General features: G+C 40.6%; 2 protein-coding genes and 1 long non-coding RNA gene across 3 annotated transcripts; 1 reads left to right on the top strand and 2 right to left on the bottom strand.

The window, feature by feature from the left end:
* Positions 1-19,545: 19,545 nt before the first annotated feature.
* On the bottom strand, positions 19,546-31,810 carry LOC307132057 (uncharacterized protein). Its single transcript, XM_079826190.1, has 7 exons — positions 31,735-31,810; positions 31,473-31,627; positions 31,254-31,368; positions 25,141-25,701; positions 24,493-25,074; positions 22,862-24,285; positions 19,546-21,737 (listed from the first exon to the last, which is right to left on the bottom strand). Exons 3-7 carry the CDS (start codon positions 31,273-31,275, stop codon positions 19,626-19,628), a joined length of 4,701 nt encoding a protein of 1,566 aa, XP_079682316.1. The 5' UTR covers positions 31,276-31,368; positions 31,473-31,627; positions 31,735-31,810; the 3' UTR covers positions 19,546-19,625.
* A 3,640-nt stretch (positions 31,811-35,450) lies between these two features.
* LOC307132347 (uncharacterized protein) lies at positions 35,451-47,493 on the top strand. Its single transcript, XM_079826595.1, has 7 exons — positions 35,451-35,536; positions 37,653-37,967; positions 38,059-38,391; positions 38,471-38,554; positions 42,959-42,988; positions 43,109-43,189; positions 43,293-47,493. The coding sequence occupies exons 1-7, from the start codon at positions 35,476-35,478 to the stop codon at positions 43,349-43,351; spliced, it is 963 nt and encodes a 320-aa protein (XP_079682721.1). The 5' UTR covers positions 35,451-35,475; the 3' UTR covers positions 43,352-47,493.
* Positions 47,494-54,200: 6,707 nt separating this feature from the next.
* Positions 54,201-59,931, bottom strand: LOC307132418. Its single transcript, XR_013817291.1, has 4 exons — positions 58,089-59,931; positions 57,739-57,831; positions 57,283-57,361; positions 54,201-55,970 (listed from the first exon to the last, which is right to left on the bottom strand). It is a non-coding gene; the product is annotated as an uncharacterized lncRNA (long non-coding RNA).
* Positions 59,932-72,089: the final 12,158 nt, after the last annotated feature.

Genomic DNA, 72,089 nt, shown 5'->3' with positions numbered 1-72,089 from the left:
CTCATAAGGTTCTCCAACTGTAATCTGGTCAGCTCATAAAGTTCTCCAACTGCAATCTGATCAGCTCATAAAGTTCTCCAACTGTAATCTGATCAGCTCATAAAGTTCTCCAACTGTAATCTAGTCACTCATGAAGTCCTCCAACTGTAATCTGATCAGGTCATAAAGTTCTCCAACTGTAATCTGATCAGCTCATAAGGTTCTCCAACTGTAATCTGGTCAGCTCATAAAGTTCTCCAACTGCAATCTGATCAGCTCATAAAGTTCTCCAACTGTAATCTGATCAGCTCATAAAGTTCTCCAACTGTAATCTGATCAGCTCATAAAATTCTCCGACTGTAATCTGGTCAGCTCATAAAGTTCTCCGACTGTAATCTGGTCAGCTCATAAAGTTCTCCAACTGTAATATGGTCAGCTCATAAAGTTCTCCGACTGTAATCTGGTCAGCTCATAAAGTTCTCCGACTGTAATCTGGTCAGCTCATAAAGTTCTCCGACTGTAATCTGGTCAACTCATAAAGTTCTCCAACTGTAATCTGGTCAGCTCATAAAGTTCTCCGACTGTAATCTGGTCAGCTCATAAAGTTCTCCGACTGTAATCTGGTCAGCTCATAAAGTTCTCCAACTGTAATCTGGTCAACTCATAAAGTTCTCCAACTGTAATCTGATCAGATCATAAAGTTCTCCGACTGTAATCTGGTCAGCTCATAAAGTTCTCCAACTGTAATCTGGTCAACTCATAAAGTTCTCCAACTGTAATCTGATCAGATCATAAAGTTTTCCAACTGTAATCTGGTCAACTCATAAAGTTCACCAACTGTAATCTGGTCAGCTCATAAAGTTCTCCAACTGTAATCTGGTCAACTCATAAAGTTCTCCAACTGTAATCTGATCAGCTCATAAAGTTCTCCAACTGTAATCTGGTCAGCTCATAAAGTCCTCCAACTGTACTCTGGTCAGCTCATAAAGTTCTCCAACTGTAATCTGGTCAACTCATAAAGTTCTCCAACTGTAATCTGATCAGATCATAAAGTTTTCCAACTGTAATCTGGTCAACTCATAAAGTTCACCAACTGTAATCTGGTCAGCTCATAAAGTTCTCCAACTGTAATCTGGTCAACTCATAAAGTTCTCCAACTGTAATCTGATCAGCTCATAAAGTTCTCCAACTGTAATCTGATCAGCTCATAAAGTTCTCCAACTGTACTCTGGTCAACTCATAAAGTTCTCCAACTGTAATCTGGTCAGCTCATAAAGTTCTCCAACTGTAATCTGGTCAGCTCATAAAGTCCTCCAACTGTACTCTGGTCAGCTCATAAAGTTCTCCAACTGTAATCTGGTCAGCTCATAAAGTTCTCCAACTGTAATCTAATCAGCTCATAAAGTTCTCCGACAGTAATCTGGTCAACTCATAAAGTTCTCCAACTGTAATCTGGTCAGCTCATAAAGTTCTCCAACTGTAATCTGATTCAGCTCATAAAGTTCTCCAACTGTACTCTGGTCAGCTCATAAAGCTCTCCAACTGTAATCTGGTCAGCTCATAAAGTTCTCCGACTGTAATCTGGTCAGCTCATAAAGTTCTCTGACTGTAATCTGATCAGCTCATAAAGCTCTCCAACTGTAATCTGGTCAGCTCATAAAGTTCTCCAACTGTAATCTGGTCAGCTCATAAAGTTCTCCAACTGTAATCTGATCAGCTCATAAAGTTCTCAGACTGTAATCTGGTCAACTCATAAAGTTCTCCGACTGTAATCTGGTCAGCTCATAAAGTTCTCCGACTGTAATCTGGTCAGCTCATAAAGTCCTCCGACTGTAATCTGGTCAGATCATAAAGTTCTCCAACTGTAATCTGGTCAACTCATAAAGTTCTCCAACTGTAATCTGGTCAGCTCATAAAGTTCTCCGACTGTAATCTGGTCAACTCATAAAGTTCTCCAACTGTAATCTGGTCAGCTCATAAAGTTCTCCGACTGTAATCTGGTCAACTCATAAAGTTCTCCAACTGTAATCTGGTCAGCTCATAAAGTTCTCCGACTGTAATCTGGTCAACTCATAAAGTCCTCCAACTGTAATCTGGTCAGCTCATAAAGTTCTCCAACTGTAATCTGGTCAGCTCATAAAGTTCTCCAACTGTAATCTGGTCATCCATTGTTTGCTCCGGAAAGATCCACCACAAAATCTGGAATTTCTCTCCAGGAAACTCAAGCGGACCCTTTCCAAGCGGACCGTTTTTTTCTACAGTCCTTTGACGCACTAATCTTCCTTGTATCCCCACCCTTTTCTGTTCAGACCTGAATAAAATTCCCTTCTCTGATGACATTGTTACAATGTGAGGTATAGTTTTATAATTTTCTTCTTACTCTAAAGCTGCTTTGAAGCAATATGTAGGCCTACTGTATTAAGCACTAAAGCTGGCTGGACTATAATGTAAGGTATAGGGAATAATGTACAGTAAACTGGTTATTATAAACCCAGGGGTTTATAGTGTTGTGAATTATATATAGTTTTCTCTTTTTTGACCCAGAAATATGAAACATATAATCAGTGTTGGGCAAGCTACTCTAACTTAAAGCTACAGTTTTAAAGTAGTAAGTTACAGTCACACTACCCTTATGAAAAAGTAGTTAGCTACACTACAAGTTACTATCAAAAAGTAGCTTGTTACATTGAAACTACTTTTCTTTTTTACAATGACATTGTTACAAATAACTGAATAATTGTTAATGAAGAATGTTGTAGTATTTGGGGTTTCAAGCAACATAATGCAATTATGATTTCAAAGAGTATGGGGTGAATTCAGGGTTATTGGAACACTCACACTGACTGAGTCCAGTCATTTCAATGGCAACAGCTGTCAGAATCCTTTGATTTTGTAGCTGTGGCTGTCAAACTGTGCACTTTAACATCAGTGCATGAACAACATGTATGCACCTTAAATGAATTACTCAGGAGTCAGGATTAGTCTAAAGGTGTGCGTTAAACTCTAAGCTCATGTAGTGGTGGAGCGCAGCATCTGAACAGAACCGCTCAGAGACGCCCTCATGAGCTGCTCGCGGGAACACTGCGCTTTGCTTAAACATTTCTTTTAGTTTCGAATTGTTTCATTTAAAAGTGGACATTTCAAGCTTTCTATACACACATTTCTCATGTCTGTGAGTTTAGTTTATTTATGAGACGCACTCCAGTTCATGTGCAATGCATGTCACGATTTTTATCTGCTATATTTGCTTCTTATTTATTAAATCCAGGCAATTGGCTGATGATAAAAATTGATTAAGATAAAGATACAATTTATACAACATATATTGACTATATATTGACTTTAAAGGAAGGCTTTCTACAAAACAAAACTTAATGAAGTGGTCGCAATCCTTTTTGACCTTCTGTCTTCTTCATATGTCCTTCTGACATTGCGCATCTTTGCACTTTTCATAATCAATATAGCCTAGATTAAATTTAAAAATAACATAATATTTAAACATAAATATATAAAAACATGCATTGTTTAATGGCTACAACAGGTATAGTAGGCTATACAGAGAAATGTAATATCTGAGTGGGATTAGAGCGGAGCGCGCTGGCATAGAGCAGATTATTGAGCTGGGCTGGATTTCCTGAAACCTTACTAATGCTACACCATTCTTAAGTTGTACCTTAAGGTGTACCTTAACGTTAATACGTGTTCCCGAAACGATCTTAGTCAAGATTACCTTCTGTAAGACATTAGTTCGTAAGATTGGTCTGGATCACTCTTAGCTATACCTTATCACTACTGACAGTTCCTCCTGATAGTGGCCACCACTGTTTCTTTACATCTCAGTCTATACCAATATAATTCTGCTAATTGAAGTGTTTTCATGCAAATAATACAAGTGTCATTACACTGATGGCTGTTAGATTTTTGATTATATCATCCAAAGGTACATCAGTTGGCAAACTATGATTGAGTCTATTTAAAGGGAATGATTGTGGAGGGGAGTTTGGTCAAATATGGCAGCGATACAGCGAATACTTGTGCTAAATCAAAGACAGCGCCGTCCGCAGAGCCATTTCTATGAGCACTATTTCGTGAAAAAATACAGCTACCATGTCAGAAGCTGCCATTCAAAATAAATTCAGCAGAGATCTTGAGATCTTGTTGTCAAGACAAACCCGACAGAGCGCCCCGAAATTCAGCTGCTGGCGCTCTCCTCTTTCTGTCTTTTGTCTCCGCTATAGTAGCTGTTGATAATCTTTCGCATGTTGCGGCTTTATAAAGATACTCATAAGTAGGTCATCCAATAACAGAAATTCGTGATTTACACCAATAATGTGATGTGGGCAATCCAATCTGCTTGTGGAGTAAATTAAGACTATGACAAAATGTATTATGATAATATAAATGGCATACTGGCAGTTAGTGTGGTGAGTTGATGCATGATACGTTTGGGCATAGGTTGCGGGTTCGCACAATCATTTCAAAATTATATATAATATCCACCGTTTTGGATTTAGTTTGCAATTTGGATTCACATAACGCAGTTAAACAGCCCCTGATAGAACTGTGGTCAGCACCACTGACAGCACCTGGTACCAGCGCACTTAAGAAGGTATACCTTAAGCAACCTCCTATGATATAGTATGGGGAACACGCCTAGAAATGGTATACCTTTATTTAAATTATACCTTTAGAGTCTTCGTAGTGCGCTAAGAGATATCGCTATAGGGAAATGCAGCCCTGAGCGTCCGTCACAGCGCACCGCTCTGCTCATTACAGGCTCGCTCTCTTCAGAACCCAAAGCAGAATGTAGCTTTGGTTGGGCTACACCACTACTTGCTGGATAAAGTAGTAGCTACTGGAAAAGCTACACTGTTTTAAAAGTAACTGAGCTACTGACAAGCTCATGAAAAATGTAGTTAAACTTGTAGCGTCGCTACTGCCCAACACTGCATATGATAAAAATACAATTTAATGACAGAGGCCACATGTTTATGCAGTAAAACTGAACAATTAATATATTTTATGGCATTATGGTAGGCTGCATAAAGTAAAATATGTTTCTAAATATTATTTTAATTTCAAATATTACGGGGGATCATTCATATTCACATCTACATGTGAATAATAATCTTAATTTTGTGATTCTGTGCAATAGCCTTTGTTACTTACCTGGGGTGATGCAATTCTTCGCTTAAATCCTCCAAAAAGTGCGTTTCCTCAGAGAGTGTCGTGCCGTGTCGTGTCTGATCAGTGAGTTTGCAAGTCAGCATGTCCTAATTTCATCTTTTAAAGTCATAATTTCGATTTAGTAAGTCATAATTTTGACTTTTTATGTCATCATTTCGATTTAGTAAATCATAATTTCAACTTTTTATGTCATCATTTCGATTTAGTAAATCATAATTTTGACTTTTTATGCTAATTCTTTTTTTAAGTGGCGGAAATGGGCTTCCATAAAAATATGAAAAAAAGTCATAATTAAGAGATAAAATGTTGAAAAACGAGTAAAAATATGACATGCTAAGCCATAATTATAAGATAAAAAGTCACAAATATGACATGCTAAGTCATAATTATAAGATAAAATGTTGAAAATGTGATTTTAAAAGTCCTCATTATTAGATAAAGTCAACAATATGACATGCTAAGTCATAATTCTTAGATAAAGTCACAAATATGACTTTGACTAAGTCATTGTGAGATGAACAGTTGAAATTAGGACTTTAAACATTCTGAGATTGAAAAAAAAATCTATTAATTTTTTTTAGATTTAAAGTCAAAATTATGACTTAAAAGTCCTAATTATGATATAAAAGCTGAAATTAGATTAAAAAAGTCTAAATTATGAGCAAAACACACACTTAGGCCCAATCCCATCTCTACCCCTTAGCCCTTCTCTTACCCCTACCCCTTCACGTGAACACGCAAAACGAAGGGGTAGGGGTAAGAGAAGGGCTAAGGGGTAGAGATGGGATTGGGCCTAAGTGTGTGTTTTGCTCATAATTTAGACTTTTTTAATCTAATGTCTCGATTCTCTTTTGGCTGGAGTGGTAGGGGTAAGGGGAAGGGCCAGGTAGCCCTTCAAACAAAGATTTTTCAGGACCACACTTCGTACTAAGGGGTATGATGAGTTTCCCTCCACCTGCTACCGTAGTGCTAGAATGTGTGTATGTTGCCACTCGGGATCAATCACTTGTGTGTCGCCTGGCTGCCAGTTTCTCCGTAGCTTGCTAAATGTACTCCGAGTGTTGTGAACACATTAATAATAGTTAAAAATATATATCTGGTCATCCTTCATAACGCAGTCGATATTTACATCACGTATCGTCTGTAAACTCTGGCTTTACCAAGGCAACGATTGACTTGACGTATTTACATATTGACGTTTACATATCTGTAAAGGCCGGCTCGGATGAGCATGGAATGGAATGGTTAATAAACAAAGAGAAGAGTTTAGCCTGATGGAAAAGCGGCTTCACCAGTCTTGCATGTTCTGTATTGTCTTAGGAAACTCGAAGGCTCATGCGTTTTTGAACTGAAACGAGTGCAGTTTTATTAAGTCCAAATACAATGCAACAGCAGAGCTGATATCTTTAACACATGAATATTTTCACCCCTACGCCTTGCCACTCTCTTTCAAGGGGCAAGAGGAACGGGTAGGTGTAGGGGAAGGCGAAGGGGTATAAAATAGAATTGGGATTGGGCCAAAGTGTCAGGAGTTTGGTGTGATTCCTCTGGTTTTCCTTCTCTCTGTACTGCACGTGTGCTGTCTCACACCTGTTCCTCCTTTGCCCTGATCGTCTTGCTATTTAGTTCTCATGCTATTCTCTTCTCTTTGTCAGGTTATTGTTTGCTCATGCATGTCTGTTACTCACGCCTTGTCATTGTCCTGCTCGTCTAGTTCTGTTTCGCCGTGTGTGTGTGGCAGACGTGGATTTCACCCTGTAGTCTTCTGTCTACAAGTCTGCTCTTCTGCACCACCGTGTCTGCCTAGTGAAGTGAGAGTTCAGGGTTTCCCGGGGTCACTCTCTGACAGCAGCTTCCTGCACCAGGCATCCCGCCTGTTTGATGTCTGGTCCCTTCAATTAAATTGAGTTTGTCCAATTAGTTATTTTTGCATTTTGTTTCTAAAAATAAGCTTGTTGTTATTTAATAGTTTTCCAGTGCTTCAGGGCGCAGCGGTCCTCAGCGAGCGCAAATCTCCATGTCCGGCCGAAAACGTAGAGGCACGGGGATGCTTGCGCCCTCCCAGTTCGATTGCTCCCTGCCGGTGTGCCATTTCAGGACACCGAGCTGGCCGCTCAGAAAACACCAGAGGCCAGCCTCGAGAGGCTGGTTCCCTTAGTAGATTTTCTGGCAGCGTGGAAACTTCTGCAGAATATCTCAGATTCTGTCCTGCAGACAGTAGAAAAAGGGTACAGAATTCAATTTGGGTCACACCCGCCCAGGTTCAACGGGGTGGTACCCACGGTGGTCGACCCCGAGCAGGCTCTGGTAATGGAACAGGAAGTACAGACTCTTCTGCGAAAAGAGGCTATAGAGAGGGTCCCTCCCCACAGCAGAGAGTCTGGGTTTTACAGCCGGTACTTTATAGTTCCAAAGAAGGATGGAGGGCTGCGTCCTGTTCTAGATCTGCATCAGTTAAACCGAGCAGTCAGACAACTAAAATTCAAAATGCTCACTCTAAAGCAGATCGTGTGTCAGATCAGGTCCGAGGACTGGTGTGTTACAATAGGCTTAAAAGATGCATATTTTTACATCTCCATCCTTCCTCAGCACAGGAAGTTCCTCGGGTTCGCTTTTGGGGGCGAAGCTTACCAATATCAGGTTCTTCCGTTTCGGCCTAGCATTATCGCCCCGCACTTTCACGAAGTGCGTGGATGCAGCTCTGGCTCCTCTGAGACTGCAGGGCATATGCGTGTGCTAAATTATACAGACGACTGGCTCATTCTGGCACAGTCGGAACAACTGGCGGTTCAGCATCGAGATGCAGTTCTCGCCCACATGAAAGTGTTGGGGCTAAAGCTAAATGCAAAGAAAAGTGTGTTGACACCTCGACAGAACACTACTTTTCTGGGCGTAGTATGGGACACAAAGACTATGAGAGCTCATCTGACGCGCGCCAGGGTAAAATCGATCCTGGAAGCCATAAACAGGATAAAGCTAGGCCAGTCACTCACTGTAAAACAGTTCCAGAGACTACTGGGCTTGATGGCAGCAGCGTCCAACGTGATACCTTTTGGCCTGCTGTACATGAGGCCCTTACAGTGGTGGCTCAGGGCCAAGGGCTTCTCCCCGAGGGGGAAACTGTTTCGCATGATCAAGGTCATGCGGCAATGCCTACGTGCCTTGGAGATGTGGAAGGATCCTTGGTTCCTATCCCAAGGTCCAGTGCTGGGGGCTCCTTGTCGTCGCTTAACGCTAACAACAGATGCATCCCTCACTGGTTGGGGAGTGATCATGAGTTGTCGCTCGGTTCAGGGTCTGTGGAGCGGCCATCAGCTCTCGTGGCATATAAACCAGCTGGAGTTGATGGCCGTGTTCCTGGCACTCAGGCACTTTCTCCCAGACCTGAGGGGCCACCATGTATTGGTCCGCATGGACAATACAGAGGTGGTCTCTTACATAAATCGCCAGGGGGATGTTTGATCGCGCCGGCTTTGGAAGCTGGCACATCGACTTCTGGTTTGGACTCAAGGAAAACTGCTTTCAGTTCGAGCAATATATATTCCATGGTACCTAAACACGACAGCAGACTCCCTGTCGAGGCAGGGAGTGGTGCCTGGGGAATGGAGACTCCACCCCGAGGTAGTGGAGCTTCTTTGGAGCCATTTTAGGCAAGCTCAGGTGGATTTGTTTGCGTCTCGGGAGACAACGCACTCTCCCCTGTATTATTCCCTCACGCATCCGGCCCCATCACGCATCCGCATGAGGCTAAGGCCTGTGGCACGCTCGAGGGTACCGACGTGGGACCTGGCCATAGTTCTAGAAGGCCTAACTCTGGCCCCATTTGAGCCATTGTAGAAGTGCCAGAGAAATTGATCTCACTAAAAACTCTTTTTCTTCTGGCTATCTCATCCCTTAAAAGAATCTGGGATTTACAGGCATTGTTGGTTGCCCCCTCCTGTCTTGAGTTCGCATCTGGTATGGTGAAAGCTTTTCTCTTCCTAAAAGAAGGATATGTACCTAAGGTCCCCACTAATGTGGCAGGCCCAATAATGCTGCAGGCCTTTTCTCCGCCTCCCTTCCAGAATCCAGACCAGGAGAAACTGAACTTGCTTTGCCCAGTGAGTGCATTGGATGCGTATGTCCACAGAGCTGCCCTGTGGCGTAAATCCGATCAGTTATTTGTGTGCTTGGGGTCCCCCAATAAAGGGAAGCCCGCATCTAAGCAGACGCTGAGTAAGTGGATAGTTGAGGCTATTTTACTTGCATATGAGTCGGCCGGTCAACCCTCACCACTAAAGATCCGAGCCCACTCGACTAGGAATATGGCCGCTTCTATGGCTCTACTATCTGGAGAATCGTTTCAAGATGTTTTTGATGCGGCAGGGTGGTCCTCTCCGCACACATTTGTGAGATTTTATAACTTGGATGTGGCTTCCACTCCAGGCTATCGGTTGTTTGTATCATAGTGTGCATTACGATTTCACATATACAGGCACTTGAGGCTATGGCGGCGTGGGAACGTCTCAGGTTACGTATGTAACCATGGTTCCCTGAGAGGGAACGAGACGCTGCGTCACTTTGCCATACTCCCGGCATGCCTGTGACCGACTTGTTTGACCTTACCAGAAGCTAACACTGTTTGGTTCAGGGGTGCTTTATAGTTTCCTGGTCAATTACGTCACCCGCCTATGACGTCTCGTCACGCCATTGGACTGATTTCACGAGTGCTTCATGACGCAATCACGCAGAGGCGTTCCTGCAGCGTTTCGACGCAGCATCTCGTTCCCTCTCAGGGAACCATGGTTACATACGTAACCTGAGACGTTTTGTCACATTTACTTTAATTTCTTTTGTTTATATAACCAAATTGTTATTTGTAAAAATTACTCAATATAGTTGCATGGAACCACTTGACGCTGCTTTTTTAAGTAAACTCAACAAGTCATATTTTTGAGTGCTGCTTTGAAGCATCTGTGTTTGTGTGAAGTGCTGTAGAAATACAGGCCACCAGACTGTGCTATTCAGCACATGTTAAAAATGAAATCAGTTTGTCTAATCTCACCAGCTCACCTTCTTACGCCATGGCCATTGTGTATTTGATTTCACTTCCTATTTCGCTATTTTCTTCACAGCAAATATTGTGGCCTGTCGTTTACAGATATGTAATAGTCATCAAATATAAAGAGGGCTGCCTTAAATTTAAGACATTGAGACATTAAAGACCCAGGCATGCTGAACGTTATTTGCTCTATTAAAGATATTGATAAAGACGAAAACTAAGGACATTTAATCTATAATTTTATTTTAGTTAGTTTTGCCAAACACACATTACAGATTTGGTTAGTTATCGTTTTTTTGTAATGCCTCGTTTTTATTTTTATTTCAGTTAACGACAACCCACCTCGTTTTTTCGTTCATTTTCGTTAACGATTATAACCTTGGTAACAATGAGACCAGATGAATCCTCCAGTTACTTGCAGTAGCGCTCCGGTCTGCAACGCTCTGAAAGCTGCCACAGTTCACACCAATCAGGGCCGTTTCTAGCCATTCTGACACCCTAGGTGAAATCCTATTGGATTGGCAGTTATATTTTGCCTCTAACATAGGCTACGCAAATGCTATATGCCCATTTCACAGCGTGATTTCTCGACTGCCACAAAAACTGCCCTAACAAAATACAGATTTGTGCACTTTTTACTGTACCTGTTTTTTAATTGACCTTTTGTTTGAATTTAGCTTTATTGTATGGTTAAAAGAAGTATTACCTTGCCAAAGCATTGACCGAGCTCTTTGATCTAATGGTGGTGTTGAGCGCTCCAAACGCAAACTTTTTTGACAGTAATTGACAGTCCTCTGATCCAATGGCATATAGGAATCGTCAGATTGAAGGTACTCTGATCCAATAGTGTGGAGGAACTATAGTGGGGGCGGCAATAACACCCGTTACACACAAAAATCTAGTGCCAGATATGCGCTTATTGGCGCGCCCCCACTGATGGCGCCCTAGGCAACCGCCTATTTTGCCTATGCCTAAAAACGGCTCTGACACCAATGCAACGAGACGTCACGCAGTGCATCATCTTGATAGCACAACGACTCTTTGTACTTCTGTCCAACTTCCGACTTTTCGGCTATTTTTTTGTAGCTGGATATATATAATTTGTTGCGTCTAAATATGAATGAGGATACGGTTATTGATAAATCAAATTGTTATTGTTGTTCTTATTATCATTTAGGGGGGCTTAGGAACATTTTGGGGTAGCTTCAGCCCCTCTAAAATAGGCCTAACGACGTCCCAATTCAGCTTTTGATTAGTAATAAACTATAATATACATCAAGCAGTTTGAGCTTTATCAGTGAGGTATGTTCAGAAATGTGTTGTGTTATGTTGCGGGTCAATTTGACCCGTTTTGATTTTTAAGTTGTCAGAAATATCAGTTAACCTATGTTTTTTTTCTTTAAATTTTGTGACTTTTTCTCATTTAGGGTCATGAACATGCATGCAAAGTTTCAACACGCTGATGTGTTTTGACACACACACACACACACATTTACTGTTACATTCGTGATGTTCACGGGTCAATTTGAACCGCATATTTTAATGTTCTAAGGCAATTGTAGAGACCCAAAATAATAACATTTCTTTGTTATATTTTGTTATTTTAGTTTTTTACTAACCTACGAAGCTAAAAAAAAAGCTTTTCCCCATTTTTTTCAATACAGAAATATTTTTTGTATGCCACAAATGGTAGAAATGAGCTATAATTTCTTTTTTCAATCTATCTGAAATACTATCTAACCTACATTGTTTTTCTTGAAATTGTGTGACCTTTTCTCATTTAGGGTCATTAACATACATGCAAAGTTTCAACATGCTGATGCGTTGTGAAATGTGCATATCAAAACTTTATACACTCCTGCTGTTTGTGGGTGTATTTGACCCATATAGGACAGCTATTCAAAAGCAACTGTACAGACACAAAATACAAAACACTTTGTTGTATGTCAGAGCTCTTCAACTCTAGTCCTGAAGTGCCAGTGTCTTGCTGAGATTAACAACTTCATGAAGCAGTGTTTTGAAATCAGCCATCACTGTATAAGTTGTAAAAGTAAAGTGAAGTTTATGAACATGTAAAATATTTAACATATATATATATATATATATATATATATATATATATATATATATATATATATATATATATATATATATATATATATATATATATATATATTTTATTATATTTATTTTATATAAAATATACATTTTACAAAACATGTTCAATTCTAAAAACTCAAGAAAATCAAAGCTAAATCACAGAACAAATTCTGTACCATATTTTAGGTTGATATCTCAAAAAAAAAAAATTTGTGCGCAGTACCAACGTTTTCCACTAGATGACATGTAGACTCTTCGATTTCCATATATCGTTTGAGTGATCTGAACGTTATATTTTCATACTTTTCAAAATATCTATGAAGTAGACATCCAAGAGTCAGAGCGCGCATTATAGTTTGGCACTACATTACAAATGACGAATATATCGCTATTTATCTACTGCTCTGTCATCTCTTTTGAAAACACCAAATATGAAAATTAGAGTCTGAAAGCTTTAAAATGATATACAGTTGGTCAAGATTACTTTAGGTTTAAACTAAGATATTATTGTTCTAAATGTATAAAGGCAAGTGTCCTAAGGGCCAATCTTAAAAATAGTGGTTAAAAGTATTTTTATAAATCGTAAATTCAGATATTTATTCTTTGTAATGTGTGAAAAGTATTGATATTAAAAGTTAATTGTTTGTACCTGATTGTATGTGTTTTTTCATAGTGTGATTTTTGGGGAATTGTATTGAATCCAATTAGGGTCAATTTGACCCGGACCATAAGGGGTGTAACCAGAAATCGAACAGTGCACAAAGGTTAACACTTGTATGAGGAACTGAATCTGGTGTTGAACTCTCTTCTGGTGTGTCTGATGAAGATCTGCTCTTCTGGTGTGTCTGATGAAGATCTGCTCTTCTGCTGTGTCTGATGAAGATCTGCTCTTCTGGTGTGTCTGATGAAGATCTGCTCTTCTGCTGTGTCTGATGAAGATCTGCTCTTCTGGTGTGTCTGATGAAGATCTGCTCTTCTGGTGTGTCTGATGAAGATCTGCTCTTCTGAGGTGTCTGATGAAGATCTGCTCTTCTGGTGTGTCTGATGAAGATCTGCTCTTCTGGTGTGTAGATGAAGATCTGCTCTTCTGAGGTGTCTGATGAAGATCTGCTCTTCTGCTGTGTCTGATGAAGATCTGCTCTTCTGGTGTGTCTGATGAAGATCTGCTCTTCTGAGGTGTCTGATGAAGAGCTGCTCTTCTGAGGTGTCTGATGAAGATCTGCTCTTTTGAGGTGTCTGATGAAGATCTGCTCTTCTGGTGTGTCTGATGAAGATCTGCTCTTCTGGTGTGTCTGATGAAGATCTGCTCTTCTGCTGTGTCTGATGAAGATCTGCTCTTCTGGTGTGTCTGATGAAGATCTGCTCTTCTGCTGTGTCTGATGAAGATCTGCTCTTCTGAGGTGTCTGATGAAGATCTGCTCTTCTGAGGTGTCTGATGAAGATCTGCTCTTCTGGTGTGTCTGATGAAGATCTGCTCTTCTGAGGTGTCTGATGAAGATCTGCTCTTCTGCTGTGTCCGATGAAGATCTGCTCTTCTGGTGTGTAGATGAAGATCTGCTCTTCTGCTGTGTCTGATGAAGATCTGCTCTTCTGGTGTGTCTGATGAAGATCTGCTCTTCTGAGGTGTCTGATGAAGATCTGCTCTTCTGCTGTGTCTGATGAAGATCTGCTCTTCTGAGGTGTCTGATGAAGATCTGCTCTTCTGCTGTGTCTGATGAAGATCTGCTCTTCTGGTGTGTCTGATGAAGATCTGCTCTTCTGGTGTGTCTGATGAAGATCTGCTCTTCTGGTGTGTCTGATGAAGATCTGCTCTTCTGGTGTGTCTGATGAAGATCTGCTCTTCTGCTGTGTCTGATGAAGATCTGCTCTTCTGGTGTGTCTGATGAAGATCTGCTCTTCTGAGGTGTCTGATGAAGATCTGCTCTTCTGCTGTGTCTGATGAAGATCTGCTCTTCTGGTGTGTCTGATGAAGATCTGCTCTTCTGCTGTGTCTGATGAAGATCTGCTCTTCTGGTGTGTCTGATGAAGATCTGCTCTTCTGAGGTGTCTGATGAAGATCTGCTCTTCTGCTGTGTCTGATGAAGATCTGCTCTTCTGAGGTGTCTGATGAAGATCTGCTCTTCTGCTGTGTCTGATGAAGATCTGCTCTTCTGGTGTGTCTGATGAAGATCTGCTCTTCTGGTGTGTCTGATGAAGATCTGCTCTTCTGCTGTGTCTGATGAAGATCTGCTCTTCTGGTGTGTCTGATGAAGATCTGCTCTTCTGGTGTGTCTGATGAAGATCTGCTCTTCTGAGGTGTCTGATGAAGAGCTGCTCTTCTGAGGTGTCTGATGAAGATCTGCTCTTTTGAGGTGTCTGATGAAGATCTGCTCTTCTGAGGTGTCTGATGAAGATCTGCTCTTCTGCTGTGTCTGATGAAGATCTGCTCTTCTGCTGTGTCTGATGAAGATCTGCTCTTCTGCTGTGTCTGATGAAGATCTGCTCTTCTGAGGTGTCTGATGAAGATTTGCTCTTCTGAGGTGTCTGATGAAGATCTGCTCTTCTGCTGTGTCTGATGAAGATCTGCTCTTCTGAGGTGTCTGATGAAGATCTGCTCTTCTGGTGTGTCTGATGAAGATCTGCTCTTCTGAGGTGTCTGATGAAGATCTGCTCTTCTGAGGTGTCTGATGAAGATCTGCTCTTCTGGTGTGTCTGATGAAGATCTGCTCTTCTGGTGTGTCTGATGAAGATCTGCTCTTCTGGTGTGTCTGATGAAGATCTGCTCTTCTGAGGTGTCTGATGAAGAGCTGCTCTTCTGAGGTGTCTGATGAAGATCTGCTCTTTTGAGGTGTCTGATGAAGATCTGCTCTTCTGGTGTGTCTGATGAAGATCTGCTCTTCTGCTGTGTCTGATGAAGATCTGCTCTTCTGGTGTGTCTGATGAAGATCTGCTCTTCTGGTGTGTCTGATGAAGATCTGCTCTTCTGAGGTGTCTGATGAAGATCTGCTCTTCTGAGGTGTCTGATGAAGATCTGCTCTTCTGGTGTGTCTGATGAAGATCTGCTCTTCTGGTGTGTCTGATGAAGATCTGCTCTTCTGGTGTGTCTGATGAAGATCTGCTCTTCTGAGGTGTCTGATGAAGAGCTGCTCTTCTGAGGTGTCTGATGAAGATCTGCTCTTTTGAGGTGTCTGATGAAGATCTGCTCTTCTGAGGTGTCTGATGAAGATCTGCTCTTCTGCTGTGTCTGATGAAGATCTGCTCTTCTGAGGTGTCTGATGAAGATCTGCTCTTCTGAGGTGTCTGATGAAGATCTGCTCTTCTGGTGTGTCTGATGAAGATCTGCTCTTCTGAGGTGTCTGATGAAGATCTGCTCTTCTGCTGTGTCTGATGAAGATCTGCTCTTCTGGTGTGTCTGATGAAGATCTGCTCTTCTGAGGTGTCTGATGAAGATCTGCTCTTTTGAGGTGTCTGATGAAGATCTGCTCTTCTGGTGTGTCTGATGAAGATCTGCTCTTCTGGTGTGTCTGATGAAGATCTGCTCTTTTGGTGTGTCTGATGAAGATCTGCTCTTCTGAGGTGTCTGATGAAGAGCTGCTCTTCTGAGGTGTCTGATGAAGATCTGCTCTTTTGAGGTGTCTGATGAAGATCTGCTCTTCTGAGGTGTCTGATGAAGATCTGCTCTTCTGCTGTGTCTGATGAAGATCTGCTCTTCTGCTGTGTCTGATGAAGATCTGCTCTTCTGCTGTGTCTGATGAAGATCTGCTCTTCTGAGGTGTCTGATGAAGATTTGCTCTTCTGAGGTGTCTGATGAAGATCTGCTCTTCTGCTGTGTCTGATGAAGATCTGCTCTTCTGAGGTGTCTGATGAAGATCTGCTCTTCTGGTGTGTCTGATGAAGATCTGCTCTTCTGAGGTGTCTGATGAAGATCTGCTCTTCTGAGGTGTCTGATGAAGATCTGCTCTTCTGGTGTGTCTGATGAAGATCTGCTCTTCTGAGGTGTCGGATGAAGATCTGCTCTTCTGAGGTGTCTGATGAAGATCTGCTCTTCTGGTGTGTCTGATGAAGATCTGCTCTTCTGGTGTGTCTGATGAAGATCTGCTCTTCTGAGGTGTCTGATGAAGATCTGCTCTTCTGGTGTGTCTGATGAAGATCTGCTCTTTTGAGGTGTCTGATGAAGATCTGCTCTTCTGAGGTGTCTGATGAAGATCTGCTCTTCTGGTGTGTAGATGAAGATCTGCTCTTCTGAGGTGTCTGATGAAGATCTGCTCTTCTGGTGTGTCTGATGAAGATCTGCTCTTCTGGTGTGTCTGATGAAGATCTGCTCTTCTGGTGTGTCTGATGAAGATCTGCTCTTCTGAGGTGTCTGATGAAGATCTGCTCTTCTGAGGTGTCTGATGAAGATCTGCTCTTCTGAGGTGTCTGATGAATATCTGCTCTTCTGAGGTGTCTGATGAAGATCTGCTCTTCTGCTGTGTCTGATGAAGATCTGCTCTTCTGGTGTGTCTGATGAAGATCTGCTCTTCTGAGGTGTCTGATGAAGATCTGCTCTTTTGAGGTGTCTGATGAAGATCTGCTCTTCTGGTGTGTCTGATGAAGATCTGCTCTTCTGCTGTGTCTGATGAAGATCTGCTCTTCTGCTGTGTCTGATGAAGATCTGCTCTTCTGAGGTGTCTGATGAAGATCTGCTCTTTTGAGGTGTCTGATGAAGATCTGCTCTTCTGAGGTGTCTGATGAAGATCTGCTCTTCTGCTGTGTCTGATGAAGATCTGCTCTTCTGAGGTGTCTGATGAAGATCTGCTCTTCTGAGGTGTCTGATGAAGATCTGCTCTTCTGAGGTGTCTGATGAAGATCTGCTCTTCTGCTGTGTCTGATGAAGATCTGCTCTTCTGAGGTGTCTGATGAAGAGCTGCTCTTCTGGTGTGTCTGATGAAGATCTGCTCTTCTGCTGTGTCTGATGAAGATCTGCTCTTCTGAGGTGTCTGATGAAGATCTGCTCTTCTGCTGTGTCTGATGAAGATCTGCTCTTCTGAGGTGTCTGATGAAGATCTGCTCTTCTGCTGTGTCTGATGAAGATCTGCTCTTCTGAGGTGTCTGATGAAGATCTGCTCTTCTGCTGTGTCTGATGAAGATCTGCTCTTCTGGTGATTCTGATGAAGATCTGCTCTTCTGCTGTGTCTGATGAAGATCTGCTCTTCTGAGGTGTCTGATGAAGATCTGCTCTTCTGGTGTGTCTGATGAAGATCTGCTCTTCTGGTGTGTCTGATGAAGATCTGCTCTTCTGGTGTGTCTGATGAAGATCTGCTCTTCTGCTGTGTCTGATGAAGATCTGCTCTTCTGGTGTGTCTGATGAAGATCTGCTCTTCTGAGGTGTCTGATGAAGATCTGCTCTTCTGCTGTGTCTGATGAAGATCTGCTCTTCTGAGGTGTCTGATGAAGATCTGCTCTTCTGAGGTGTCTGATGAAGATCTGCTCTTCTGGTGTGTCTGATGAAGATCTGCTCTTCTGCTGTGTCTGATGAAGATCTGCTCTTCTGGTGTGTAGATGAAGATCTGCTCTTCTGGTGTGTCTGATGAAGATCTGCTCTTCTGCTGTGTCTGATGAAGATCTGCTCTTCTGAGGTGTCTGATGAAGATCTGCTCTTCTGCTGTGTCTGATGAAGATCTGCTCTTCTGGTGTGTCTGATGAAGATCTGCTCTTCTGAGGTGTCTGATGAAGATCTGCTCTTCTGGTGTCTGATGAAGATCTGCTCATCTGGTGTCTGATGAAGATCTGCTCTTCTGAGGTGTCTGATGAAGATCTGCTCTTCTGCTGTGTCTGATGAAGATCTGCTCTTCTGCTGTGTCTGATGAAGATCTGCTCTTCTGCTGTGTCTGATGAAGATCTGCTCTTCTGAGGTGTCTGATGAAGATTTGCTCTTCTGAGGTGTCTGATGAAGATCTGCTCTTCTGAGGTGTCTGATGAAGATCTGCTCTTCTGCTGTGTCTGATGAAGATCTGCTCTTCTGAGGTGTCTGATGAAGATCTGCTCTTCTGGTGTGTCTGATGAAGATCTGCTCTTCTGGTGTGTCTGATGAAGATCTGCTCTTCTGCTGTGTCTGATGAAGATCTGCTCTTCTGGTGTGTCTGATGAAGATCTGCTCTTCTGCTGTGTCTGATGAAGATCTGCTCTTCTGAGGTGTCTGATGAAGATCTGCTCTTCTGAGGTGTCTGATGAAGATCTGCTCTTCTGGTGTGTCTGAAGATCTGCTCTTCTGAGGTGTCTGATGAAGATCTGCTCTTCTGGTGTGTCTGATGAAGATCTGCTCTTCTGAGGTGTCTGATGAAGATCTGCTCTTCTGAGGTGTCTGATGAAGATCTGCTCTTCTGAGGTGTCTGATGAAGATCTGCTCTTCTGCTGTGTCTGATGAAGATCTGCTCTTCTGGTGTGTCTGATGAAGATCTGCTCTTCTGAGGTGTCTGATGAAGATCTGCTCTTCTGGTGTCTGATGAAGATCTGCTCATCTGGTGTCTGATGAAGATCTGCTCTTCTGGTGTGTAGATGAAGATCTGCTCTTCTGAGGTGTCGGATGAAGATCTGCTCTTCTGGTGTGTCTGATGAAGATCTGCTCTTCTGGTGTGTCTGATGAAGATCTGCTCTTCTGGTGTGTCTGATGAAGATCTGCTCTTCTGGTGTGTCTGATGAAGATCTGCTCTTCTGGTGTGTCTGATGAAGATCTGCTCTTCTGGTGTGTCTGATGAAGATCTGCTCTTCTGAGGTGTCTGATGATGATCTGCTCTTTTGAGGTGTCTGATGAAGATCTGCTCTTCTGAGGTGTCTGATGAAGATCTGCTCTTCTGCTGTGTCGGATGAAGATCTGCTCTTCTGCTGTGTCTGATGAAGATCTGCTCTTCTGCTGTCTGATGAAGATCTGCTCTTCTGAGGTGTCTGATGAAGATTTGCTCTTCTGAGGTGTCTGATGAAGATCTGCTCTTCTGAGGTGTCTGATGAAGATCTGCTCTTCTGCTGTGTCTGATGAAGATCTGCTCTTCTGAGGTGTCTGATGAAGATCTGCTCTTCTGGTGTGTCTGATGAAGATCTGCTCTTCTGCTGTGTCTGATGAAGATCTGCTCTTCTGAGGTGTCTGATGAAGATCTGCTCTTCTGAGGTGTCTGATGAAGATCTGCTCTTCTGAGGTGTCTGATGAAGATCTGCTCTTCTGGTGTGTCTGATGAAGATCTGCTCTTCTGCTGTGTCTGATGAAGATCTGCTCTTCTGAGGTGTAGATGAGCTTAGAGTCACTGATGAATGTCACAGAAACTCCTTTCTGACTGTGATCTCAATCTGAGAGTCTCATTCTCCATTACATGAACCAATTCAAACAGGCAATATTGACCTGTTTTGTGATTATTCTCCATTCATCTGGTATCTTACCCTGTCCCTCAAATGTTTTATTGTAGTGTTTTTCTAAATGTTTCTGGAATCTGCACACAAACCACTTCCAGTAGGGCATCTTAGGGGTGAGATCAGGGGTGATGCTCCAGTCTGCATAAACTCCTCCTGCTCTTCTGTAATCTCTATAAAGGACTGCATCATCTGAGGGATTGGGATTAAAATATTGATCACTTGCTACTGCTGATGTGCAGATGCTAATCTGTAAGTTTGTTGTTCCTCTGTAAAAACACCCATTCAGTCCATTAATACGGTGGTAAGGAACACTGTGATCTCCATCATGGTTCTCTGAGGTGTTGGTGCAGACGGCTCCACAGAACGGACACTGAACCCAACAGCACTGACACAAGTCATCAATCAGAAGCTCATCTGGCCTGAACTTATAGTCCAGCTTTACTGGAAATGTCTCAGTGTTGAATCTACTGCTGATGTCAGACATTAGAGCAGGAAGCTCTCGCCTCATCACATCTCCCAGGAGGTTGAAATCATCAACATCATCATGTTTGACTCCACTGAGGTCTTTTTCAGAGAAGATCAGCTCATCTGAGAGCCGCTGTGTGAAACTCTTCAGCCACAGACCAGCATCTCCTCTGATCTCGTGAACATGATCAGTAGATTTATGAGCTGCGTTCATGATCTTCTGCTGCAGGAGTTCAATGTTCCTCTTCATCTTGGGTAAAACACTGACACTGAACTTATCAGTGATGTACCGACTGACTTCATCTCTGATGAAACTCTTGATGTGATCTCTGGGTTTATGAATGTAGTTCATGTATTTGCTAAAATCCTCCTCTTCTGCCAGTGTCTTCAGGATGTGTTTCTCCAGATTTGATCTGTTTCCATTCAGTGATGGACAGTTTAAGCTGATTTCATCTGCTAGAGATCTGGCAGTCTTCTTATAGACGTTCTGCTCAATGGGCTCTTTCAGTTTCTGACAGAGGATCTCACCAAACATCGCAGCTGATGCGGATCCATGACAGTATTTCTGGAAAATACTGTAGTACTCTTCTCTCTTCTTCTCAACATATATTACAGGATCATTGGCTTCTCTGAACAGTCTGTGTTGGTCAGTGATCGTCTTGTTTGCTCTCTCACAGATGGAAATAACCAGATCCCTGAAGAACTCATTCTTGAACACATATTGCACTGTCCCTTCCTGATGCTCTTTTACTCTCTTCTTGATGTAATCTGTGAGTTGATGAATGCAGCTGATGTTGTAGCCCATCTTTGAGATGTTGAATGACTGAATCATTCTGTCTGTCTGAAGAGAAACATCTGAGACTAATGATCTGATTACGTCTTCATCTTCTAGAGAGAGAATATAACCAAACGTCTTGTTAGCTGATCTGATGGCATTTGTAAGAGCTCCTGTAAATCCACTGGATCTCTTTACCTTCACATAATCTGAATATCTCTGTACAGTGATAATATCCCTGCTCTCCCTCCAGTGATCTGCAGGAACTCTTCCATAGCTGTCCCTGAGGATCTCTCTCACATCTCTCATTATATCAATGTCTCTGATTGCAGGAGTGTCTCTGATGGTGATCTTCTTCACACTCTGCTCCCAGAACACATCAAACTCTCTCTTCAGTGTTTCTTTATCATTTGCTCTGTCTTTGAGTTTTAAGGCGAGTTCTTTGCTCTTTTCACAGAGAGTGTTTTCATGATGTGTCCTCTGAGCATCAAACTCTTTCTCCAGGTCTCGCTGATGGAGAATCTCATTTAATTTCCTCTTAGTTTCTCTCACAATGTTTTCCTGAACATCTTTGATTTTGACTTTAAATGATATTTTCCACTGAATCAGTATATATTTATCTGTGTCTTTCTCAAAGAACTCAGACATTGATTTCTCCACTTCTTCACTTGTCTTCTTCAGTTCTCTCTGAAGATCCGTTTCCTCAACCTCATGAATTGCTTCATTTTTTATTCTGTTGAGTAGTTTGTTCTCAGTTTCCATCATGGCACTGCGGAGACTCCAGGACCACTTCCTGTATTCAGTCTCCAGTTTCCTGTAAGCTGTGAACTTTTGGAGTTAAACAACAACAACACAAATTATATTAGACCGCAACTTATCTTTCGAAAGTCATATTTCATATGTTACAAAAACGGCATTTTTCCACCTTAGAAACATTGCCAAGCTACGTAACATGCTATCTATTTCTGATGCAGAAAAGTTAGTTCATGCATTCATGACCTCGAGACTAGATTACTGTAATGCTTTATTAGCTGGTTGTCCTGCATCATCGATAAACAAACTGCAGTTAGTCCAAAACGCAGCTGCTAGGGTGCTTACTAGGTCAAGAAAATATGATCATATAACACCAATTTTATCATCCCTACACTGGTTACCTATTAAGTTCCGTATCAATTACAAAGTATTGCTACTGACCTATAAAGCCCTAAATGGGTTAGCTCCAGTGTATTTAACTGATCTTTTATCGCCCTACAATCCATCGCGCTCTTTAAGATCACTAAACTCGAGGCTTCTGGTCATTCCTTGGATATCTAAGTCCACTAAAGGAGGGAGGGCTTTTTCACATTTAGCTCCTAAACTCTGGAATAGTCTTCCGGATATTGTTCGAGGTTCAGACACGCTGTCCCAGTTTAAAACTAGATTAAAGACGCATCTCTTTAGCCAAGCATTCACATTATAATTAAGTTTTATACTACAGTTAAATCGCACCAACAGCATTAATATTCTGAACAGCAGCTATGCTAATTATTTCCCATCTGCTTTTCTGTTGTTATCTCGGGACACTAGTCCCGAGGTAACTAGTTCGTCAGCTCCAGTTTGTATCCAGCCTCTGATGGAGACTTCAGATGCCCCGACACCTGTGATGAGACGACTCGGCGCCTGTGAAGAGACGACTCAACGCCAGCGTTGTTATGGCCTAAAATAATACATGATTGATTAACTTATCCTAACATTTTTTCTTTAACATTCTCTTTTCTAACATTTTTCAATGTACATTTATGAAATGCACTTTCTGTGAAGCTGCTTTGAAACAATGTGTATTGTGAAAAGCGCTATACAAATAAATTTGAATTGAATTGAATTGAAATCATTCAGTGAGCAAAGGCTTGAGAAAGAGGAGTTCTCTGAAGATCTCAAACACTTTCATTTGGAGGACAAACATGAAGACTCACCTTTATTGACTGATCAGATTCAGAGAAGACCCTCTTCATCATCTTCTTCTCTCGTTCATATTCCTCCCTCCACTCCTCTCGTCTTCTCTTCAGTTCTTCTTCATGCTGTTCTTCGAGGAGCTTCAGTTTCTCTTCAGAAGTCTTTTGTTGATCTTCTCTCGTGTTTCTTTCTTCTCTCAGTCTCTTCTCTAATTCCTCCCGTTGTCCTTGCCTCTCTCTTTCTATTCTCTCTTTCTCTCTGATTATTCCCTCCATTTCACTCTGAATCTTTTCATCACTAATCTGTTTTTCTCTCTCTCTCATTTTCTCCTCTTCTTCTCTTCTCCTCTTTTCCTCTAATATCTGTTTCTCCCATTCCTCTCGTTCTCTCTTCATCTCCGAACACATCTTTTCCTCTCTCTCTTCTTTCTCTTTCAATAGTGTTTTATATCTTTCTTCTCTCTCATTGAGTTCATCTTCCCTTTTCTTCCTCTCGTTCTCTATTATGTTTATCAGTCTGTCTATTTCTGTCTGTAGATGTTCTTTTTCTTTCTTCACATTCTCTATTTCTTGCCTCATTTCATCTTTAAACATCTCTTGTTCTCGTCTCATCTCGTCTCGTATCTCTCTCTGATGTTTCTCTTGTTCTCTTATTTCTCTTTTGAGTTCCTCTTCTCTTCTCTTTCTCACTTTGTCATGATTCTGTCGTTCTTCCTCCATCCTCATCTTCATTCTCTCTTTCTCTTCTTTTAGTTTCCTCATCTCTTCTTCTGTTTCTGTGACTCTGTCCATCAGGATCTTCATCTGTTGTTGTTGTTTCTCTCTCTCCATCTCTCTGAACATCTTGCATGAGTAGAAGCTCCCTCCGTTTGCCTTCACCATGTTGTCTATCTTCTTCAGTAGATCACACACCTGTGTTCGGTCTCCAGTCTCATTATTATTGAACACATGGAATCTTTTTCCACACGCTTCGATCAGGTTCCTGATCACAGATCCATGTTTTCCCAAACACTGATCAATGGTTTTGTCCTTCAGATCATCTCCTCTGGTGAAGAGCACCATGGTGTACATTAAAGATCTCTCACCGAATGTCTCTTGGATGATCTTCACTGATGTTGCTTCTTCTGCAGTGAATCGTTGTCCTAAATTGAGCACAATGATGAAAACATGCGGTCCAGGGAGGATCATGGAGATGCAGTTGCTGATTTCTCTCTGGATCTCCTCATTGGTCAGTTCAGTATCAAACAATCCTGGAGTGTCGATCACAGTGACGTTTCGGCCGTTGATTTCAGATGATTCTCTCTGACTCTTTTTAGTCACTGACTCTTGAGATATTTCTGCTGTTAAAGCTTCTCTTCCTAAGATTGTGTTTCCTGTTGCACTCTTCCCAACTCCAGTTTTTCCCAGCAGCACAATCGTCAGATCATATTCACTCTCTGTTGAACCTGTAAAGAGGAAATGCATCAGTTTTCAGCCTCACTGCTCTAGAGAATTGCATTAGCTCAGTGATTGGCCAAAAGGACCCGTTTGACTGTTCTAATAATCTGCATTTCCTGTGGAACAGGAAACTCTAATATAGGATCAAACTCTACTGTAAAACTCAAATGTATTTCTCACACTCTTAAGTTTGTGACTGATGTTCTGGTCATTACCTTGTGGCAGTAAATGTGTCTCTAGTGAGTCGATTTTCTTCTTCATCTCTTCATATTTCATCAGTTTTTCCATCTGCGCCTCCAGAAATGTCTCTGTGGAGAAAAACTCTCCTCTGTTTTCTTCCAGCATCTTCTCAATGTTCTCCATCAGTGTGGACACTTGTGCAGTGGGACCAAAGACATGATGCCGTCCTCCAAAGCTCTCAATGACAGCCTGTGTTTCTTCACTGAGTTCTACTGTCTGACGCTCTGAATTCTGCATTATGAGGATCATCATGTGTTTGTTGATTCTGGAGCTGAATCTCCTCTGGATCTTCTCCATTTCTGCTTTGTCTTCATTATTGAGTGGAGCATCAGGAATAATGAGGAGGAAAACATGAACTCCAGGATGACAGAGAGACACACAGCGGAGAGTCTGACGCATCACTTCCTCCTCTGAGAGCCCAATGAGAGCTGGAAGCTCCTCCAGACTGACCAGACGTCCATGAAGCTCCACGTCTCTCAGGATCCGCTCTGATATGGAGGATTTTAATGTGTCGTCACTCCCACACACAACCAGATTCAGGTTCACACCCTCTGAAACTGATAGAAGAAGATTTAATAACACATTCATTTATCACAATAAACATCTCATATCATCACACTCACGTCTTTCTGTGGCCTGTTGCTCCTTTGTCAAATACTGCGAAGCTTCAGCCCAATCCAGGTGCCGTCCATCATTCACTTGCACAATGTCCTCAAACGCCTGCAGAAGATCATCAAGAGAGCTGCTTCCCTGAAGACTGAAGTGTCTGTCTGAGCATTTCTGAATGATTTTCTGTAGGATGTCATTGGTTTCATTGGGCTCCTGTGTGGTGAGCACCAGGGTGTGTTGATAAACACGCTCAGAGAAAGAGTCCAGCACCTTCTGCACACACTCTTGATCTTCTGCTGAACACTGCTCATGTTTGAGGAGCAGAACGATCACATGAGGTCCGGGATCAGACAGATACACACACTCTCTCACTGTCTGTGTGATCTGAAGATCTGAGATGTTTGTCTGGAGCAGCCGAGGACTGTTGATGACCATCACGTGTCTGTCCTTCAGTCTTCCTCCGACTCTCTCTACAACATCTGGAGGAGCTTCACTGTCAAACGCTGCTCGTCCCAACAGGAAGTTTCCCACTCCACTGTTTCCTGACACGCTCTTTCCCAGCAGAACAATCCTCACTGCAAAGAGTCAAATCAGACATTCAGTGTTCACTGTCCTTACACAACACAGATCACATATTTTAGCGGCTCGCTGGACAAAAGAAACAAAAGTAACTAATAATCATATTGTTCAAATAAATATATTTCCAATTTCATAAAAGTTATTAAAATTCTTGCAAACGAAAATCTAAAGGCGTAAACGAAAAGAGGTGTGATTGTGCTAATTTCGTCAGGAAAAGTGGAAGCAGAAAAGAGGAAGGAGGAAAACGGAAGTGAGACCCTGGTGGGGAAGTTTTGGAAGCAGCGTGCGGAAAAGTCAAGGGGGAAAGTGAGGTGTTGTTTTCAGCGTGTTGTGAAGATGCTCCCTGGATTACTTTTGTGTGGGTAAAGTGCGATAATCTGCGTTGTGGAACAATCGAGTACCAACCTAACCCTAAGTAAGGGCAGCTGAACGAGCTGGAACCGGGAAGCCGCCTGTAGAAACCATTGCTACAAAGGTTTGGTAAAGTTGAATGAAATTGAAGAATCGCACAGGGAACATGCAAACGTTAATTCCTGCCTTCTGCGAGCCTTTCCAATTGTCAGACCAATGAAAGGTATAAGGATAAGTTTATCTTCCCCGCACTCTCCTAGACCTGACATTAACAATTAACAACCTGCCTCTATGCTTTCTAAGTTAAACTGTCCTAACAAACTATTATTATTCTTTTTATTGGACACCGAACATACTGTACGAGCAATTAGGCACACCCGAAGGGGAGAAAATGATCTACCGCATCGCAAACTCACGCCACAAATCAAACTAATCCATTGGTCAAGTGAAGCACATCAAGAGTGCCGAAGGGTTAGTATTGCGCGACCCTCCTGCCATACTCGCCCAGTGGAATGAGTATTTCACCACCATCTCAAATGAGGAATTCCCACATCCACCGATTCACAGCCCCGACTCCATCCATGGACCAGTACCCGCAGTCACCACCGCCGAAGTCACGAAGGCTTTGGAGAGCATGAGAAAAGAACGGGAAAAGAACAAGCCCATCCACATGGTCTTCCTGGACCTAGAGAAGGCTTTCGCTCGTGTACCCCACAAACTCATCTGGGCCTCCCTCCGATCCCACTCTGTCCCTGAGGCCTATATCAACTGGGTGCAAATACTCTACCAAAACGTTACGAGTGTTGTCCGCTGCCCTGCCGGGATAACATCACCGTTCGCCATCAACGTTGGAGTATACCAAGACCCTTTCACCCCTGCTCTTCATCACCTGCATGGACGTGGCGACTGCAGATCTGCAGGCACCACATCCCTGGACACTACTTTACGCGGATGATATACTCCTTGCTGACAGTGTTATTATTATTGTGATTTGTTTTCTGATATTGATTTATTTTATGAAATTGTAAACAGCCTTAAAGAGATCCTAAAATAATTTATTGTGTTCTTTTTAGTCGTACAGGGTTAACAGAAAATAAACATTTTTGTCAGTTCATGTAAACTGTCTGGCATCCAACTGGACCAATTAAAATTTGGGGTAAACCACCGTATGACAGCAAGATCTTGATCTTAATCCCACATCACAGATCAGCCAGTAGGAGGAGTTTGTGAGGTGTGTGTTTTGATAGGGATAAAAAGTATTTTTATATAATATTTATATTTCATCACAGTTACACAAACCAATAGAAACACTTGGGGTTACTTGACTGTAACCGTGTTCCCTGATAAAGTGGAACGAGATGCTGCATAAGCTTTTGCAAATGGGAAATGTCTTTGACATAACCAGCTATGAAAATAGTGTGAAAACACGTCAATGAAATTGACCCGGAGGTATTTATAGCCTCGGCCGGTGATGTCATAGGCGCACCTGCTGCACGAGGCTATAAATAGATGAGCTTCAGCTGGAGCAAACCAGATCTTCTTTGTTTGAAGACCAGTCCTGAAGCATCATCAGCACGGCCTAGCAATGCAGCATCTCGTTCCGCTTTATCAGGGAACAGGGTTACAGTCAAGTAACCCCAAGTGTTCCCTTTCAAAAGCTACACTCAATGCTGCATAGGCTTATGCAAATGGGAACGAGAATACCCACGCCGCCGTGCTTGATGGTGCCTGGACCCCTTACGGTTGTGTAGGTGTGCACAAGAACGCAAGAAGCCTCAGGCATTAGCCTGTGATGTCGACTCAAGGACATGAGAGCCCAGAGTGGCATGAGCATCCAAGCTATAAAGCCTTAAGAATGTGTGCGGAGAGGACCAACCTGCCGCATCACAAACACTTTGTAAGGGAGCACCCCTTGCTAACGCAGTAGAAGAGGCGACTCCCCTGGTGTGAGTGAGCCCTTAATCCTATAGGCGAAGCTTGACCGCGCACCTCATAGGCAAGAGCAGTAGCATCCCTGACCCAATGTGACATTGTTTGGTGGTGGCAGAACCTCTGTTACGGCCCCCATGGCAAACAAACAGTTGCTCTGACTTACGCCACTGGCTAGTGCGGTGGACGTAGGCCTGAAGAGCATGGAGTGGACACAGTCTATGAAGTTTCTCCTGATCCGGCGTTGTGAACGGCAGAGGGCAGAAGGTTTCAAGAGTGACAGGATGTACAGTCGACAAAGGAACCTTAGGCAGGTAGTCAGGGTGGAGATGCAAAATCACTTTCACCAAACCTGGGGCAAAGTCTAAGCAGGATGGCGATATTGACAGAGCCTGCATGTCCCCAATTCTTTTCAGAGAAGTTATAGCCATAAGAAAAACCATCTTTAGAGTCAGAAGTTCGTCATACGCTGATTCTAGAGGTTCAAAGGGGGTCTCAACCAGACCCTCGAGGGCTAAAACTAAGTCCCATGAAGGGATCTTGGCTCTTAATGGAGGCCACAACTGCCTGGCACAACAAAGTGAGCAGGCAGAAGATGCCTCCCAAGCGGCACCCCGTCCACCAGGGCATGGCAAGCCAAAAGAGCGGCCACATAAACCCTGAGAGTGGAGGGGCAAGCTAATGTTTCAAAGGGGGTCTCAACCAGACCCTCGAGGACTAAAGCTAAGTCCCATGAAGGGATCTTGGTTCTAACAGGTGGCCTCAACCGCCTACCCCACGAATGAAGCGAGCGAGTAGAGGATGTCTCCCGAGCGGCACCCCATCCACCAAGGCGTGGCAAGCCGAAAGAGCGGCCACATGAACCCTGAGAGTGGAGGGGCGTGTGCCTGATGACAACTTTTCTTGCAGAAAATCCAGAACTGAAGTAACCTGGCAGTTGACTGAATCTACATTGTGTCGTACACAACTTTCAAAGACACCCCATTTATTAGCATAAACTTTCAGAGTGGAGGAAGCTCTAGCACTAAGGATGGTCTCAATAACTGCAGGCGAAAGCCCCGTGTCCCTCAGTTGGTGCCCTTCAGGGGCCAAACATGAAGGTTCCACAGGACTGGCCTGGAATGGAATATCGTGCCCTCTGCCTGAGACAGAAGGTCCCTCCTCGCCGGAATCGCCCAAGGCGAGCCGTTGAGGAGAGACACTATCACTATCACTATCTATTTTCAATGAAATATGGATTCTAATCAGTATTCTGATGATCTCCCCTGTATTTTAGACTCTTCCGCTGAATATCATCAACTAAATGAGTTTTTTACACTTTGTAATTTCTGTAAATAGTTGCTTTAGTCTTTCAGTAACTGTATATCCATTACACTCTAAAAAATGCTGGGTTAAAAATAACCCAAGTTGGGTTGAAAATGGACTAACCCAGCAATTGGGCTGTTTCAACCCAGCAGTTGGGTTAAATGTTTGCTTAAAACAACCCAATTGGTGGGTTAGTCCCTTTTCAACCCAACTTGGGTTATTTTTAACCCAGCATTTTTTTTGAGTGTATAATGAGCAGTTTATTGCTGATTTATTAGAATGAAAAACTACTCTTTACAATTACAAATGTTCTGAAATAAATGGCCTTTTTTAAAAGGACGCCTAGACTTTTCTTGACATAAAAGCTTACATAAGCTACATTTTTATTAGTATTAAAAATATTAAAGTGTCACATCTATAAAGCTTTTATTCACAAATTTCTGCTCAGATGCTATAAATATAGTGCCAGTCAAGCGTTTTGTGGTCAGTAGCCATTAAAACGCATTTTGTTTCATACTGATGTTTAAATTTTATAGCCTAATGTTATTTTTTAATTTAATCTATGTTGATTATGAGAAGTGAACAGCAAAAATAATAAAGGACACATCATTAGATGTGGAGTTTGTCCGAAATGATTTTGACCACTTCGTTAAGTTTTGTTTTGTAGAAAGTCTTTCTATAAAGTGAATTTCGTTTTGTATAAATTGTATCTTAATTTTAATACATTTTTAATATATTTGCTTCTTATTTAATAAGATTAGCGCTGGCGATCATGCATTGCATGCGTGTCTCATAAATGAACTGAAGCTCGAAATGATATTTGAGTATTGTGTGTATCTGATCGTTTACAAAAATCAAATGATTCAGAAAATGTTTGCCATTGAAACAGTGTTAATTTCATTGACGAATAATTTTCATCATAATTTTTCGTCAACAACCTTTTTTCACTGACGAAAACGAGACGATAACTAATAACTTACTGTCATTTTCATCAACAAATAAAAACGAGATGGATGCAGTAAGAACTGATGTCCTGTGCGGCTCACAATCAATGAATAACACACATTTATGCCAGGATATTGTTTATGAACTAATGCTGATGAATAATGACAACATTTACTTTACCATGTTTATATAGTAATATGTTTTAACAGTTGTAACAATGCATATATTTTAGGGTGACCAAAAGTCCTGTCCTGGCCCTTATAAAACAATTTTCTATCCATACAGAGGGGGCATACTTTAAATGTATTGAAATTAATACGGAATCTTTGAGTAAAATTTGAGTATCATTTGAGTATCTCGTTGCCGGGCCAAGTGTCCTGGTTTTCGCTAATCAAAATATGGTCACCCTAATATATTTATCTCCTGAACATGAATGAGCTCCTGCAACTGCAATAGAGGTGCAGACATTTCAAAATAAGAGTCCCGGTGTATTTCCAGCTTGTTTATAATTAAAAGTCACACATTATATATTTGTTTTTGCTTACACAAACTGTATTTAATTCAATTCCCATTTAATTCATAGTCAGGAGGAAAGACCAGTATTTGACACACATTCAATAAAGTATAATAGTTCACTAAAACCACAAAAAAAACTTCATTACTTGAAATAAAATAAAAAAATAAACAAACTTATTTGAAGCTTTAGCCTAACCTGATATGGCCTACTGACTAAAACAGAAATACAAAGTTATAAAAACTAAATAGATGTTTTAAAAAAAAGTGATTTGGGCTCTTTCGTGTATTTTTAATGTCAAAAACAAAATGATGTTAAAATGTCAGTTCAAGTGTCAGTCGGTTATGTAATGCTTAAATGCTTAATGTATTACAATTTAACTAAACTCATTAGATTTTCTACAGTAGATTTAGTTGACTAAAACTAGACTAAAACTAAAAACAATTCAGGTGACTAAAATATGACTAAAACTAAATCAAAAACTCTGATCTGTCTGATTCTCACCTGTGGTGTCCTCGGCAGACATGTTGATATGTTCTCCTCGTCTCTAACTCCAAATCTTCAGCTGCTCATCGTCCTTCAATCTGAAGGAACACATTGATCTGTGTGTGTTTATCACCTGTGCTGGACATATTTGACTGTTTAAAACCTGCTGTGGGTCTCAGGTTTGACTGAGCGAACACACACTGATCACACTAATAATATATGATGGAAATAAGCCACTTTCCTGAATCACAGAAGAAAGACTGAACTGAGTTATTCAAAGGAAGTTTGAGAAAGTGTTCTGGACATGATGTGAAGCTTTACTCAGACCAGGAGATCACAGACTACACACATATCCCTGCATCTCGACTCTGAGATCTGTTTCTCAGACGGCTCTGTGGCAGAAGTGAAAGTGAAAGCCACTGAAGTTCTGCTGATCTCACTGTTATTAATGACATTCATGAGTAACACACAGCCGTGTTTTAGTGCATCTGATACTCACGTGTCTTATCAGAGCATTGATGAGGGAATGTCAAATCTGTAGGTTTCCTCACATGTTTATTTCCTGGTTTGAGAGCAGGAGGAGATTTGAATGTGTGGGTGGAGTCAGTGACATCACAGGTCAAAGTTCAGGCTACAGTTCCTGTGAGAATGAGGCGTAATGAGAGTAAAGAGAATGACAGATGAACATAAACAAACATATAAAAGACTGTGAGAGAACTGACAGTGATATTCTGTCAACTCACTCACTGTAGCAGAAAGACTGCAGTCACACACTGTAGATGATGTTTTATAAACATAGTTCGGGAGGAGCACGGTCAGATAATTGACACAGGTGGAGAGCACTCAGCTAATCAACAGTAAGAGGTGTATATATACTCCAGCAGTCTTACCTCCATTCATTGACAGGTTTCTAGCATCCTTCCACCACCTCTTCTCCACACTTTTATTTTATCAACCACTTACATACACGGGGGTACTCTGGGTTCGGGCCAAATTCCGAGCTCGAAGCCCTCCCCCCGGACAGCACGCCAAATACGCATTTAAATTACTCTCCATAAATTATATGTAAGTGTGAACTCGTGAATCTTTATTCTCTTATAAAGTTGTCGTGTTCGTTTGATTCAAACATGTGTGACGTTTCTGTGGGTCATCATTCAGAAATAAGTCTTGAATTAATATATTTACATTTATAAATGAGGAGAGCAATAGAAGCGTACACTCACCTAAAGGATTATTAGGAACACCTTTTCAATTTCTCATTAAGGCAATTATCTAATCAACCAATCACATGGCAGTTGCTTCAATGCATTTAGGGGTGTGGTCCTGGTCAAGACAATCTCCTGAACTCCACACTGAATGTCAGAATGGGAAAGAATGGGGATTTAAGCAATTTTGAGCGTGGCATGGTTGTTTGGTGCCAGACGGCCGGTCTGAGTATTTCACAATCTGCTCAGTTACTGGGATTTTCACGCACAAACATTTGTAGGGTTTACAAAGAATGGTGTGAAAAGGGAAAAGCATCCAGTATGCGGCAGTCCTGTGGGAGAAAATGCCTTGTTGATGCTCGAGGTCAGAGGAGAATGGGCCGACTGATTCAAGCTGATAGAAGAGCAACTTTGACTGAAATAACCACTCGTTACAACCGAGGTCTGCAGCAAAGCATTTGTGAAGCCACAACACACACAACCTTGAGGCGGATGGGCTACAACAGCAGAAGACCCCACCGGGTACCACTCATCTCCTCTACAAAGAGGAAAAAGAGGCGACAATTTGCACCAGCTCACCAAAATCGGACAGTTGAAGACTGGAAAAATGTTGCCTGGTCTGATGAGTCTGGATTTCTGTTGAGACATTCAGATGGTAGAGTCAGAATTTGGCGTAAACAGAATGAGAACATGGATCCATCATGCCTTGTTCCCACTGTGCAGGCTGGTGGTGGTGGTGTAATGGTGTGGGGGATGTTTTCTTGGCACACTTTAGGCCCCTTAGTGCCAATTGGGCATGGTTTAAATGCCACGGCCTACCTGAGCATTGTTTCTGACCATGTCCATCCCTTTATGAGCACCATGTCCCCATCCTCTGATGGCTACTTCCAGCAGGATAATGCACCGTCACAAAGCTCCAATCATTTCAAATTGGTTTCTTGAACATGACAATGAGTTCACTGGACTAAAATGGCCCCCACAGTCACCAGATCTCAACCCAATAGAGCATCTTTGGGATGTGGTGGAACGGGAGCTTCGTGCCCTGGATGTGCATCCCACAAATCTCCATCAACTGCAAGATGCTCTCCTATCAATATGGGCCAACATTTCTAAAGAATGCTTTCAGCACCTTGTTGAATCAATGCCACGTAGAATTAAGGCAGTTCTGAAGGCGAAAGGGGGTCAAAAACAGTATTAGTATGGTGTTCCTAATAATCCTTTAGGTGAGTGTATAGTTCTGTCATGAAACTCTCTGAAAGGTCCTTCACTCATGTGGTACACTGTTAAACATTTCAGTGTTTATATTCCAGATTAATAATTGCATCAATTTCACAGTAGGACTTTTCTTCATCTAACTGCACTAAGAAGTGTTTTCACTGTGAGTTTACAGTATTGGAGAACACAACATCACACTGGGGCTCATTTATGAAACGTATGACAGAAAACGAGAGCAGACCCTGAGGTGAGGACAGGGACCAGAGCAAACCCTGAGGTGAGGACAGGGATGGAGAGCAGACCCTGAGGTGAGGACAGGGACCAGAGCAGACCCTGAGGTGAGGACAGGGATGGAGAGCAGACCCTGAGGTGAGGACAGGGATGGAGAGCAGACCCTGAGGTGAGGACAGGGACCAGAGCAGACCCTGAGGTGAGGACAGGGACCAGAGCAGACCCTGAGGTGAGGACAGGGACCAGAGCAGACCCTGAGGTGAGGACAGGGACGGAGAGCAGACCCTGAGGTGAGGACAGGGATGGAGAGCAGACCCTGAGGTGAGGACAGGGACCAGAGCAGACCCTGAGGTGAGGACAGGGACCAGAGCAGACCCTGAGGTGAGGACAGGGACCAGAGCAGACCCTGAGGTGAGGACAGGGATGGAGAGCAGACCCTGAGGTGAGGACAGGGACCAGAGCAGACCCTGAGGTGAGGACAGGGATGGAGACCAGACCCTGAGGTGAGGACAGGGATGGAGAGCAGACCCTGAGGTGAGGACAGGGACCAGAGCAGACCCTGAGGTGAGGACAGGGACCAGATCAGACCCTGAGGTGAAGACAGGGACCAGAGCAGACCCTGAGGTGAAGACAGGGACCAGAGCAGACCCTGAGGTGAAGACAGGGACCAGAGCAGACCCTGAGGTTAAGACAGGGACCAAAGCAGACCCTGAAGTGAGGACAGGGATGGAGAGCAGACCCTGAGGTGAGGACAGGGACCAGAGCAGACCCTGAGGTGAGGACAGGGATGGAGAGCAGACCCTGAGGTGAGGACAGGGACCAGAGCAGACCCTGAGGTGAGGACAGGGACCAGAGCAGACCCTGAGGTGAAGACAGGGACCAGAGCAGACCCTGAGGTGAAGACAGGGACCAGAGCAGACCCTGAGGTTAAGACAGGGACCAGAGCAGACCCTGAGGTGAGGACAGGGACCAGAGCAGACCCTGAGGTTAAGACAGGGACCAGAGCAGACCCTGAGGTGAGGAGAGGGACCAGAGCAGACCCTGAGGTGAGGACAGTGACCAGAGCAGACCCTGAGGTGAGGACAGGGACCAGAGCAGACCCTGAGGTGAGGACAGGGATGGAGAGCAGACCCTGAGGTGAGGACAGGGACCAGAGCAGACCCTGAGGTGAGGACAGGGACCAGAGCAGACCCTGAGGTTAAGACAGGGACCAGAGCAGACCCTGAGGTGAGGAGAGGGACCAGAGCAGACCCTGAGGTGAGGACAGGGACCAGAGCAGACCCTGAGGTGAGGACAGGGACCAGAGCAGACCCTGAGGTGAGGACAGGGACCAGAGCAGACCCTGAGGTGAGGACAGGGACCAGAGCAGACCCTGAGGTGAGGACAGGGACCAGAGCAGGTGTGAGCCAGAGAGGAATCATGGGAAGGCCAGTGTTAGCGACTGTCAGTGAGCGGCTTTTGTATCATAGAGTCAGTCTAAACACTCAGATGGTCAGCTCAGAGGAAGTTCACAACCACAGGAGGAGCTGATGATGATAAAGGAAGTGATGTGACTATATAAAGAACAGAAAGACTGACAGGAACAGAAAATGGCTGATCAGTGTGATCTGTGTCTGCTGGGACTGATCGTTCTCTCTTCTCTTCTCTCAGGTAAACACATCTGTTTATCTATAAGATATCATTAAAGATCTGTGTGATGTGAACATAAAGATTTTATTCATTTGAATGATTTCTTGAGCTGTGTGTGTGTGTGTGTGTGTGTGTGTGTGTGTGAGATAGAGAGAGAGAGAGAGAGAGAGAGAGAGAGAGAGAGAGAGAGAGAGAGAGAGAGAGAGAGAGAGAGAGAGTGTGTGTGTGTGTGTGTGTGTGTGTGTGTGGCCTTTGTCCCCACAAAGATGGCAATATCTGAAATCCTCATCCTTGTGTGGACATTTTTAGGTCCCCATGAGGAAAACATCTTTTAAATCAGACTAAGATTTTTCAAACTTAACAAGTAATAATTGCAAACCAGTATCTTTCCTCTTCAAGTAAAATGTAGGTAAAGTAATTAACAATTGTGAACCAATATTTTCCCTTAAAGTAGAGTATAACGTAATGTATTAGAAAAGAGAAAAGTAAGAAAGACCAACAGGTGTACATAAAGTTGAAGTGTTTAAATGGTTAAATTACTTTAAGATGTTTTTTGAAAATGTAAAGATGCAGAATGTCTCCAGTGATGGGTAGGTTTAGGGGCAGTGTGTGTGTGTGTGTGTGTGTGTGTGTGTGTGTGTGTGTGTGTGTGTGTTTGTGGACTGGGTAGGTTTAGGGGCAGGGGCAGTGTGTGTGTGTGTGTGTGTGTGTGTATGTGTTTGTGGACTGGGTAGGTTTAGGGGCAGGGGCAGTGTGTGTGTGTGTGTGTGTGTGTGTGATGGGTAGGTTTAGGGGCAGGGGCAGGGGCAGTGTGTGTGTGTGTGTGTGTGTGTGTGTGTGTGTGTGTGTGTGTGTGTGTGTGTGTGATGGGTAGGTTTAGGGGCAGGGGCAGTGTAGGGGGATAGAATATACGGTATGTACGGTATAAAAACCATAATGCCTATGGAAAGTCCCCATAAAACATGAAACGTGTGTGTGTGTCGCTCCCTGATGATCCACGGCTGTGTGTGTGTGTGTGTGTGTCTTGTTGACTATATGCAAACATCTTTGATGCGAAATATCTTATTCAGGACAGCACTAAATAAAAAATAACCCTCTTATTTTATTAAAACATGAACATTTTCCCAGATTCTGAAAGGGGTTCTCATAGTTTCTCTTGCGAGTGTATATTTGCCTGCCACTGCTTTCTCAGAGTGGCTGGACCGGATCTTCTTTATTTCTAGAACTGAACTCTATTCTGGAAACTGCTCAAATAGAGAAGTGAAACTAACAGTGATGGTCTTGTGTGCAAACGTCCAGCCTTTAAGTCTTTTTCAGGTCAGATGTGTGTTGAGCCAGTGTGATTAACACTATTCAGATGTTCCACAGCCACTGTCCTGTCATAGTCTGATCCCCTGAGGTCAGAGGTCAGGGTTAGACAGTCAAACATTCAACACAACCCTTGTGTGAACAGTCAGCACTCGGTTCTAGAGCTCTTCAAACCCGGGGTCGAGACCCTCGGGTGGCTCGCAAGACTTAAAAGATGGGTCGCCAGGATGATTTAAGGAAAACACTTTGCAGTTTTGAATAATGTCTAACTCTTACCTGTATGACCTCAATGACAGATTATTTTCTGTTTCCTCTGTTTAATCGCGCCGGCGTCTCATTATCAAAATCAACTACAGTCAAGCAAACATATGAAAGTGACACTGCTCAGATTAATATTTCAGTATTAATATGAATGTGTTCAGCATGAGCCGCTCCACTGTGGTGTGGTCAAGCTCATTTTAGAGCGTGAAGAGGAGGATTTTCTGTCCATACTGTAACAGACATGAAGTTTACATAATAAATAATAGTTTAATATCCAAATACATCAAGAAATATGGAAACATTTGGATTCGTGCTGAATGAGAGAGTTAGGCAACATGAGCCCAACGGCGCTTTAAATGAGTTAGTTTGGGCTTGTTTAGAGATACTCTTTCATTCTTCTTCTGTTCTGAATATCATTAAATGCTGGATATTAATAAGAGAGCTGTGAAGCAACACTTCTCCAGTGAGGAGAAAACACTGCATTATTTCAGTCCTCTGCTTTTTATGCTGGTATTTTTTATGTTTTCATTTATTATTATAATGATCACTCACATGTTCTGTGTTTCAGGTTCCAGTGGAGATGATCATGTGTTCATCAGTTGTGGTGAAAATGTCCGTCTGTCCTGTAATAATGCTCTTTCTGACTGCACATCAACTACATGGACCTACTATAACAGATTCAGTCATTCAGCAGTTGAACTCATTGCTGGAGGGATGAAGAGGAAACACACAGAGAGACATGAGAGTCTGAGTCTGGGGTCTGACTGCTCTCTGAACATCAACAACGTCACAATAGAAGATCGTGGATTTTACATCTGCAGACAATATGTGAATGGACAGAAACAAAGACCTGATGCACGTGTTTTTCTGCATGTTCTTCACGGTGAGTTTATGATTATGGGGTCAATTTAAAAAGGGCAGATTCTTTGCTTCAACTCACACAAATGATTTGTGTGTCTTGTGTTGTGTTTCAGTGTCTGCATCATCATCATCATCATCATCATCATCATCATCACAGACTGAGATCAGTCCAGGTCGCTCTATGACTCTCTCCTGTCAGTTGTATTCAGACACTGGATACTTCTGTGATTATTTGGTCCGTTCTCAGGATATGAAGCTGTTGTGGGTGAATCAGGCTGGTGTTGATCTTCAGACAGACTCCAGATATCAGATATCAGCTCCAGATCCCTGTATCATCTCTCTGACTACAACACTCCTGAATGAAGATCACAACAGAGAGTGGAGATGTGAAGTTACTCAGAGAAATAAACTCAAGACCTCAGCCACATACACTGTCAAGTATTCAGGTGAGAAACAACTATTACTACTGTAAAATATGATGTTAATGTCCTACAGATGATGCGTCTGAACATTCATCTTCTGCAGTCGATTCATCAACACTGATTCCAGTCAGCAGCTCAAACTCTCAGAAGAAATCAAGCCCAACTACATCAGCAGCTCCTACACAAGGTACATGATCACATGATCACCGTCACACCTTCTCTCACTTCAGCGCTTTGCACTCTGTCAAATGTGGATTGAGTGCTTATGTCGAACAATTGGCGCTACAGTCTTTGTTAACTGTGACTCTAATGGATTGTTTCTGCAGATTTAAACTGTGGCGTATGAGCATGGCTCATAGTTGTTGGGCAATTCCAGCGTTAAGGATGTGACATTTGAACTCATAATGACAGCTGAAATGTCATTATTTCTTACCATATTTAATTTGGAATTGCATATTCTCAGAGCGCCCAATCTGGGGAATTGACAGCAAAAATATTTTTTTTCTAAAATATATTTAAGACCCCCCAAAAAAGGAAAATAGCTATGCGTTATGGATGTGACTGGAAATGACAGAGTTTTCAGTAGACTGTTTGATTTTCTTTAAAGTCTGTGAACTTTTGAGTCTAATGTTTAAATATTGCTATCCACATGATGAAGGGGTCTTATCTGAACATAAAAATATCAATGTTTAAATTGTTAATTTTTTTATGAAGTGTATCATGAGGAAAAAACAACGTTATGGATGTGACAAAACCCTGTTATGGATGTGACGAGTCTGAAATACACATACTGTAGAATCTGTTTGGAAAATCAACAAACAAACTATCATGGCACTTTTGTCGACACATAAAATTACTCTAAATGCCAGTTTTGACATTAAGAAATATGATTGTAATATGATTTATAAAAGAATTGACAATGAGGGAAGATGAGGGTGAAGGAGTTTATTTATTTATTTAATTTGTTCATGCTTAACACTTTCTTCTATCATTAAGTTGGCTTGGGAGAGCCCTGTCAAAACATACATCACAATGAGGTGTGAGTTGTACCCCTGGGGTGCAGGAGCTGCCCAAATTTCCCCATTGACTTATAATGGGAAGGACGCCCCATTAAACGCATGAGTTTCTCTTACTATGGGAAATTGCATAGGGATTTTGTATTGACCATAGCTCTGGCTCACAGTGTCTCAGAGACAAGGGGGTGGGCTCAGTTTACTCAGACAGCCAATCACTATCTCAGGATGATTGATCAACCTATGAAGCCACGCCCTAGAAACCATTTAGAGCTCCCTAGCAACTGATCCCATAGACTTCCATTGAAAAACATCAAAGGGATATCTTTTGTTAGAAGTGTCATAGAAACACGAGGGTGGGTTTGTTTGACTCGGGGCATCAACAGCCAATCAAAAATCACGTCAACACTTCCTAGCCACGCCCTAGCAACCATTATCAAGCACCCTAGCAACCCAAATCTACAGAGGGATATCTTCACATCTGAATGTCATAGAGACATGGGGGTTGGTTTATATCATTCATACTGACAAGCAGCCTTTGGAGTATCATCATTGGATGCTGCCAAGCCACTCCATAGCAACCAAACAGAGTACCCTAGCAACCGTTTAGCAAGACCTATATCTCTGCATCAGAACATCATAGAGGCATGGGGGTTGGGTCTTTTGGCTCATGCTAGAAAACTGGACTTTCAACATGCTACACATGCTAGCAGTGAATAGCTACAGGCTAATAGTGCTTAGCTAAGGATTAGAACATGCTAGCAACATGCTAATCATGTTAACATTATGCTAACAACATGCTAATCGTGTTAGCATCATGCTAGCATTATAAACATGTAGCTAACTCGTCCCGCACCGTTTGTCCTAGACCCATGAATGAGGTGTCAAATCGACCGGCCTATACGGGAATGGTGTGCTATGACTTTTATAAGGGATCAGGGTATCCTACCTGAATTAAATCACCTCTTAATAAAATCATCATGACGCCACGGCTATAGAAACCATTAACATTATACAGAAACGCAGTATAACAGGGCGTTGCGTCTCTCATGGAGCGAGAATGAATGATTCAATTATTAAATCATTTAAGAGTTATTAACGCAGGAAACCCAATTGACACAATTCAACAAGTCTCCTTTCACTGCAGCCACAGCTGCGGCACAATTATCCTAACAGAAGCACCGATCCGCTCCGGGTGTTCCGTGCATTTGTGTAGTAGGCTAACATTACCTTTTGAGTTCTCCTACCACGGAAAGCAAATTGTGTGTTTTTTTGTGCATATTTTACACGAAAGAAAACGTAACAGCTTAAATGGTTTTTGAAAAATCTTACCAACAGTATGAAAAATGTATTTCAGGTGAGGTTAAAGATAATACAAAGTTTTTTACATTTAAACCCCACAAAACTATATTTTAATAGTATGAAAATGTTGTAAATAATATATTAATAACAAAAATAATAATAATTTAAAAAATCAATCATAAATTTACAAGAAAAAATAAATCACATTCATCACGGAAAAAACGGGGCACTGATTAGCCAGCCCAGGGTTGACTGTAGGATATAAAAAATTTAAATAAAATGCATTATACCTTAAATTACTCTCCAAAATAGGCTATGATTATTACACAAAACATGCCAATGTGTGCAGTACATTTACTACTATTATCCATCCTCTCAAATAAATCAAGATCCGCGGGACTTCAAAATCAGTGTATACATTAGTATACATTACAATAGTATACATTACAGTAAGTTCATTTTTAGCCAGGACAGATCGAATAGCGTTCCGTGACTGTGCAATAAGCTGGAGAAGGCAGTAGGCCTACGCGGGAATTTTGAAAATGACTTTGTAAGTATGTTAATTAATACATTAATTTCTTCTCCTCTGTCAGGCATTTGGGTTTTAAAAAGTGCTATTAAAACTACAGATGTTTTATCTTGTGCGGTTTGCTGGTTATTCTGACTAGGCTACTAGTACACATTCTGATCATCCAAAGGACGTGAAAATGCCGATGTTATTGTACGCCAGCTAGATGGCCCCGCTGTCGCCAACTCGAAATCTAATTGGCTGATTAAATCTGAGTGATTATCCGATTGGTTAAAGCGCACAGTTTCATTGCCATTCACTTAAGGTAGCGGCGCCCGTAATATTGATTCTGAAGGCCTTAAGGCAGATTTCTTTGACCTGGCAACACATGATGGCTGAAATATGATTGGATTAAAGCTCTAACATAAACAAAAACTACTGGAAGCAGCGCAACCAAGAGAAAAGCGATGAAGTTAATAAAATAGACTATTGGGAATAATTTAACACACATTCATGGAAAAAATATATTAAAATTTAAGTCTGTGATTCTGATTAGGCCAGCAGAGAAGGCCTGTCTGGCCCTGACGGCCCACCACTGCAATACAGTTAGTCCATGGTTCAATACATATCTTGTTTTTTTAACCACGGTTTTCGGTTCGGTTCGGTTCTGATGGCTTGTCACATCAGTTTTTTGCTATTCTATTCTTAGGCGACAGGAACAGCAAGAGGTTAAGGAGAAAAAATACTGTTTTACTAGTTTCTTTTGTTTTATTTAAAAGACTTGAAAAACCTTACTTAAACTTAAAACTTTACTTTAAAAAAAACCTTGTACACATTCCTAGTGTATAGTATAATATAAAATAAATATATAAATATTTACAGAGCTGTACAGCAGTATTTAAGTATGAAATTGAATGAATAAATGTAAAAATAAAACACTACATAGACTTCACTATAAAATATACATTGATTCTTATTAAAGCTACTGTATTACAGTTCTTTAGTCAAGAGCAGCGAGTGATTTTCTCTTTGTCTTTTGTTGTTGTATTAACATTAGAGGAATAGTTCAATCAAAGGAAAATTCTGTCATCGATTACTCACGCTCAAGTTGTTTTAAACCTGAATAAAGTTCTTTCTTCTGTTGAACATAAAATATATTTTGAAGAATGTTGGACACCAAAGAGTTGCTGGTCCCAATAATAATATGGATGTCAATGGCTACCATCAACTGTCTGTGTTCAAGGCTTTAAAACGCAGCATGCAAATAATGAACTTTCGTGATTGTGAATAACTAAAGTGTTCCGTGAGTATAACTCCACCACTAACGTGTGATGTGAATGTATGTCGCGTTGTTCAGTAGGCTATTTTGGGATGAGTCAAATGATAGAATGTGTAGAAAAATAATTAATTAAATGCAAAACCGGAAAAACTTTCAATACGCGCAATTCACAAGCGCGTATTAATCTGTGAATGCCGTACCGAACGGTTCAATATTATATTGAGAATTGTGGCATCCCTAGTGATTAATGATGTTTTTTTACGTTAAATCTATTAACAAACATTACACTCGTGCTAAAAATAGCGCTTCAACCCGGGCATGTCCTCATGCAGCTTAAGGAGTTAAAATATACACAACAAAAAGGAAAAATATATATTTCTGTGACCAACCTGTATGTGAATATGAGATGTGTGTGTTTAACATGAAAATATACGAGTAAATGCCATCACTAAGAAAACATCACTCACCATCTCTTGTGTTTATTCTCAGGCGTAACAACTGCTGGATCATTACTCAGAGGTAGATACGTTCATTTATTCTGACAGCTTTATATCACTCAAACTATCAGTCAGTCTGTGAATGTTCATAGTTGAATCCCCTTGACTTCAGCTTCTCCTCTTCCTCTCATGTTTCCTGCAGTGATTGTGAGTATTGTTGAGATGGCAGTGTTTGCTGCTCCTACTGTGATTCTTCTTCAGATCATCTGTGCAAGAAGAGCTGGTGAGTTTGAGCCGCACACAATCTGATCATTCACACTCATCTGATCTGGATCAATCATGATAAAAACACACACGAGAGCTCAGTCAATGGCTTTATTTTACAGGGAGGAAGGACTCGCAGCGGCCAGAGGAAATAGAGATAGAGCCTACAATATTACAATAAAATACTGCTGAGTTTGAGCCAGATTAACAGGCCAGATTTATTTTCATTTTTATGGGTTTTATGGATATTTTCTACAGTGTTGAATGCCGTTTTCTTGTGCTTCATATGCAAACTGCTTTAAATATGATATTAAATACAGTAACGGACAGACTCAGACTGTGTGTAAAAGCTGATTTAGTGATTTTCATATCGTGTCTGCTCATTCCTGTTTTTAGCTTCTTTTTTATTTTGCATGATTGCTACTTATTTTCTTGCATAACCATGTAATAAGTGTTCCCTTTTGGTATGGTTCACTGTCATTGCGTGAGATATTTTCTCTCTCTCGCTATGGGGAAACGCTGTTTTCTCCAAATACTGTAGCCTGATTGGTTCACGTCTGTGAATTTGCTGGGCCCGCCCCCACAAGCTCACAGCTGACTCTACGCTTCTCCCCTGAGGCTTTTCAGAGAAAGCACAGATGAGCAACATTTCTTCTAAAAGATCAGCGACAACTGATGCAAAATTTCCGGCCAAGATTGTAACTGTGCTGTCACTTGCCGGGCCGCCCCCTCAAGCCATGTTCATCAAAGACAGACGCTCACTGTGAGAGCGAATCAGCAGCAATCCAGGCCAGCCTCAGCCGAAAGTGGAGCTGGAAGTCAAGCCACGCCTCTGCCCGGCCGAATGCTACCCATTTCCGAAGCATCGAAGGCCTCGCCCCAACCTAGAGCTGGACCCTGTGCAGCCGAAGCAGTCCTGATGCCTCAAGACGGAGGAGGAAAGGGTTAAGTCCCGCAGAGGCCGGGACTCCCAGTCCCTTCTTCAGTTCAGGGCGCTGGAAACATTGTGTTCATTGCTGGTTCTAGTCCCGCTGCACCAGTTACGCTCCCAAACCTCTTCTTGCTATTATAGCAAACCAAATACAATTTCAACATTCTCACAAAAAGGAGTATTCTTCCTCCACCCAATGCTGTCACAGGTGCTGAGACGCAGCCTGTAATGCTTCAACCATTTGCCACTCAAATCAGGGCATGGCACGCCATCCCCGGAGTGTCATGCTAGACTTTGGGGATAATAGAACGAGGTTACTCAATCCAGTTCGTTCGCAGACCACCGCACTACATGGCTGTGATGCACACTTTAACACTTTAATGTCCTCAGAGCCGAAGTACAGTCTCTGCTGGAAAAAGGCGGCGTGGAGAAAAATCCCTACGGAACGCAGCAAATACTACTTCCTCGTGCCCAAGAAGGATGGCGGCCTCAGGCCCATCCTCGATCTGAGATGTCTGAAACTTGCCCTCATGAGACGGCCTTTTAGAATGTTAACTATAAAACAAATGCTCATGCAAATTCGCCTCTGGATTGGTTTATATCAGTGGATTTGAAAGACACCTACTTTCACATCCAGATATCCCCCCACCACAGACCGCTCTTGAGACTCGCGCTCGAGGGGGTGACTTAACAATATACAGTGCTCCCATTCAGACTGTCTCTAGCTCCACGCAACTTTACAAAATATGTGGATGCAGTTCTCTCTCCACTGAGGCAAAGGGGAGTTCGCCCCAGCCAACGCATCACGTTCCTGGGGGCAGTACTTGACTCATCCGAAATGCAGGCCTGGACTTCGCCGGATCGCTCCCTGAAAATTCAGCATTTAGCAACGGCATTCAGACTAGAGAGCAACCTCCCCTTGAGGACATTTCAGAAGCTACTGGGTCTCATGGCAGCAGCCTCCTCAGTAGTTCCCTTCCTCGGGCCTGTTACACATGCGGACTCTGCAACACTGGTTGAAGGCCAGGGTCCTACCTCTTAGACAAAGCCAATGTCGAGCTGGCTTGTCAACTGCCTGAAATGATGACCTTCAAGTAATTTCAGCAGGAGCTCAGGGGGCACCATGCCCTGGTCCAGTCAGACAATATGACAGGGGTATATACAGCCCTTCGGATGAGACGTTAAACAGAGGTCCTGACTCTCTGTGGTCATTAAAAATCCCAGATTGTCCTTCGATAAAGAGTAGGGGTGTAACCTCGGCATCCTGGCCAAATTTGCCTATCTGCCTCAGTCCATCATGGCCTCCTAATCATCCCTATATATATATATATACGATTGGCTTCTCTGTCTCCTCTCCACCAATAGGCTGGTGTGTGGTGGGCGTTCTGGCGTAATATGGCTGCTGTTGCATCGTCCAGGTTGAGGAGATTCCCTCCTTTCATATGTAAAGCACTTTATGTACCCAGAAAAGCACTATATAAATGTAACAAATTATTATAATTATATTATAGTGGTAGCCTATATAAATCACCAGGGCGGTCTTAGATCCTGTCTGCTGAAGAGTTTGGCACACCGCCTCCTCTTGTGGACACAGGACAATCTCTGCTCAGTACGAGCTTTACATGTGCCAGGCTCCATGAACATGGGAGCATATATTCTGTCCCGGAACGGACCGCCTCCAGGGGAATGGAGACTCCACCCCCTGACGGTCCACATGATTTGAAGCATTTTCATCCAGGACCTCCTTTCCCAAGTGAAAGGAGTTGTGGAGCCTCCACCTATAGCCTCTCGACGGGAGCCTTCAAGCCTCCCCAGAGGGTCATGAACACAATCTCTGAGGCCAGGGAACCTTCTACCAGGCGCCTCTATAGACAAAAGTGGGCCATATTTTCCGGCTGGTGCGCAGCCCGGCTTATAGACCCATATCCTGTGAGATCGAGTCCATTCTCTCTTTTCTTCAGGAGCTGTTGGATGGCGGATGCACTCCGTCCACACTCAAAGTATACACTGCAGCTATTACGGTGTACCACACATCTATAGCTGGCCAATCAATTGGGAAACATGACCTGGTGGTCAGATTTCTCAAAGGGGCCAGGAGGCTAAACACACCTCGTCCCAACTCAGTCCCTTCCTGGGACCTGTCCATTGTCTTGAGAGCACTCAGAGGCCCTCCGTTTGAGCCGCTCATGACAGCCGACCTTCGGCCTCTCTTGCTAAAGACCACTCTCCTTCTGGCTCTGGTATCGGTCAAGTGAGTCTGTGACTTTCAGGCTGTCTCAGTGGACACTTCCTGCCTGCTGAGGATGAACAAACACCACACCCTCTCTGCCCGGTACGGGCCCTTAGGGTGTACATTGAGCGCTCTAGCCAAATCAGGTAAACAGAGCAGCTGTTTGTGTGCTTCAGAGGCCATTCTAAAGGGTTGCAGTTACAAAGCAGAGATTGTCCCATATTGGACGCTATAGCGCTAGCCTACTAGTCTCTGGATTTACCATTGAAATATCCATGGCTGATATCTGTGCAGCGGCCGACTGGTCTTCGCTGTCCATCTTTATCAGGTTCTACAACCTCGACGTCCCGGGCCCTTCGGTGATGGGTCCAGTCAGCCTAGATGAGCCCCACCCTCAGGGCGGTTTTCTAAAATACCCTCAGACTCCGGTCACCGAACCTGAGTTTGCCTTTTTTTTACATTCTGAGTCCTCTCATGTAATATGAGCGAACTGAATCTAAAGGGAGTGCTCCAGTTACTGGCGTAACCTTGTTCCCTGAGATAACAGGAACAAGTATTGCGTATCATGCCGTGCTACTGCAGCTTGAGTCGACAATGTTGCGCTTCAGTCAAGAAAATCTGACTAGATGTCCGTTTCAGTGCCATTTATAGGCTGTCAGTCTCATTCATTTCTCTGTGAAATTCACAGATGTGAACCAATCAGGCTTCAGTATTCTGAGAAAACAGAGTTTCCCCATAGCGAAAGAGAGAAAATGTCTCACGCAATGCTCATTCTGACTGAGATTATATCAGTAACCGGAGTGTTTTACCTTAACTAAATACCATGTAAGGAGTGTTTTATCTTAACTAAATACCATGTAAGGAGTGTTTTATCTTGACTAAATACCATGTAAGGAGTGTTTTATCTGAACTAAATACCATGTAAGGAGTGTTTTATCTGAACTAAATACCATGTAAGGAGTGTTTTATCTTGACTGAATATCTTGTAAGAAGTGTTTTCTCTGATTAACAAGAAGCCCCCACCCATTCACTGAGGACTCTGGGTGGCCTATGAATACGTGACGGTGAATTCCCTTTTTTGTCTCATCTTGTACTGCAGATTGTGTCTGTATGTCAGAGGGACCTTCTTGCAAGAATAAAACTTTTAAAGACACCTTTTTCCAAATCAGCCTGATCATAATTTAATTAATTTTTACACAACAACTTTAACACACTTCACCTTCTCTCACAGCCGGGATACAAGAGCACAGTTATTGCGTTTAGGCTTGTAAGTGCAAATATTTTTAAAAGCGTACAGATATTTCCCAAATTAATTTCACGAACATAAAGTTTGAGTATAAAGATATTTGTACACATCAGAAACACTGTGTGTTAATACAATATAACACTACAGTAAACATTATACAGGCAAAGTATTATGCTCATCTAATTCTGGGCAAGCCCCGCCCATTCAGACTCAAATTGGCCAATGGAAGAATGGAAGCTGCATATGGTGAGCAGCCAATCAGATCCAGCTCCAGTCACTATATATATATATATATATATATATATATATATATATATATATATATATATATATATATATATATATATATATATATATATATATATATATATATATATATATATATATACCTGTATGTGCACATGCCTGGGTTTAAATTCAGTGTATTAAACAGGCTGAACTTATGCTATTGCTAACTGAGAAGATGCAGTTGAATGTTGTGCAGCAGCCTATCACTTAAAGAAAGAAGAGGAAGTGCCATCATCAGTCTAAACTGGGTTCAGAGATGATCACTGCTCTCTGTGGTCAAACTAACTGAGTTCTCACCTCAGCAGTAACAAGTTTCCTCAACAGTGAGATTTGTTAAACTCTCCTTCTCCCAGTAGAGTGTTTCCAGATGAGCTCTTTCTCTGGCAAAACACAATTTGTGTAGAATTTAGGAGCGCTTGATATTCAAAGGCAAAGAGAGACAGATGACGTCGAAATCGGAAACGTATAGAGGAAGTGTGGGCGTATGACGCTGCTACGAAACACAGCTGTTACGAGTTCACTAAAGATGCAGTAAAAGTTCAAAGAGCTGAGAATCAAGACTGGACATTGCATTATTTTGCACAACACGAGGGTTTATTACAATGACTTATAATTATTCCTATGACAGTAATATCCATACAGCCTATTGTTTTAATTTACACTACAGTGTAAGGAAATTACTTGTCCTAATTTCTGCACTTGCAAGAGATAAACCCTTGAGCTTTTATTTTGGAGAAAACTAACACCCGCTGATCGCGTGAGCAAAGTGCACACTTCTCTTTAAAACACACAACACAAACAGACTGACTATACTCAATTAAACCACTGTCTTTTGCTGTTTTATACAGGCACAAAGCTATATCACGGTTTAGGTTTTAATTGGTTGGTAAAACACAACTTTAGAGACCTTTATGCTAGGCTATAAGTTTTACATTTTCGGTTCATGAAACAGTGGCAGCACATGATCATTAATGGGAAAAATTGAACGAATGTTTAGCAGACAAATGTGCTGAAGTTGAGTAATATTACAACATAACAACCAGACCTAGAGAGAGTATGAGTGAGCTGTTTTTTTTAGTATGCGTCTAATCGTGCTCTTACGGTATGGGTGCTGGAAGCGGTCAAAATGGATTTAAAGACTCTATAATAAAAGCTGTTCATTTATACTTTTGCATTTAACCCTAAAGAGGGTAAGGCCAAAAACAGCATAAAAATTAATATATTGCTATTTTCCATCTTATTAGGACACAAATAATACAATTTAATGTTTTTTTTTAAATAAACATGACTTATATTAATTTTAATGTTTGCATATGCTATACATTAATTATTATACATAATTTATTAATTTTAATTGTATTACTTTTTTATTTTAATATATAGTTATATAACATATTAATTATTATACATTATTTATTACTATTAATTGTATTACTTTTTGATTTTAATGTTTTTATATATATTATATTAATAATTATGCATTATTTATATATTCATGTTAATTATCATACATCATTAATTTTACTTTTTATTTTAATGTTTGTATATGCTATACATTAATTATTATACATAATTAATTAAGGTAACACTTTATTTTGATAGTCCACTTTAGATATTCTACTAACTATAAGTAACTTTGCAACTACATGTCAACTAACTGTCATTAGAGTATTTGTAGACTGTCTGATTAATATTTACTAAAACTTTATTTTGTTGGTCCCCCAACAGACATTCTACTGACTAGAAGTAACTTGGCAACTACAATTCAACTTATTCTACTAACCCGAACCCTAACACCTAACCATAACCTACCAGTCTACTGACAGTCAATTAATACTCTAATGACAGTTAGTTGACATGTAGTTGCGAAGTTACTTATAGTTAGTAGAATGTTTAAAGTGGACTATCGAAATAAAGTGTAACCTTAATTAATTTTAATTGTATTATTTTTTTAATGCTTTTATATGTATTATATATTAATTATTATACATTAATTCCTATTAATTCATGTTAATATTCATGTTAATCATCATACATCATTAATGTTACTTTTTTATACATAATTTATTCAATCACTTACCCTACGTCCAATTTTTTTAAACTAACATTAATGAATATATATATATATGGAGCAATGTGGAGTAAAGTGCCTTGCTCAAGGACACACTGGTGGTGACCGCTGAGATCAAACCAGCAACCTTTTGCATACCAGTTAAGTGGTTTAACCCACTGGACCACCATCTCTACCTATAGTAGAGTATAGTAATATAGTAATACAATTTAAATTAATAGAAGTATAATAATTAATGTATAACATATACAAACATTAAAATAAAAAATAAAAAGTAACATTAATGATGCATGATAATGAACATGAATATTAACATTAATTAACAGTAATAAATAATGTATAATAATTAATATATAATGTATATAAAAAGTAATACAATTAATAAATGATGTATAATAATTAATGTATAGCATATACAAATAATAAAATAAAAAAATGAAAGTCTTATCGCTCATTTGGAACGCCCTGCAACGTCATCAAAGAAAGGCAACGGCGGGTGCAGATTATGATATAACATAATTTAGGCTAAATTAATATTGTAATTTATTTTACTTTCAAATTGAAAACCATATAATAAGCATTTACATTTACAAAACACACAGTATCAAAACATTGTCCATTAGTTTTATTAGTTTACTTATAAGTTACCTGTATTGACTATGAACAGATTTGAAGCTGCACCTGTCATTCAATATGAAAATACATTTTGATTTGGTTAACTATGTGTAAATGTAGGCTATTCTTAATCAATGGTCTTTGTAGCGTCTCATCTCGTGCACTTTCTTTCTCAAGCACAGCTACATAGAAAACATTCCTGAGGTAAATAAAGTAAAATATTACAAAAAATGACAGCCCTCAGGTGCTTCTCAACACTTTTAATCTGTTTACATATTCATAAAATATAATATACAAATGTAACAGTTATTGCCATAACCATTCATAAATACTCTAGTTTGTATAATAACTATGAATATTCAAATGCAAAAACTCTAACGGCTGATATTGCCCACAACCCATTGCGAGATGGACGAGGATTCGATTAGAACTACAAACGCGGATAAAAAAGTTTTAAAAAACTACAAACATGACGGTTACGCGAGTCTGACGGTTAAGTAGAGAGGATAAGATAAAGGGGTTTGAGTGAGCAATTATCAGTATTTAAACTGACAAAAAGATATTTATTCAATGTTATCCACATTATATTTCTCCTTCAGCAGCATTGAGAACTTTTGTAATAATACGTTTGGCCATTAACTTTGCAAACACATGAGAGGAGTCTCTGCATTAAAGAACCACGAATAGCAGATCAACGTGCGACTACATTTCTCTCCGATACGGTAAGAAATTAAACTGAATGTGGAGGATTTGAACTGTGGCGATGATTGACAGGGCAGTTTAAACGGTGACGGGATGCACGTTACTAAGCAACAGAGTCCGTTATAGATGACGCAGTAGTGTGTCCCAAAGCTTGCATACTCTTCTGCTACACACTCAAAAGTATGTACTTTTTCTTCACAAAAACACTACATACTTTTAGAACGTAGTATAAGTAGAAGAATTGGGCCGCAGCACGTGTGTATTTTTACCGATTTTGTGGGAAACTGCGGTTGAACCGTTTAACATATTTTAGTGGAAAGATGTAGCCTATTAAAAAAATGATATTGTTCAAACCTGAAAGAAAAAAACATTCAGAGCTTGACCCCCGAAGCCCACTCCTCGCTCCGCCTCTGCGGATGACAATTTAAAACTGAAAAAAGGGCAATGGGAAGTGAAAGTAAAACTGATCCGTGGACATTTCACGAACATGAGCTTCTTTCAGAGAAACATGTGGTAATTTACAGCAAAAGGACACAATCGGTTGTTTTAATACAGCACTTGAAGATGCACCAGAATTGTGTTTTGATGTCGATACTGCTGATAATCGCTGATGGTACGTAGGCTATTATTTTATGATTATATTATATATTTATATAACCATTTTAATGGTCAGTTGTTTATTTACTTCCCTTTCTAATGTATATTTTTGGCTGAATCCTGAACCCTGAATCATGCTGCTTCAAGATTCAAGATTCAAGAGTTTTATTTGTCACATACACAGTTATATACACAATATACAACTGGCAGTGAAATGTAAACAGGTCCGCTCCATGGACAGTGCAAATAACAGTTACAAGAAATTAAATAGAAATAGAATAAAGTTAGAATAAAAAGTATTAACATAAGTAGAATTATAAATAAATCAAGTAAAAGATAAAAATAGGAAATAAGATAAAAATAAAAATATAAAAAATATGTGGATGATAAGTGAGATAAACTGTAGACTTAAAAATAAGTGGTTAACATAAAATATATAATATGTATATATAAAGAAGTATAATGTGCAAGGTTTATTACAGGTTGTTACGCAGTAACAATAGGGACGTAAAGTAAAGTGCAATGGCAGTATGTGGATGTTAATGTTAAAAGACTGGATGTTTATGTGTGTGCGGGGGTGAAGTGAGTCACGTGACTGAGTTCAGGAGTCTGATGGCCTGGGGGAAGAAACTCCTCCTGAGTCTTTCAGTCTTTGCCATCAGGCTACGGAAGCGCTTACCAGATGGCAGCAGGGTGAAGTGAGAGTTTGCAGGGTGATTAATGTCTCTGATGATTTTAGTAGCTCTACCTCTGCAGCGTTTGGTGTAGATGTCCTGCAGAGACGGGAGAGCTGAGCCTGAGATGCGCTCGGATAAGCGCACCACTCTTTGCAGGGCTTTGCAGTCGTGACTGGTGCTGTTCCCGTACCACGCTGTGATGCACTGAGTCAGGACACTTTCTATCGCCCCTCGATAGAAAGTTTTCAGGATGGCTGGTGAAACCCTGAATTTCCTCAGCTGGCGCAGGTGGTACAGTCTTTGCCTGGCTTTTTTCACCTGTGTCTGGATGTGTGTAGTCCAGGTCAGATCCTCGGAGATGTTCACACCCAGGTATTTGAAGCTGCTCACTCTCTCTACCGGTGTCCCGCTGATCATGAGAGGGGAGTATGACCGATGCTGTCTCTTCCTGAAGTCCACAATCAGTTCTTTGGTCTTGTTAACATTCAGAGAGAGACAGTTGTCCTGGCACCATGATGTCAGTTGCTCCACTTCGTCCAAGTATGCCGTCTCATTGTTGTTGGAGATGAGACCCAGGACAACAGTATCATCAGCAAACTTGATGATCGAGGTGGAGCTGTGTGTGGACAAACAGTCATGCTTTATAAGACTTTCTACTGGTCGTCAAAATGGCCACTTCATAATGCAATAGAAACGAGTGTAAAGATTGTAAAGTAGATTGTCTTGCACCTAGTGTTGTTTTTGGCGGCCTGTTTTAATTTTAGTTTTAGTCTAGTCTTTGTGTCAAGCTGTCATTTTAGTTTTTATTAGTTTTAGTCATAGTCATACTATTTTAGTCTAGTCAAGTTTTAGTCGACTAAAAGTCTGAGCATTTTAGTCTTATTTTAGTCAGAATTATCTATGGCTATTTTCGTCTAGTTTTAGTCGACGATAACTGATGACATTTTAGTCAAGTTTTAGTCAATGAAAATTGTATTTTAGTCTCTTTTTAGTAATGCAATTCTATTTAACCCAGTCAATATAGTATAAGTACATATTATAGACAAAACCAAAATCTTCTTTTAGCCAAACCCATTTCAAACCATGTTATCTTATTATATTATTGTTACCTTATAGACTCAAGAATACATCCATTCCAGACACGGAAGACGCTCTGATTTGAAGTTACAACATATTTATTTTACCAACTAAACATGTTAGAATACACACACATACATTTGAATAAAATAAATAAAAACATTGAGATGTCTCTTAAGGTTCGTGGTGTTTTTTCCTGTGATTTTTGTGGCCACATTTCTCCCCATCTTTTTCCACAACACCCGTTTTATTTTCCACTTCAATGTAATAAAAGTTTTTCCAAATGTCTTAATAAGAATAAATGCATATTTAATTTAATTTAATAATAGGAAAATAATATCCAAATTATTATTTAATTCTTTAAATCTGTTTAAAATTAGACCCACATTATAGTTAAAATGTTTTTCTGTCTTGTATTTTATCTCAAAATAAAGGATGTAATTTTATTCCACATGGAAATGAGCGAGCGGAAATAAGTGAATACAGCCTCTTATTCGCTTATGAGGTAATCATAATGCTGCGGTTATTTTAACATATATAATTGCTGCCGTTATAACGGCCCATTTCAAATGTTTACGTGCTTTTCTTTCTTTTTTGAGCGGTGATGAAATATCTTGCTCTTGTAAATACTTGTCAGCATTTCAGTAATACAAGTCTAGATCTTTCAAATGCATCCAAATAACAGCGAAGCACAGCCGCACGGTGCTCTGCAGTGGCCAAAAAGGATATAAACCGTGAATTCTGAAGTTATATATTATTGAAAACTCAGAGATGTGGATTCAGACGGCACCACACGACCTTGGTGTTTGTCAAACAGTAATTTAGGTCATTCGGCCGGAGATTTTTACACGGGTGGTGGGAGAAAAACACTGATATTCTGGATTAAGACGACAATAAAATCACTGACTAGCCCCTGTAAATGATAAAGACACCTTACAACCGCTGGACAAATAATTACCGTCCGAATAGTGCTGACGAACCCCGACTGCCGCCCATCGGTCTCGTTCACTCACCGGAGCTCAATCTTCTAAAACGCCGCGCGAGTGGGGCTTGAAGAGAGTGATGTGGCCTGCGTCTGCGCAGTGCGCCCTGATGCAGCCCCTGAATGAGACGCACAAAAATACTGCAAAAAAATTATAAAAACGCGACTTTTCGTCTCGTCTCATTTTCGTCAACGAAAATGAAGAGACATTTTAGCATAGTTTTTATTTTGTGAACCACATTTAGTCTCGTTTTTATTCGTCATCGTCACATGACCAGCATTTACGTTGCGTCTCGTCTCGTTTTCGTCACGTTATAAAGGTTCGTTGACGACGATATTTAGTCATACTTTTCGTTGACGAAAACAACACTACTTGCACCAGCAGGCACAGGATGTAGGCGCTGGAGGCGTTGTGCACACATCACATTAAGGTTGAAAATGAAAATTGGGTTGACGTCTAATGCAGATGTTTGACATCAGCAAAGAAAGTTTACCAACTTTAAAATCTTAGTGAAATTGAAATTCACAAATGTTTTATTGGATTAATGAGGACGTGCACTGAATTATCAAAATAAACTTTATTCCCTTGTCAAAAAATCCTAAGAATTCCAATAAGAAACCTGTACAGGATTCCATTTAGAATTTCTATCATATAGGATTATCCTATAGGATTCCGTTAGAAATACTCCTATAGGATATTTATGTCTTGTCTTATAAGATTCTCATCTGATTCCTATTGGATTCTGTGGGAATTGTCTTATAAGACACAATACATAAATATCCTGTATAATTTCTACAGGATTTTATTGGATCCAATTTGGGTCTCTCTCTCTCTCTCTCTCTCTCTCTCTCTCTCTCTCTCTCTCTCTCTCTCTCTCTCTCTCTCTCTCTCTCTCTCTCTCTCTCTCTCTCTCTCTCTCTCTCTCTCTCTCTCTCTCTCTCTCTCTCTCTCCCAGCGGGCAATTGATGTCAAAACGACGTCAAATTGACATCAAACATTGACGTCAAAAAACAGGTCAAAAATGCAAATCAAATTGATGTCAAAAACTTGATGTCAATTTGACATCCACACATTGATGTCTTCTTGACCACCAAAATAATGACCCAAAAGTAATAATGCAAGAACAATTTATTAATCAGGCTTATATGTAAAAAATACTAATGCATTTTGGTACACACAATACAGGATTTTGTATCAAGAGACAATGTAAAGCAAATTAAAATAGCATGGAAAAGATGATTGATGTAGATAAATGTACACCAAATCTGAATACAGATCAATCGCTGTCCATTCCCCCATATCTGTCAAGAGCAGATATAGTTCTCCATATGATTTTGTTTATATCAGCCTCTGAAGATGCTGGGCTTGACTGCTGTACAGCACCTGAATGAAGATGGAGCAAATATTGTATTACTCGTTTCAACAGCATTTAAAGCATAAATACTATTTTCAGCAACCATCAATTGTTCATCATTTATTCACAAAGTAATTTAAACTCTCTAAAGCTAGTGTTATACTTTCTGTGTTGTGCTGCCATTCTAATAATACATGACTAGTTAACTACAGTAGGCTACTGTAGCACCTGCTGCACTATTTCAGTCACTAAAAACAGCAGGACGTTTTTAAAACGCTTAACGTGAAACACACTATAGGGTGAGTTGCACCAATAAGGATTCAATTAAATGGTTAGTTCACCCAAAAATGTAAATTCTGTCATTAATTACTTACCCTCATGTTGTTCGACACCCGTTAGACCTTGGTTCATCTTCAGACACATTAAAATATTTTAGTTGAAATCCGATGGCTGAGAAAGGCCTCCATTGGCAGCAATGACATTTCCTCTCTCAAGACCCATAAAAGGTACTTTAGACGTTAAAAAGTCATTCTCACTGCAGTGGTTCTACAATAATTTAATGAAGCGATGAGAATAGTTTTTGTGCGCAAAAGAAAAATCAAAATAACGACTTTATTCAAAAGTTCTTGTGTTCCGTCTGGGCCTCTGACGTGAACTCGTGAAGCACCACGACGCATGCGCGAGAATATGACGTAGAGCCGAAAGCGAGGAGCTTTGTTTACAAGCAGAGGAAGACGCGCCATATCTAAGCTGCTGAATTCTACATTGATTGTGCTTTAGGTCTTGGCTTAGAGTGCTCAAATGGTGCTAAAGCGTGCATTTCCTGGATGCCCGAACGACGGCTCTACGTCATATTCTCGTCCATGCGTCATTGTGCTTCGTGAATGGAGGCCTTTCTGAGCCATCGGATTTAAAAAAAAATATCTTAATTTGTGTTCCGAAGATGAACAAAGGTCTTAGTGGACTAATGTAGTATCAGATTTCTATTTTGAATAAATATTGTTGAATAAAAAAATCAATATTAAGCAGCACATCTGTTTCCATTATTAATAATAACTGAGCAGCAAATCATTCGAATGATTTCTGAAGGATCATGTGACACTGACAACTGGAGTAATGATGCTGAAAATACAGCTTTGATCACAGGAATAAATTACACTTTAAAATATATTCAAATTAGAAAACAGCTGTTTTAATATTCTTTCACAATGTTATTGTCTTTACTGTACTTTTAATCAAATAAATGCAGTCTTGGTGGGCATTAGACTTGGTGGACTTTTTTAAAAGATATACAACACCAACACCAAACTTTTGAACGTGTATGTTTGAGGTTTCACTTACTTGTCACATGGTTCATAGCGCCTTAAGAGATGTCCAATAGGAGATCCACTCCAACTCTGCTACGGTGCAGGGCTTCAACCTGGAAAGCATCAACATAAACAATTTATCACAGAGCAAACAATATTTAGTATACAATGCCAGGTGTATTAAAAGGATAGAAGCTACAGCAGAGGTGAAATGTGAGAAAGAAAGGTAAAAAAAAGATTCTCAGAAAAGATAAAGTTTAATACAGAACATATTTCTGTTATTCTTAGGGTATCAGAATTTATGTTTTTAGTTACTTATTCATTTAATATTGTTCATACAGCGTCACTTATATTTGGATGTCAAAGCCTTCTAAAATGAATTAAATAAATAAAACATTTAATATGAGAAAATAAAGAGAAGATAGATGTATGTGATAGGTGAAAAATATTGTTAAAATGGATATGAGATTAATTAACTTCTTCAGTTCACCTGTGTTTCCTACTTCTCTGTCAGCTGCTTCCTTCAGACATGTTGGGATCTTGAGAGCTTCCCCTCTGTTGTAGAGGGGTTATTTTGTCCTTCCTGAAATCACAGAACATTTTTATCAATATTTTAACCAGTTTCAGACAATTTTCGCGATCGCATTTTTTTCTGTGTAAGTTAAGTGATGTCATCGATTAACATTTAACGTTACTGTAAATTAATTAGCCAACTTCTAATGACCCATTCAATTGGCAGCAAAACCTTTACAAAAACTATCAAAACCTGTCATCTACCATAAATATTTGATTAAAAGTCCAAACTTTTATAAACAAGAGCTTACGTTAACGTTAACTTACCTGTTCTGAGGCGGTTGAGATGCTAATGAACTTCGAAGACGCTAAAGTTACTTTTCTATAAAGTAAATATTCAACAGAAGCGTCAATTACACGTAAGAAAGGGGTCAGGAACAGTTGTGTGTATTATTTGTGTAACTTTACAGACTAAACTCACCTGAAAGCAGTAAAAAACAACAGCGACAGAGGGAGCTTTGCGGCTTGTCGGTTGGTTGTCAGCTGTTGCTTGCTGCGCCGTTTCCATGGCAACTCTGCGCGCTCCAGTGTTTGAAATCGAGTTGAATGTTCATCGCGCACGCCCATTAAAACACGTCAAAGTCACGCAGCATTTACAAACATAAGCATTTATAATTAACACATTACATTTTAATGCAAAATGCCACTCCTCCACATGATAGTGGGACAATAGTGGCACTTTTATCATTTAATGTATTTTTATTGTTGTTTTTGCAAACACAACGATTTTAAAACATTGATTCATGTAAAATATGTTACAAATCCAACATAGTTCGAAAGGAAATGCCAAATGGACGTGTTTCGAGGCCTCAGTTAAGAAAAAATACTTAAACTTAAAGAAAAATAATTACTAAATATTGATATCAATGTGATGTCAATATGACATCAATTTGATGTCTAAAACATGACATTGATTTGATGTAAATTGAACGTCAAAAATTTTGGCCAACATATCCATAAAATCAATTTTAGTGTGGGATTAACTTCCGATTTTCACCTAATTAACACTGGAAGAAATTGCTGTCCAAACTGAATTTAAAATGGTGTGTACAGTATATTGGTCAAGTCTTGACTCATATTTGACGTCAAATTGACATCAAGGTGCCCGCTGGGCTCTCTCTCTCTCTCGTGCGCATGCGTGGGCGTCTGCTGAGCGAGTGTGGAGAGCGCGTGGTGAGTGTTGAGCGTTGTTTGAGTGTGTGTGAGTGATTTTTCGTGGCTGTTTGTGCCTAGAGACTTTTTTCACCCTCTGTTATTTTTCTATCTTTTTCTTTTTTCTCTTTCTCTATTTTTTTTGGTTTGTTTTAATTGTTAGTAACAGTTGTTGCGGTGCGTTAATCCGGGCCGTGTGCTACCTGTATTTGGGGAAGCATGTCGGTCCCGGTTTCGCGAGGTCTGAATACACTCACGCGGCGCCACGCAGTGAAGGTGGCGTCCGCGGTGAGTGTAGAAGACTGTTGTTTGGCTATAGGAGAAGTTGTGGGCCATGAGTGCATTCTGTCAGCCTCAAAAATGAATAATGCCAATGTCATTTTTTTAAACAATGTAGATAAAGCAAATGAGCTAGTTGAGCGTGGTATTGTTATTGATGGTTTGTTTACACCTGTTCTCCCTTTGTCAATGCCATCTAAAAAAGTGACATTATCCAATGTTCCCCCGTTCATCAGTGACCAGTTGTTAAATCAATCTCTTTCTCGTTATGGTAAATTGGTGTCTCCGATTAAAAAAATACCAATTGGAAGCGGATCTCCGTTGTTGAAACATGTAGTTTCTTTTAGGCGATTTGCCTACATGATTGTGAAAGATGACGCTGAATTAGACCTTACGTTCAAATTCCGTATAGAAGATTTCGACTATGTTGTGTTTGCAACAACAGGGAAAATGAAATGTTTTGGTTGCAACAAAGTGGGACATTTAGTGCGTGATTGCCCTGATAAAACATCTGCAACAGAGCAAAATATAAATGATGTAACTGTTCCACCCGCGACAAGTCAACCCATAGACGAGTCAGACGCGATCGCGGCAGATCGGGCTGAACTTGAGCCGATTGCAAAAAGAGCTGCAAGAGGTAAATCAGCCCCATTCTGCGATTACTGTAATAAAGTCGTCTAACAAAAAGGCAGATGATGCCGAGTCCACCGGGTCTTTGAATGAAGGACGTACTTTGACGGATACTTGCCCAGGCAGTGACGCTGTAAACAAAGTGTCCGAGGTCTCCCAGCGCGAGGGAGAAGAACAGCTGTTGATCGAGCACAGAAGTGAGAACGATGGCATTGACAAAGAGAAAGAACGCACTCTGTTTAAAGTACCGCTGAAGCGGAGGAAAAGTGAGAATAATTGTGAGTCGAGACCTGTAAAAAAAACAAATGTAGCTGAAAGTGAAGACCAGGGTGAGACAGAGAGTGATTGTGAATCCGATTCTAGCCTCTCTTTTTCTCAGAGTGAATGCGTGAGTCGAAACTATGAAGTGGAAGATATTAAACTCTTTCTTAAAGCAACCAAAAATAGAAGAGGAGTACGAGTGAATGAATATTTTCCTGACCTTAAGCAATTCATTGAAAAGACAAGGTGTCTGATGGCTGAAGGGTTTTTTACTAATAAGGAAATTTACAGGTTAAAAAAAATTGTGGGAAAACTCAATACTGAAATTAGTAATGATGGTGGTGAAAAAAGCTAATGTAATGATAATCAGTGGTTTGTTTTTACTGTTTTGTTTTTTATTCATTATGGGTGAAGTTAGTGCTGCTTCAGTGAATATAAATGGAGCCAGAGATGTAAAAAAAAGAGTAACATTATATGAAATGTCTAAAGAGAAAAAACTAGATATTATTTTTCTTCAAGAAACTCACAGTGATGTAAAGAACGCTGCAGATTGGGAAAGGGAATGGGATGGCATCTCTATTTTAAGTCATAACACTGCTGTCAGTGGAGGAGTCGCCATTTTATTTTCAAAAAACTTTAAACCGGTTTCTTATGATGTTGAAGAGATTATAAAGGGCAGACTTTTAAAAGTTCGAGCTTTATTTGAAAACCATGTTTTTGTTTTTATTTGTGTTTATGTCCCTACCTCAGGAGTTGAAAGAATGTTGTTTTTAAATACCCTCAATTCAACCCTGCAAAATTGTAATAGTGAAGAGTTTTTGTTTCTGGGTGGTGATTTTAATTGTACAGAACAAAATATTGATAGAAATCACATAGAGCCCCATGAGCCATCCCGTAAGAAGCTTATTCAAGTCATCAAAACACATGAACTGTGTGACATATGGAGACATGTTAATGGTAGTCTAAGACAATACACTTGGGCTCATACCCGTGGAAATGTTTTTTCTTTAGCGAGGTTGGATAGATTTTACGGTTTTAAACATCAATGTGGTATTTTTAGCAAATGTTTTATTGTTCCAGTTAGTTTTTCTGACCATAGTATGGTGTGTTGTTCTTTTATTTTGAACTTTACAAGACCAAATAGTGCTTATTGGCATTTTAACAATTCACTGTTAAATGATAAACATTTTAAGGAAAATTTTAAATATTTTTGGGAATCTTTTAGAGCCACAAAGAGTTCTTTCCAGTCATTGAAGCAGTGGTGGGATTTTGGTAAAGTGCAAATAAAACAGTTTTGTCAACAGCATACTCGAAATATTACTGTACAGTTATCAAAATCAATGAAAAACTTGGAGACGTCAATAGTTAAACTTCAAGAATTGTCGGATTCAACTGGGGGGAATAATGTTTTGGAAACTCTTTTAATGAAAAAAACTCAACTTGGCGATCTTTTAGAGGTTAAGGTGCAAGGAGCTCTGGTTCGGTCCCGTTTCCAGAATATTGACCAAATGGATGCTCCAACTAAATTTTTCTTTAATTTAGAAAAAAAGAACGGACAGAAAAGATTAATTCATGCACTGCGCTCTGAATCTGGTATGTTGTTATCTGACCCCATTGATATTAGAAAGAGAGCAGTTTGTTTTTATGAAAAGCTGTACAGCTGTGAATGTGTTGCAGAGCCTGACATTGACAATGTCTTTTTTGAAAGCTTGGCACAGGTGTCTGAGGATGCCAACACGGAACTCAGTAAGGCCATGAGCCTAGAAGAGTTGTACAAGGCCCTTCAGGGCATGGAATCCGGGAAGGTTCCCGGCATCGATGGTCTCCCAGTTGACTTTTATAAGTCTTTCTGGACAGTATTGGGGGAGGATTTGCTCGCGGTGCTCAACGAAAGCTTGGCTGGAGGGCGGCTGCCGTTGAGCTGCCGTCGAGCAGTTCTTACACTCCTCCCAAAAAAAGGAGATCTAACGGATATTAAGAACTGGCGCCCTGTGTCGCTGCTTTGTACAGATTACAAACTGCTCTCAAAAACTTTGGCAAATAGAATGGCAGAAGTAATGGAGCAAGTTATTCATCCGGACCAGAGCTATTGCATACCTGGGAGGTCAATTTTCGATAATATTTCCTTAGTGCGGGATATTCTAGAGGTCTCCAAGTTGTTTAATTTAGATTGTGTTTTGCTTTCTCTGGATCAAGAGAAGGCATTTGATAGGGTTGAACATAAGTACCTCTGGAAAACTTTAACAGCTTTTGGTTTCTGCCAAGAGTTTGTGGATATGATTAAGATGCTGTATACTGATGTTGAGAGTTTGCTGAAAGTGAACGGTGGCTTATGCACTCCTTTCAAAGTTGGTAGAGGTGTACGCAGGGATGTGCATTGTCAGGAATGCTTTATTCTTTAGCCATAGAACCATTATTGCAGCAGATAAGAGTACATTTGAATGGGTTACAAATACCTGGCTCTAGTAGTAATATTCATTTATCAGCTTATGCTGATGATGTGATTGTAATGGTCAGTAGTCAAAAAGATATAGAGATTTTAATGAAAATACTTGAAGATTTTAAAGATATATCTTCTGCTAAAATAAACTGGAACAAAAGTGAAGCTTTTTATTGTGGAAAGTGGACGAAACAAGAGTTAAGCATTCCTGGTGGTTTAATTTGGAGTAAAGGGGGTTTTAAATATTTGGGGGTTTTTTTAGGAGACGAGACGACTGTTTTGAAAAATTGGGAAGGGTTTATTGAGAAAGTTAAAGGTCGGTTTAGCCAAATGGAAATGGCTAGCCCCAAACATGTCTTATAAAGGGCGTATTTTAATTATTAACAATTTAATTGCGTCCTCTCTCTGGCATAAGCTGGCATGTATAGATCCACCTTTAAAACTGATGAATGAAGTTCAAGCCTTACTGGTGGATTTTTTTCTGGGATAAAATGCACTGGATCACCAAGAGCATTTTGTTTTTATCTAAAGAAGATGGTGGACAGGGACTGATAAACTTGCAAAGCAGAACAGCAACTTTCCGCTTACAATTTATTCAAAGGCTTCTTTCGGGTCAAGTGACTTTTGTTGGAGAGTGGCTGCATGTGCTATTTTACGGAGTCTGGGAGGCCTACAGATGGACAAATCTCTCTTCTTTTTAGACCCCCTAAGACTGGATACGTCCAATATGCCAATTTTTTATCGCAACCTTTTTAAAGTATGGGGTCTTTTCAATCAACAAAGGACAAGATGTAAGGAATCACTCTTCTGGTTGTTAAATGAACCCGTAATACATGGAACACGTTTAGATATTTCTGCTGTTGGACACACTTTTCATGGACTAAATGACATCCTTTGCAAATCCAAGGTCACTACTTTAAGTCAATTGTTAAATTTGGCTGGTCCAAATTTTATGAATATTGAGAAGGTAGCTTCACAGTTGGGAATGTTTTCAACCCGTATAGTTGCTCAACTGATGGCAAAGTGGCAGTCTGCTCTCACAAAGGAAGAAAGACTTTTATTAACGGATTATTGTACAGGAGTAGAGACTCCTAATGCGAAAGACCCTTTTCCGGCTATACTTTTGTCTCCCAAACTAGAGGATTGTACAGGTCTGCTTTTAAAAACTGGGAAGTCTTTGTGTTTAGATTTCTTTTCGGTTACAGGGAAAATGTTGTACAAAGTTTGTGTTTTGGTTTTTAACAAGAAGATTTTAGATAATAAAATTGACACACCATGGCGATCTGTCTTAAAACTGGATGAGAATGTTAAGCCTGAATGGAGAAGTTTGTATAAGCCACCGTTAACAAAGAGAGTAGGTGATATACAATGGAGGGTTCTCCATGGGGCAATAGCTGTCAATGCTTTTATATCTGTTTTAAACCCTGAGGTTAGTTCTGAATGTCCTTTTTGTTTTAAAAGAGAAACTGTTTTTCATGCGTTTATGGAGTGCTCTAGGTTAAAGCCCTTATTTAACGAATTGAAAAATCTTTTGATGTTTTTAATGAAACATTTTCTATGGAAGTATTTATTTTGGGTGCTAAATATGTGCAGAAAAGACGAGTTGATTGTCAATTAGCGAATTTTATCTTGGGTCAAGCTAAACTAGCTATCTACTCAAGTAGGAAAAATAAGATTGAGCAGAGGTCTGGATGTAATGTAGTTGTTTTGTTTTCAACTCTTGTAAAGTCTAGAGTGCTGATTGATTTTAATTTTTATAAATCTATGAATGATATTTTGTCTTTTGAACTAAAATGGTGCAGCAAAGGAGCATTGTGTTCTGTGTTTGAAGATGAATTGCTTTTCACACATTTTTTGTAATTTTTTCTTTATGAGATGATTTTGTAAACCTGTGTCTGGGTAAAAGTTGTAATAAAGAGTATTCAAAATTCAAAAAAAAAAAAAATTCTCTCTCTCTCTCTCTCTCTCTCTCTCTCTCTCTCTCTCTCTCTCTCTCTCTCTCTCTCTCTCTCTCTCTCTCTCTCTCTCTCTCTCTCTCTCTCTCTCTCTCTCTCTCTCTCTCTCTCTCTCTCTCTCTCTCTCTCTCTCTCTCTCTCTCTCTCTCTCTCTCTCTCTCTCTCTCTCTCTCTCTCTCTCACACACACACACACACACACACACACACACACACACACACACACACACGTTGTGTTTTTGTGAATTGTGGGGACATTCCATAGGCATGTTTCCTGGAAACGGTGTGTAACGGGTTTGAGATGCGTTTTCTCTCGTTTGGTGGGTGTTTTAAATATGTCAGCCCAATCTGCAGCAACATGTATATTAACCACGCGGTATTAAAGAGACAGCTCGCACAATGGGTCCAAGTAAAGATGTTTACAAATGTGTCCGCTGCAGCTCAGTATACACAACAATTGAAGATATTAGAAGACATGATTGTCGTTTAAAAAAAAATGATACAGTATATCAACATGATGATGTATTTATTTATATTTTTAGCTTCATTGCAAGTCAAATTTCATATATGGTATATGGTAATTAAGTGCTTTACATCAAAATGAGAAAGAAAATACAAGCTATTAAAAAAGTAAGAACTAGAAATAAAATAAAATAAAATTAGAATTGATTACCAGGAGATAAAAAGTTACATAAATGGGATTGGGATGTTGTCTTTTATTCTGGATGGCAAGGGAAGTGATTGCATGTAATTTGCAGTATTAAATACGTATTTATATTGATTTCATCAGGCTCCGAAAATTCCTCAAAAAGAACACAAAGAATGGCCTTCTCAGCTGCCATAGTTGCAACTCTTGCGTCATCAGAACAGGGTGTTCAACGCAGCGCTTTAAAAAACGTTTTGCAACGTTTTGTCGGGGCTGAACGCAGCCCAGTTTGTGCGCGAGACGTCAGCGCTCACGCAATGTTGTCATGACAACCGTTACAAAGCATTCACCTCAGGAGGTTTACCTCATTATATTATTATGGTGTAGTGGGTTGCGGACCACATAGTTTCCGGCCAAATGATTTAAAGCGGGCATGGCGCGACACTGCGGGAGGCGCGCTTATGGTGGTTTGGTGGGAGCGCGGAGAGTTTCTGCACACAGCGTACAGCTTGTACCGTCTGTTGCTTGTCCCAGCTCATGTTGCTGATAATACTCGGCATCAAACTGCCAGCGGGGTCATTGATTGGGAGCTGCACGTCTCTTATCATGGCTTTTCCCTGTCCATGTTGCTGATAAAACTCGGTAAATGCAGCAGCGTGGTTGCTGAACTTGATTGATAATGACGTGTTCGAATTAATAGGAAACTTGCCTGGGAGCTGATTGTAACTAGACCACTGTTTTTCCCAGTATTGAATGTTTATTTACTATTGCTCTTTTTGTTTTTTTTTTTTGTTTTTTTATTTGATTGATTTGGTTAGGTGAATCTTGTATAGTTTTTGTTTCCATTTCTTTATTTTCATTTGATTGATTTGGTTATGTGAAATATTGTATAATTGATTGGGTGTTGTTTTCTTTATTTTTTAATTGGTGGTGTTAGGGGGGGCTTGTATAGGATGAGACGGTATCCCAGCTACTAGGGTGTGGTGTGATTAGGCATGTGCCGGTATCAAATTTTCATGTTGTGATTAATTGCTGAAGCTTTTATCACGGTATACAGTATTATCACAATATTGAAATAAGTTGCAAAAAAAGTGTTGTCATACTATAACAGGTTTAATAACTTTCTTATAACAAAAGTACCAAACATTTAAATAAAATAAAGCAATACACAAAAGTGTATAAAGTAAACAAATATTTAAAACAGATTAAGTGCAAAATAATTATAAAGAGCAATAGGTAACACTTTACAATAATGTCTCACCAGTTAATGCATTAAAGCTACACTGTGTAACTTTTTTAGTTTATTCTTAGCTAAAAACACTTAGTTCTTTTAAAAATATATGTGCTCATTAATGTATATTTACTTTTTTCAAGTAATAAAGTATTCTCGTAAGTTTATAATATGCCATTGTAAACACATACGGGTGAGGGTTCGAATGCGGGTCGCCATGTTGCTCCTCCATCTTGAAAGTACATCAGCCAAAGAGGGACATTCCCGTAAATTCAAGCTTGGCCTTTGGCGTTTTAACACTCGATGGCACCGTGTCGAATGTGGACGAGGTCGAACTGGAAGCCATGTTAATCTTGGACTAAATCGGCCACCGTAGGAGTTAAAACGAAATCGGAATTGAGAGGAAGAGAAACTAATATTCACTGGATGGTCATATACAAGTTCACCACTAGATGGGGGAAAATATCACACAGTGTAGCTTTAACATTAACAAAGAATGAATAGCTACATTTTTACAGAAGTTATTCTTCTCTGATAATGATAGTTTAAAAAAGCAACTGTTAGTTAGTGTTAGCTCAGGTCCATTAAATAATACAGTTACAACTTTTGATTTTAATAATGTGTTATTAAATGCTGAAATGTACATTTAACTAAGATTAATACATGCTTTAGAAGTATTTTTCATTGTCAGTTTGTTAATGAATGAACTAATGTTAAATAATAGAGCCTTATTGTAAAGTTTATGATTGAACAACAGTCAGAACATTTTCAAACAATATCTAGGGCATGTAATTTAGTCCAGATTAAAATATAAAATGTTTAAGTTTGAAAATGAATAGCCTTAAGTCTTTTCACCGTATCGTTTTGTTTATGAGGGTTACTGGGGAAACGGCTGCATTTCTGCTGTTCCATCAGCGCCCTCTGCTGTCAGAGAGTGAATGTGCGTCTCCTTCACTCGTTCCGCCATGTGCTCGGCTCATGCACGTCTGTTTACATCAGTCACTGCATGAAAAGTGGGATTTTCGACCCCGTACACGCCTGTATACTCCTGGAAATCTCCCTAATTTTCGGCAGTTTTCGACAATTTAGAGGCAGCGAACGTCGCGTTCGTCTGTGCCCCAAATTGTCGTAAACGAACCATGACGTAGGTGGAGAGCCCCCCCGCTGAGAGACCGCGCGGAGGTGCGACGCCTCTAATTAGCATATGAATAGCAGCGAAACCAGAGAGTCAACGGCCAGACTTGAATTCACTCACTCAAGCCTCTGGCTTGGCGTGCTCAGTTGGGGACATTATTATTTAGATTTATTTCGATGTTTAGTTGAAAAATTTAAACTAAATTAACCATTTAAACAAAATTACTGATCGAATTATTGATCTAACGCCCACACTGTCACTGTATGATACTTGAAATGTTTCCAGAATGGCTATACAGCTGATTAAAATTATGCTGCATTATTTTCCTGTTTAACACTGTAAAGCTGCTTTGAAACAATCTGCATTGTTAAAAGCGCTATATAAATAAAGTTGACTTGACTTGACTTGACTCACTATTGGCTGAAGCCACTACATTTATAAAAGAAAAATCCCTCGTGATTGGTTGGCAGATCACTGCAAACCAATCATTATTGGTCCCCCTGGCTCATTATAAATGTAAACCTCAATAATAATAATAATAATAAATATATAATAAATATATAATTTATGTTGTAATAATTTATGTTTATATTAATGTTATTGTGCTATGAAGTATTCATACCATCAAGGAATATATGGGAAAATTATACGGACCGTGCCGTTCATTTACACAGCTGTTCATTCAAAGAAAGAGATTCATTTATAAAACACAGCGGTTTACTCAAAGAAACAGCTTTATTGTTAAACACACAACTATGTACAGTGCAGCAGTAACGTCTCGTAATGTAATGTAGAGTTCGGCGTGCTCCAGGCTGCGAGAGGGCGGTGGCCGCACAATCCATCCAGACACCCCGTCAACAAAGCCGTCTTCCTCGTCAGACATGAGTTCAATGGTCGCGGACTTCCAAATGTCCACCTCATCCAGCACTCTCTCGCTTCCAGCAACTGTAATACAATCCATAAAGACAATAAGCAACCTGAAAAATACTCACATTGACAAAAAACGGATCTAATATAATAAATCTTACCCTTTTTCTTCTTGATCGACTCCGAGCTAAACTTCGCAGTTTCCGTCTGCGATGTAAGTTCAGGTTGTTTGTATCTGAAGCTCCGGCGTGTCGATTCATAATACGTCTTACAGGCAGCTGGAAAACAATTACATGAGACTGGTATTAATAAAAACAGTCAGGGTAAAATTAAACAAGGAATGAGAAACACATTAGAAGAAGTTATACTTACACACAATGTCGTCTTGATCAGCGGTTAAATCTGGACTCGCGGAAATCTCTCCAAGCAGATAAGAGCTCACGGCTTCGTTATGAGGCGAGGATAGTCTGTGTAAACAAAATGTGCAGTTTTAAGCTCGGATCTATTAACGCATCCATTTCCTTATACAGCTGAATAAAAGCATATTCTTTAAATCGTAACGTTACATTACCCATGCTCTGGTTCATAGCGCCTGCAGTTTGCCTCAGAGTTGTGAAGACGCCACAGCTTTACCGAGCAGCTGACTGACTGTAACCAAACGCGACGCGCAGTTTGAAGACAGCTGAAAATTAGTCGAAAAAGTTAGCCGCGTCCATGCAGAGGAGTTGAAGGGGAGCTGAAGGCGAGACGGCGTCCTGTCATTGTTGATCACGTCTGTTTAAAGCTCGTCTTCAAGTTTTGTACGCGTCATGGCCATGACCTCGCACGTGATTGGACGAGGGCGAGAAGCTCGTCGGGCTCCTCCAATCACATGCAAGGTCATTGTTATAAGGATGTTTTCCAGAATTAATGAAAAAACTCTGTATTAATACATTTTCCTGGACAGAATGGAAAATGTATTTAGTACCACATGTACAGACTACAGTTCTCGCTCACAAATTTGATGGGATTAGGATTGATTGTCTTGATATAGTCAGTTTATGACAGTTTACAAAGAAGGGAGTCTAACAACAAACTGATTTTAAGAAATGTATTAAATTAACAAGAAAATGAAACAAAGGAATGTTAAGAGGTGAATAAAATAAAAAAATGTTGATGTATTTTGGCTGTGTGGGTGTGTGTGTGTGTGTGTCTGCCTGCACAGATGTGTGTGTGTGTGTGTGTGTGTGTGTGTGTGTGTGTGTGTGTGTGTGTGTGTGTGTGTGTGTGTGTGTGTGTGTGTGTGTGTGTGTGTGTGTGTGTGTGTGTGTGTGTGTGTGTGTGTGTCTGCCTGCACAGATGTGTGTGTGTGTGTGTGTGTGTGTGAGTGCGTGTGATTGTGTGTGTGTGTGTGTGTGTGTGTGTGAGAGAGAGAGAGAGAGAGAATCACAAGAGTCCGGAAATCAGTCCACAGAGGGGCTTAATTTATACCTATATTCTTCAACCTCATTGAGGTTTCAGACCACCAGCTCCAGAAAAACCTATTAAATTTATTTTCACTTTATTTAAGTTAATGGGTGTGGCAAAAGTGCTTCAATTACATATAGGCATAACACCGTAACTTTTTATTTTGTGTGTAATTTTTTTACATAACATTGGTTATTGCTAATGACATACAGAGTAATTAATCTACTCTGTTAGCCCGGACAAGTTGAATCTACTTAAAAAATTGGAGCAAACTGGTTGCCCTAAAAATTTAGTAATGTGAACTAAAACGAGAACATTTAACTTAAAATGTTTTAGTTTAAAAAATTCAGAACCTAGATAAAACTCCCCCTGCTGCTACTCTGATTTGCATTTGTGTAGCTCACAGCATGTTCATTTACATGATAAAGCCTCCCCTAGAATTAAGGGGAGGGGGGGTCATGGGGGGACAACTGCCAAGCAAGGCCCATGTCAATTTACGACAATTTACGGCAGTTTTCGGTGTTGCCTGCAAATTGCCGTGCACAGTCGTAAACCTGAAGTTTCACGGCAATCTACAGTGCCACATACTGACGAAAATCCCACTTTTCATGCAGTGAGTGTTGACGTGTTGTTCATTTTAAACGGTTGATGGGTAATGTATTCTTAAAATGCATTCTAAAAATATGAATAATTCGTAATAAATAATTATTCACGGTATTTTGAAGTGCCCACGATAACAATATTGTGCATGTTCATTATTGCGGTAAATCGTATTACCGTTTACCGGCACATGTCTAGGTGTGATGCAGTGATAACACTACCATTGATGTAATTGAAGATTGTATATTGCCTTGCACGGGCGGGCGTCACAAGTTTTATGGTTGTACTAGAAATAGCTGAGAAGTTACTTCCAAATTAAGACTTTTGGTCTAAATGAGTCCATCTGGTCCCCTTATTCCTGCCATTTTGTTTATATTTATTTTGCATTGTATTTTGTTAATATATTGATTTGTTTCTCTTTTTGTTTGTTTTGTTTATATATTAGATTCTATATAAGTTTAAGAAATTGTTTTTCTTTTAAAGAAATAAAAACCCTGTACTACTCCAGAGGCCATGTTTTCATTTAATTGAACCACTTGAGCGGGTATACTGCCCCTATCGGGTTTATCCAGGTTGGCGTATACCAATCCTGTAACAATGGTATTATTTATTATTTATTATTATTAACCTTAAAAGAGACGAGAGTCGCGTTTGTTTCTATTGAGTCTGATTTCTCAAATGGTGCATGTGTGCTTATCCTGGGTGACATGACAACAGTGTGAGTTATAGTAATATACTGACGGCTCAGAGTAACGGCCGAGCTCAGTGTTTTGACTGAATAATACGGCTTCTTTCTCGCAGACCTTATGCTGTGTTCACACCGAATATGAATAGAGCGTCTGGAGCGAGTGATTTCCCTCCTGAACACTTTCCATATATGGCGCACGTCTCCCTTTATCATTGCGTGATACTTTTGTATAATTTTTGTAAAGTTTTAGCCTGGATTTCACTGCCATTCACAGCCACGGAGGAGCGCGTACAGGACGTTTTGTTTAATTTGTTCTGCTTATGAGGTCCGAAAAAGATAGAAGGACATTTGGCCAACAGCAGGGTGACTTTATTTTAAAGGGTAACTTCAGTGATTTAGCATTAGGCTTTGTATCAGTAGAAACCCGGTAGTAAATTCAAATTATGGTACTTTCCCCCCTCATATCCCCCTGAGACGAGAGAATTATGCATTTTATTTCTGAAAAAATCCTCCGATGACGCAAATATCGTCATTTTGCGTCATCAGAGGATATTTTTTGGCCAGAGGCTAAAGACTAAAGCCACTAGATGGAGGTGTTCCGCATGTTATCAACCCGCCCACAGGGGAGAGATCTCACGCACAGAATGTCAGACACAGACGGCTGCACAGACAATCATAACGGAGCGCTGCAGAGCAAAGTGAGTGTTTCAACTTTTAAATGAATTCCTGTGATAGTTTAGCTTCCATATGTGATCTGAAAAAGTGCCAGACTGGCGCTTAACGTTACCTCAGCTCAGCTCAGCTCTTCGTGATGAATGAAATCTGATCTTTCGTTTGGCTCACTCACACTTTATTGAAAAGACACGTTCAGTTTTTAATTGTAGTGTTTATTCTCTAACTGAACGAAATTATTGTATTACTATGAAGATCAAAACAATG

This window comes from Gobio gobio (assembly GCF_949357685.1).
Source record: "Gobio gobio genome assembly, chromosome: 1".
Lineage (NCBI taxonomy): Eukaryota > Metazoa > Chordata > Actinopteri > Cypriniformes > Gobionidae > Gobio > Gobio gobio.
Note: the sequence above shows the minus strand (reverse complement) of the source record. Positions and strands in the feature narration are given on the sequence as shown.

Excerpts from the sequence above, each read along its gene's own strand:
- LOC307132057 (XM_079826190.1), bottom strand. The coding sequence starts at position 31,275 with ATGTCTGCCGAGGACACCACAG. Across the intron at positions 25,702-31,253 it reads GTCTGCCGAGGACACCACAG|TGAGGATTGTTCTGCTGGGA; the intron begins GTGAGAATCAGA and ends GACTCTTTGCAG. Across the intron at positions 24,286-24,492 it reads GACACATTTACTGCCACAAG|GTTCAACAGAGAGTGAATAT; the intron begins GTAATGACCAGA and ends TCCTCTTTACAG.
- LOC307132347 (XM_079826595.1), top strand. The coding sequence starts at position 35,476 with ATGGCTGATCAGTGTGATCTGTGTCTGCTGGGACTGATCGTTCTCTCT. Across the intron at positions 38,392-38,470 it reads ATACACTGTCAAGTATTCAG|TCGATTCATCAACACTGATT; the intron begins GTGAGAAACAAC and ends CATCTTCTGCAG. Across the intron at positions 42,989-43,108 it reads TGCTGGATCATTACTCAGAG|TGATTGTGAGTATTGTTGAG; the intron begins GTAGATACGTTC and ends TGTTTCCTGCAG.